Consider the following 72,089-nt stretch of genomic DNA (forward strand, 5'->3'; position numbering starts at 1 on the left):
CGTACTTGGCTCCGAAACGGTCTGCTTGTGAGGCACGATAGCAAGTATGTGTTTTTCTCCCAGTTTTACATATAGTGATTCCGCATGATTTTTGTGAATAAGTTGATGTATTTGGTTTTTTTGTTGCTGCAGAAAGAACAACGAAGACCATTACAAAAAAAATGGCAGTTTTTGACAATGGAGTCAAATTCAATTTTGGCATCACAACTGTCAATGATAAGAACTGGTTTTACCTGTTATCGATGGATGGTCAGCTTTGGAATGACGAGGTGATTTTTATCAGCAATGATATGCCTATCAACTAGTTGTTTTACAAATGCACTTTGTGTATTTGTAAAATACAGAGATGGATGTATTTCAGGACATTCGGTCTGCTGTGTTTTTGTAAAATACAGAGAGGTTCTGAAATCCACATTTTTGCTACTACAAAGTTTTTTATGTATTTGACTGTGATCTAATTTATGTATTTTTAAACAATTCCAGCACATTGACGTCATTTTCTATTACTTTCGGAAGAAAGGAAAGTACGATAAAAGGAACAATTTCAGCTTCACCATTGTTGACTGCCTATTCAAGCAGAGAATTGATGTGGTCCACCACGCATATCGCAATGTTGAAACACAGACAAATGTGGCAAATGAAGAGCAAGTATTGATTGAGTATGTTAATGTCACGACCCAACTAGGGGTCGCGACGGGTACCCGATACTTGTACCGAGCACCCCTTATCTCGCGTCATATTTTTATTACTAAGTGGGTCGTATGAACTATACCGTTATTTCTTTACTTAGTATTATCATTAATAGAACTATTGTAAACATATACTAATAAACTTTACTAATTTAATATACATCGACAGGGACAACCAAGATTATGAAACATCTGACTGTACATGTCTGTCTACGAGCCTCTAACAAAATACATATGGTAACAAAGAGGGCCGGGTACTGTCGTGCCCGAATATGTACACAAAAAAAAAAGTACCAAGAAACTGAGGCTCCGGAACAACTGGAGCGCTGCTAGTGTACCGCCGATAGGGCTCCTAGGAACCAAACCTGTCCGCCTGCTCACCTGCGTGGCATGAAACGCAGCGTCCACAAGAAGGGACGTCAGTACGAGTAATGTACCGAGTATGTAAGGCATGAATAATAACATACAGGAGATATAGAACATGGATAACTACATCAATGAAATACCGAGCATATCATGAGGTAGAAAAATAACCTGTGCATATAAGTGCCCTTGGGCGAATACCATGCATGTTTGACGCTGCGGAACGTGCAGCCCGATCCATATGTGCATATACTATAACATATTGCTGCGGAACGTGCAGCCCGGTCCATATACATATATATTACTTTACTTTCTTAGGAAGACATTTCTTTTCATATATATAGAAAATAGAACATGTCATATTGCCGAGGCGTCGGCCCCGATCCATTTAACCATATATCCCGCGTCCGGGCATCCCGCGTCCGGGACGATATCATGTACCATACTCCAACTGATCAGGTGGCTGTGCGTCTATAGCGCTTTCCCTTTTCCAATCTTCCCCATATACATATATATATACTTATAACATGTAAACAGCATGCATGAGAGCCTAAAGAAAATCGTGTCCATATCGGAGTGACATAAGGTCGGTAGCCTCCGATTATCTTATGGAATAACCATGGTCACTTTGTCTCGCCTTGGAGGAACTAGTACTATAAAGCGAGACCATAAACGTAGAGTAGTATTAAGAAAAGACATATAATAAGATCACAAACCTCATAAGGCGTCACCTTGTATTCTTGAAGTCTTTAGAAAGTAGAGTCGTGTTCAAAGAAATAAGATTGAGGATTAGGAACTAACTCTATTTTCTCATATTCATATTGAGTCCATAACTCGTGATCTTTGACCATGAAACCATATTCGTCATATTCATCATAGAAATATTCTCATTAGGATAATCACAACACCTATGAAGGTTTTAATGTAATCCGATTTCATTTGACAAGTTATAGACGTTAGATGCAACTGTCTCAACAAGTTATGGAAAGCTTAATTCAATTCTATTGAATGAAAAAAGGTTAATTTCAAACTCGGATTTCTAGGAATAAGATCGTCTCCGAGGCTCGTATTCAAACCTATTATGTCTAAGACATGCCAAAGAAGGAAGAGTGAAGCCTTACATACCTTTTCCGCTTCATACACGTCTCCAAAATCAAGTTTCAAGTTCGCCAAAATCTACAATTTGGTCACAATTACCAAATGTTAATTGTAAGGCTTTAAGATTTCAATTTTAACCAATACTTGTCTACAAAAATTTGGGCAGCATCTCCCCTATACATACAACATCCCCGAGATTTAACTCGGCTCAAATATCAACAACCATACCAACAACAATACCAATAATCATCACAAAACACAATATAGCATAACTAGTCTCCTTTCCAACATAGTGTAATAGTTTTCATTCCAGCTTCACATTTTCAAATCAATACCAACCTTCTCATATTCATTTACCAATCAAGATCATTACAATACAATTTGGAAATATTTCATATCATTTCAACGAAATATTCACAAAATATACAAAGTATACAAATTTTTCACCAAAACCATAATCCATCCAAAACTTCTAATCTTCAACATACATATTCATAACATATTTCCATCTTCCAATTTCATCAACCATAATCATGATTTACATCTTAACAACTTCATTTCCATAATGTCACAAAATCATTCTAAAGTGACATAATCTTCAACATTCCAATTCAATACCAACTTAAACCATTTAACCTTCATTTACATTATAAGGATCACCACAACACAACTAACACATTAAACAAAATTAATCCATTTCCATTCTACTTCCATACACCACATGGCTATATTCCATATTTCCAACCTCAACCAAAGTCATTCAACTTCCATTTCCAATATGAATTCCACCATAACCACAACTAGAATATAACATAAAATTCAACTCATATTATCTATACAACAATATACATGTACGGCCACTTACATATATGCACACCCACTTTGCAAACTTCCATATTTCCATAAATTCTACCCATTTCTACATACTACAACATAAACAAACCTTCATAATATGATAAAAAGGAATTAATTCTTACCTTTCTCTCCAAACTTCTTCACTTGACCAAGTTGTCAAATTGATGAAACAAGTGCCCTTTCTTCCAAAATAACTACACCAAGTTGTAGAGGACCCTTGAATTAGTAGGAATACCACAAGAAAATAATTTTTGGGAGAAGATTTCAAAGGGGCAAAAATTGGAGGGCATGGCCGAATGCCATGTTTCTTTTGCTCTTCATTTTTTTGTTTTTCTCCTCTTCTAATTTTCTTGAAACTTCTAAGTGATAAATGTTGACTAAATGGTCTTTTATACATTTATCACATGACTAGTTTAAATGGGCTTGGGTCCTTTATTAAGGACCATGGCCGGCCACCTCCTCACTTGGGCCTCATTTGTCTCTTATTTATTTTTTTGAGCCTAACCCGGTTGGCCCCGAGTTGGGCCTAGCCCACTGACCTTTCGGACTTAAAACGTTCATATCTCCTTGTACCGATATCACCTGGGAACCCACGACCTATGGTTGGAAAGCTAATTCAATTATCTACAACTTATATTTCTTAGTATGTTTCCAAATTCCAAACTTATAATACCGTTTTGGCTCCTCAAAGTCAGGTCACCCGAAAACGTTTTCTTAAAAATATTCGTTCGGAGGGCTTCCACTTTGATTTGGCTCAAGGGTCCTTCTTGAGTTGTGTTTAACTTTACATATGTGATTCATATAACTTGTCACATGCTCCAAAAAAAAATCTTGACGTGTGGGCCCCACCTCCGCTTACAAATAATCCGACATTAAAAATACAGGATATAACAGTTAAGGGCCACAGGCTTATTGCCAATGTCCTGTGGCATACCGTTGACAACGTGCTAATACCGGTGAATATACAAGAAGAAAATCATTGGTTATTGGTACTCCTTTCATTCAAGGACAGGTATTTTTAATGATGAATTAAATATTTATCATTAGCTTTTCATTCATTAATTGGCCGCTGAATTCTTCTTCTTCTTTTTTTTTAAAAAAATGTACAGGCGTCTGTATGTTTACAACTCGTATCAATCAGCCGGGCACAACGCAGCTGTTAGGAATGAAATTAAAAAGCTTGCTACACAGCTGCCACATTTCCTACATCTGGCTGGATTCTATGTAAATCAAAAAAGCATAGATTTGGTGAAAGACCCAGCATATGCGGATAAGGGACAGATCGATATCCTTGAAGTTGTCTATGTTGATAATCTTCCGCATCAAACTGCTGGTAGCACGTAAGTTGTAGACATACATTTTTAAAAATATCATCGAGTATCAAATTCATGATATATCATATCAATTTATTATTCTTCTAAAATACATGAGTTGTTTGAACTTGAGATACCTTGTTTAGAACTTGAAACATATATTTTCTAATACAAGTTCTTATTTTTTTTTTTTAGGGACTGTGGTGTTTTTGTGGCAGCGTATGCTGAGTATTTGACATCGGGTGAAAGGATTCTAGATGTCATTGATGCACACATGCAGCGTATGAGATACGGTGCACTCTTATGGGACTGCGCTGAAGGCAAGGTTGCTGACAATGCAAAGAGTGATAATGAAGTTCCACCAAGACCGATTAGGCCAGCAATCGATTACGACACTGTAGATGCAATTGATGTTTGATAAATACTATTCGTGCATTCGATGTTTTTTGACCTTTTTTTCATTACAGCAAACAATCTGATGCTTTTAGATGTATTTTGACTTATGTTGGATAATTATCATTTAACCAAAGAAATCTCAGTGGTTTTATGTTCCATCTGTTTGATGTACTTAGTTCCATATATTGTCAAATAAATCTGAAGTTTGGAAAAAATACAGTAAAATGCGACATCATGAATCCACAAATACATTTATTAACCAGGTTCACAAAATATGTATGTTTAATTCCCCAGGTTCACAAAATATGTATGTTTTAGATATATTTTAGGTTAATAAACACATCTTGCGTATTTGATATGGCCAGCACAACTATATGATTTCAATAAAAAAAAAAATTCAAATAAACCATCTTCATCAGTTTCGGAAACAATACGTACGTTTTTATACCACATATGTTGTGCTACGAGGTTGAATAGACAACACCATTTTCATACCAGAACATGGTTTGCCTTTTTTTTTGTGTTAAAAATACATGAACATTACTGTGTAATTTCAGACACCAGGATCACAAAAACCATGTACGTTCTATTACAGTTTATACAATTTTTCAGAAGGCCAATAAATACATAATTTTAAGTTGACATTACCAGCACAACTACGATCCTCCAATCCAAAAAAAAAATCGAAAATAAAAACAACTTTATCATTTTTACAGATATAATATGTATGTTATTTTACCAAGTACGCATTATTTTTTGATGTTGAAAAAAACACCATACGTATCGTGAAAAAAAATTCAATTAAGATCATTTTGAATGGGACATTCATTTCATTGCAAAAATTTCTATAATACTACAACAAGTGTCAATGGAAGTTTTTGACACAAGTGTTCAAATACTTAAATAACTAATCTATCTTCGGTAAAAAAGTTAAATGGATAGGAACACAAGAAAAATTCACTTCCTCAGAGGCTCAAAACTACATGAACGTCTGTTGTGCCTAAACTTGTCCACAAGTACTGCAAGCATGTCTGCCCTTTCCAAACAACAATTCACTTAAAGGCTTATCACGCCTCTTCTTTGGCCTACCAGGCGGTCTCTTGTATCTTGGGGGAAAAAACACATCCTCCAAGATGTGGTTGGGAATGTTCCATTCACGCTCGTCGGGTAGAGGACCCACAGGTACATCACATGTCTTCAACACGGTCGCCGATTTGAACAAATCAGAGCAATAATCCTCAGCAACCAGATTTTTCTTTTTAATGACAGCCCATGCATGCGGGCAAGGGATTTCATCTAGTTGAAACATACGACAACTGCAAGTTTTTCTATTCAAATTAAGAATGAATCGTCGTCCTCCATCATGTACTGTGTACACGAATTCTGTTGACGGTTCTACCTGAAAAAATAAATATTACATGTATTTGTTATTGAAACAATCAGAATTTTAAAATAAATGAACAAATCATTAAACAAATACATATCAATTTTCAAAGGTAGTCATATAATTTACATTAACACTAACTGTTCATGGATACCAAATACACAAATGTATAATGTGTAGAAACACTAGATTAGTACAAATACAAGTTTGTCAAATAAATTATAACACGCATTAAAATGATACATATCGTCATTCGTAGACATAGATACTCGTTGATTGATAGCATTTCCTGAAACTTTTTACCGAGTGTAGTGAACGTGTATGTTCCATTTCTCCGGTTATTGTAATTCCATCTCCCAAAGATCCTTCTAACTTCTTCGAGAAAGTCATATATAGGCAGTTCTCTAGCTGCTAGAAGATGTCGGTTAATGCACTCTGCTATGTTAGAAGTCATTGTCCACCCTCGGTTAACAGATGCATACAATCTAGCCCACTTTTCTCTACCAGCCGATTCCAAATACTCTGCCACGCGCATATCTACCTTTTGAACCTTTCCCATTAACTCATCGAAATCATCCTGCGTGTATGCCTTTGCCATGGAATAAAAAACAGGACTCAGCACATCATGGCTCTTCTTGTATTTTTTACATACATCACCCCACAAATGCCAAATACATGCATAATGTGCAACTTCTGGATAAATTCGACAAACAGCCTTGTTTATACTTTCATGCCTATCTGATACGATACACATACTCTCTCTGATTCCATATGATTCTCTGAAACGCTCAAAAAACCACGTCCATGATCTGTCATTCTCATAATCAATCACACCATATGCTAAGGGAAGTATGTTGCCTAGAGATACAGTTAAGAAGAAAAAAAAATATAATACATTTTGTATTTGTCCAAAACATATATAATATATATTGAGGTAATAAATTAATATGTATTTTTTTGACATACCTGCATCGTCTAATGTGCTTGCCGAGACAAATGTTCCATTGTATGGTGTTTTTAAGTGGCTTCCATCAACCACCACAATTGGCCGACAATAATCAAAGCCTTTGATAAATGCATATAGTGCTATAAAAACATACAGAAATTCATTTTCGCGGGTTTTACTCATTCTGATATGTGAACCCGGGTAAGTCTTATCCAAAATGTATAGATATCCAGGTAGTCTTTTAAAGAATCAGCCGGTTCACCCATTAAATCGTTCATCGCCCTTTCTTTGGCCCGCCAAGCAACCATGTACGACACATCCATTCCGAAATCATTTTTGACGTCCTCCGCAATGTCTTTAGGCGTATATTTCCTCTTATGATTTGATATATTTGGTTTGACAATCCCACTTATCAACCGACTTGTAGCTTGGCATTGGGAATAAACCTTTTCCTTCAATGGACATGTATGTTTGTCTTGAAACTCCCTAACTCTAAACATTCCTGACTTACCGACACTTGACGCCCTGAATTTCCAATCACACTCTCCTGATACGCACACAAGAGTGTAGCTACAACAAAAAAACAAGAGAAATAAATAAAATAAAAAAATCAGATTAATGTAAAATGCATCAGTAATGTATTTATTCTTGTTTTATTAATACAAAGGACAGATGAGTAACTTTACCATATGTAAATAAGTTAATCAAATGCAAACCAGACCAAATACATTATTTATGAATACAAATACATACAAATCAGTATTGATTCTACTTTATAATAAACATACACAAGCTGAGAAATACTTCCACTCGTACAAATTAACAAACATACACTGTCATGGTTCAAATACATAACAACACACAGTTGCAAATACATAAACAAATGTACATTTAGTACCTTATTGCATTGCTCTTTTCTGTCCGATAGTTGAACCTATTCGTAATTGCATAATTCACCATCACAGATTTTAATGTATCTTTATCCTTGTATACTTGATCGACGGCAACTACTTTTTGGTTCTTGTCATGAATAACCATACCCTTGTTGTTTTCGAATAACAAATCAGCCTTTCCACAACTTGATGATGCAAAATCATGGGAACCAACTGTTTGATTCGTGTATCCGATTTGCAAATAATCACCTTCAACACAACTCTCATCTGATATACATATCTCCATGCTTCTATCAGTTGTAATGATACATAATGGGTACATTGGTAATGCTTTGTTCTCTTTCTTCAGTTCCACATACACCCTAACACCCATGTCATTGTGAATTTCCATTGGAATATAATCACCTTCAACCATGTATTTTATGCTTATGTTTTTCATTTTCGTGTCCAAATTCAATTGTGTTGCAACTGTTTGTAACAATTCCTCATACGTCGAATACTCCTTGAAAGTCACAGCATCGATTTTGTAATTGACGTATTTATTCTCGTCGTTCCAAATACCAGAGTGTCTAATCAACGATGAAATATTGACCATTTTATAAAAAAAAAATCCTTGAATCACTGTGTCAACATAAAACCTGTAATATGTATGCCCCACATAAGATTCACGTTCAAATTTAAATAATTTATACAAATTAGAATTACTCACTAATAATTCTAATATAACATACACATATTGAATTACACTCCAGAATACATAGTTTAGCATAAACTGATATGAAAAATAGTTGACAATTACATAGTTTATATAGTTCAGAAATACATAATTCAGAAATACATAGTTTAGACAGTGCATAAATACATAGTTTGTATTTTATAAAAATACATAGTAAACATAGTTCAGTTCACATTGTACAGAAATACATGGTTTAGATATTGAATTACAGTTCAGAAATACATAGTTTAGATTGAGGAACAAAAAAGATATGAACTGGATCTTCGGAAAGTTATTGATGAACACTTCGAAAAGTTATTGGAACGTGTAAAAGAGAAAACATATTGGAATATAACACATATATTTTGACACTTCAGAAATACTTATTTTTAGCATAAATTGCTACTAATATGAAAATTAGTTCAGAAAACATAGTTTAGCTTCAGAAAAATAAAAGATATGAACTGGATCCTTTTTTTTGGATTCCTAACCATTCATGTACATTAACATACTTTCAACCGAAATTTTCAAAAGCATTATTCATTCATTGACACGCTTACAATGAGATTACATCATTATTTTCGAATATCAGTGATGAAGACAGAAATCAAAAAAAAAAAAATCAGAAGAATAAAACAACTCTGACATTATGATCCAAGAAAAAAATTGAAATCACATAAATACAAATTGAATAGACGAAATTTGTGAAATGAAAAAAGGTGTTTTTGCACGAATTACCTGATGATTGACGTGTTTGTGTTTGTTACTGTAATTTCAGATGTGTTGAAGATTTAATTTGAAATTTGAATTTTTACGTTTTTGACTGTTGAAGAATGAATGGAAGAAGAGTTACGTGTAAGGAAAGGGAATATTACAGCTTATTTTATGGAAAGAAGGTAAAAAATATATTGATTTCTCATTTAATATCACCACGTTTAGAGGCTAAAATAAAGGAAGTTGTTCCTTTTTTTACCGTATGCTCATGTATTTGCTGACAACAAATACATCCGAAAACATACACAAATAAGCAGATTTTTAGCTACGAATGGTAATATTAAAAAGGATAGTTACAAATGGTAGGAAGCTACAATAAGGTAGTCATTTGAGAAATTTTGCCTACAAAATACTCTTGATTAGCCACGCTTCATATTCTTCACTAATAGTCACAACTCTTAACAAAAACCTAACACCGTTAAAGAATTCTCAATCAGCCATCCTTCATATCTTAAACAATTGACATGATTGTTATTCCAACCGTGTCAAACAAGTATGTAAATTCTTCTTTATATGTGTTCTCACAAAATCTTTTTGTGATTATAGGTGTCAAGAGAGAGCCTTTTTTCGGTGAATCAATTGAATCATTGAATCTTTTTCACTTTTCGCTCGGTGAATCAATTGATTTTTTTCTCCCGCAGATTACTAATTTCAGGCAGATGATAATATTGTGGAGTGATCATAAGAATTGCAACGGACGGAGAACCAAAGGAGGTATATGTGTTCCTCTTACTCATGAAAATTCGCATTAATAATGCAATCGATGAAAATGTTGACGACCCGCCTTAAATATTTGTTATCACACTTGTCACGAAAGGCGAGTATTTTAATTTCTCTGTCCTTTTTATGTCCTTGAGAAGTTTGTATTTTCTACTATTCATATAATCTGTTCATACCCAATACGCATGAGTCATTCAGTTTTCTTTTCATTCACTAAATTTCACGACTATCGCCTGGTATATGAAGTATTGGATATAAGCAGTAGAAGCTTCAAGTTAATTAACCGCAATGTTCATTAATGTTCAAGATTTTGATTTAATTATAGATTTTTTTTTACTTAATTATGATTTGTATCTTAGTAAACATGCTTTGTGATTTCATCCACTATCGATTCGACCCAGACCGATTAAATAAAACGATATCTGTTTGAGTTTGGTTTGGTTGTAAATTTTTAAAAAATTTAAACATTTTATTTGGTTTAGTTTTATCTAAAACAAACCGGAGAAAAAATCGAACCAAACCGATAAATTCTATATACAAATTTTTATAATTGTATATATACAATATAGTAACTTTTATAAATAGTTTCAAATACTTTGTATAATTTTTCATCAAAATTTTATTTCTCTAATAGGCTAATGAACTTTACACCTTAATTAAGCTCATTTCTTAAAAAGAAAGCCATGAATCCAAACCCCTATATTCAAGGAAACAACTATAAGATTTACTTAAAATTCTTTTATATTTCTTATAAACTTTATTTACTTGATTAAAACTTATAAATATTAAGAATTTTCTCCGTAATCAAAGAAAACTATAGCCACCACAATAGAATAGCAATAGCAAATTATAAGTTGGAAACTGATAAAAAATATTCTTTCCTAATTATAGGAAAGAATCAAAGAGAAAAGTACCATTAAGTTTCTTAAAAAACCGAACCAAAGTGAACCAAATGTGGGGACCCCTGGTGGCCCATGCATGCTGACATGTCATGACTACTGGAGGTATTGTCTATGCAAGGGTCACAGACGGATTGCACCTTGATCCCTCTTCACGCTGCAGCGCTACGGGGTATCGAACCCGTGACCTCAAGCCCTTTACATTCCCCTGAGGGAATCGCCTCTTCCCCTAAAAGGCTTGAGGTCACGGGTTCGATACCCCGTAGCGCTGCAGCGTGAAGAGGGATCAAGGTGCGATCCGTCTGTGACCCTTGCATAGACAATACCTCCAGTAGTCATGACATGTCAGCATGCATGGGCCACCAGGGCCAGGGTCCCACCAGGGGTCCCCACAAAAAAGGCGCCTTGTGTTTGAGGATCCACAAGGGTGTCTAGGACCTGGCCCACTGCGGGTTACCCTCCATGCATGCATGTTACACTAAAGTATTGTGTGAAAGGGTGCTTAGCCAGTTCGCACACGCTGCAACGCTTCGAACCCGCGACCTTGTAGTCACTTTTACATTCCCCTGAGGGAATCGCCTCTTACTAATTGAGCTGCACCCTTACCAATCGCCTCTTATGTTTTATGTCACCTTTCATTCATGTTCATGTATTCAAGCCATGTCCAGCCATATCCTTAACCATGACCAATCATTCGAGGACGAATGATCCCAAGGGGGAGATATTGTAACACCCCGTACCTTTAACGAAAGTTTTGACCACGATCCTAGACTTGGAAAATCAGATAAAGAATGTGGGAATTGAAATTTTCCTGTTCAGTTGTGATATGGTGGTTTACGCCCATGAACAGTGGTCGTATTTCAATTTACGCCCATGAACAGTGATCGTAAACTAAAACCAAGAATTTCTGAACATTCTGGAATTTGACATTTTGAGGTCATATGGTTAAATACGGACCGTATTTCACTTTACGGACCGTATTTAAAAATTTATTTGTAATTTGGGAAAACTTCCTTGATGAAAGTTATAGAGCTTTGAAATACCTTTCCAACGGTATATTGTGGGGGTCAAACGGACCTCTGTACAAAGAGTTATGGCCATTTTAATGAAGAGAGGCAGTGCAGTCCATAAATCAAAATACGGACCGTAAATCAATTTACGGCCCGTAAAGTGAAATACGTCCAGCACTGTTCAGGACGTAAACTACAATTTCACAGGGCAGTATATATTCATTCATATCAGTTCAAGTCATTATTTTTCATTCCCTCAAACCCTAGAACGACCTCCTACTCTCCTCCAACATCAAGAACACCAAGGTAGGTCCATTCTAATTATTCCAACTCAGTTCTAACATATATCCTTGTAATCTAAACAAGAAATCATCATTCCTAATCTAGGGTTTTCAAGAAAACCCATCTCAAGATTCAAGAATCAAGATTTAGTAAATCATCTCTAAAATTCAAGTCTTTAATTCAAGTTTTGGAGCAATTAAGGTATGTAGAACTTCCATCCACATGTGGGAATCTCTACGTTCTTCCCCATGTTCCATTTCTTGATATCCATGAAGTTCAAATCCTAGGGCATTAAACCCAACATATTGGTAGTCCGTATTTATGTATTTATGTACATGAATTTTGTACCTATATTTGTTATTGTATTCCTAATCTTCCATTACGGTTATTAGGAACCCAAGCTTAATCCATGAATCATGAATTCTTCCTCATGTGTTCTCATTATGTTTATATCAAACTTTATGATTTTATCTAGCAAGTTACAAGCATGTTTTCAAGTCAATTATATATTTATGATTACGAACTATTGTTATTACTCATGAATCAAGAACATGTTTTGCAAGACTATGACAAGTTATCTTATGAAACTATATTTACAAGTTATATGATTTATGAAAACTATGTACAAGCAAGTTATGATTCATGATATACCATGGGCAGCAAGTGCCACTATTTTACGTGTTCATGTTTTTGGGAGTTGCATTAATTACCGAGGAGGGCTTCAGATAGCCTGAAACTACGCAGCCACCGTAGGATGAGGATCGCTCCACCCATGATCCGGATGATCTCTCATAATGACTGGATCCCATCATTTTTATTAAATCTCATGTTCCCTGGCAAGGACTGAGTGTTCTGCTGGCGGGACACAAGCACCAGACCATGGATCGGTTATAAGTTATTGTTCTCCCTACTTATGATATTTTTACCATGTTTTATATATATATGTATTCATGCTCATGCTCAGGTTCATGTCCAGGTTTTCAGTTTCAGTTCTTATCATGTTATTTCATGTTCCATGTTATTTCTTTCAGTTGCTTTACATACCAGTACATTCAATGTGCTGACGTCCCCTTTTTATTGCCCGGGGGCCTGCATTTCACGATGCAGGTACGGATTTACAGGACGACGCTTCTGCTCATTAGGATTTGCACGTACCAGCTTATTGGTGAGTCCCATCTCATTCGGGGTTTAGACATTGTCTTTCTTTATTTAGTTTTGCATCTAAAGGTATGTTGGGGGTCTTGTCCCAGTAAGTATGGTTTCTAGTCAGACTCATGATAGAGGTTTCATAGACTAGACAAGTCAGTTATGTCAGGTCAGACATTCGGAGTCGTATAGCCATTTTGGCTCATTCATGTTATATTCCGCACTCATGTTTAAACAAGTATTTTTATTAAGTATTATGACTTACTACGTTTTATAAAGGCTCATCATGCATTCACGTTATATTCCGCTTATGTTAGGTATCATGATGATTCAGCAAGCCATGTGGTTCGCTCGGTCACATGCAGTCAGGCACCGAGTGTCGTGTTACGTCCAGGCCATGGTTCGGGGTGTGACACCAAACCGATGGTTGTGTATTATATTTGGTTTGGTTTTAATAATTTATGAACTCACTAAATTGGTTTGACTTTGGTTTTAACAAATAACCGATCCATCAAAATCGAAAGAAGTCGTGCTAAATTATATCCACACCAATTTTACTTCAAGTGACATAGTATAATTTCCTAGATATCAAAAAGCTAATGAAACAGTGTTTAAATGATGAAATCTGGAGAATGAATTGATACTATTAGCGTAAATTAAAAAAAAAAAAAAAAAAGTTCCTAACAATTTTTTCTCAACTCATATTAATTAGCAAGAGTGTACACTTCAAAGTTGATAAATTTTAATTTTGTGCAAAATGAGTCAATAATCTATCTCTAATAAATCAGAAGTACCAAGTAGCGTCACACATATACGATGATATTCATAGTGATCATCCACATAAACTTATAATTTATTCATCCATATGTATAGTTATTTATTCAAAGCTTTTATTTGCAATATATTGGTATTATTTTTCAAAATATGTACTGCATCATTCGGAACACACGTGCAACGCACGTGCAGAAAAACTAGTTTGGGCTAAAAGTTCAAACTAATAGAACTTTTTTGACAGCAAATCATATATTTTCTCAAACATCAGGGAAAGGTTTAAATTTAGGAAAAGAACCTACAGTTTGTATTAATACAAGAGAAGATATCCTACTTAATTACAACTCTTTGCAGAAAATATAGGCTTTAAGTTTAGGAAAAGAACCTGCATTTTGTGTTAATACAAGAGAAGATGTCCTACTTAATTACACCTCTTTGCAGAAAAAAACAAAAATATATATATATATATATATATATATATATATATATATATATATATATATAGCAAAGCTTTCATGATTTTTATGAAGTATTGCTTATAAGTTTACCTTAATTTATTGACTTATGTACCAACATGCTTTTAGAATAATAAGTGCTATCTGTCATAAAAAAAAAAAAACTTCTTGGATGGCAAATAATTGTGAAGATTTATAGTATGGTGTCTTTTGATCCATTTCATCATCAAAAAGTAAGATTTTCTATCTATCAAGAGCATCAACGCTTTATTCTGTCATCCCCGCTTTCTCTTAAAAATCCATATAGTTCATGATTTCTTTAAATATCAAGTTTGTGTAATTTAGTCTTTGTTTCTTTTAAATATTGTAGGTGGAATTAATTTGATGACAATTTGGAGGTGATTTGAAGAGGTAGCGACTATGGTTCATTAGAATTTATTACATCACTATTTGGTATGATCTGTTATGCATGATTGAATGAATACGAAATCAGAGTGATGATTCCTATTTGCCGCTTTCTATCTTTTGTAATATCCATGTCCATTTTCCTTCATCTGGATGTTGCTTTAATTGAACTCTTGCACTATATGTTATTCAGTAAAAAATGGTGCTCGTATGCTTGGCGGAACTTGTATGTAAAGCATATTTGAATATCACATTTTTGTGGATTCTCCTTTTTCTTTCAAAAGATACAGCTTATAGCTCTCATTTTCTAATATTGATTTTGTGTAAACTATATCAATTTGAATGATTGGTGCCACATAAAACATTTTTCAAAGTCGAATAATGGCTATTAATAATTTTTTTCATGGCCCTTCTATTCTTTCAGTTGCCTGGCCGCTCGAACAATGAGATAAAGAACTACTGGAAAACCAAACTAAAGAGACAACGGCATGCAAGCTTGTCCATGTACCCTCCAGAAGTTTTTTCCGAGCGTTTAATGCGTACAAAAAAAATAAGGAACTCGACACATTCTCTTCCGCAAATGTACATCCTGATCTCTTGCCTATCAACACTTTTCATATTCCATCTGTGGAATTCAAAAAAAAAAAATTGAACCTAGTCAGCAGTAGTATCAATGTGATAACTTTACGGCAGTTTTCCAAATTTGGAATCCAACTCCAAGTTGGATTTGTAAATTTTATAGACTTTTACACTGATTTTGAAATAAAGTGAACAATTATTCCGGAAATAAGTGAATAATTCTCATGGCCAAACGGCTCCTAAGTGTTAAAAAAATTTTGACATGTGTATGACAACTGAATGTGTTGACAGGATGACTTCAAATGTTTTCGTAGATTCACCATCTGTTGAAGAAGCTAGTGGTGGAGTAAATGGTGAACTGAAAAAAGGTCCTTGGAGTAAACCAGAAGATGCTATTTTAGTGGATTACGTCGCAAAACATGGGGAGGGGAATTGGAGTGCAGTCCAGGAGCAACCAGGACTTGCTCGCAGTGGGAAAAGTTGCCGTTTGCGGTGGGCAAATCAGCTAAGACCAGATTTAAAGAAATGTGCTTCCATCCAGAGGAAGAGCATCGAATAATTGAACTACAGGAAACAAATGGTCACGAATGGCACACATATTTTGGAGGTGCCACGTCAGTGCCACATCCGTGCCATGTCAGTGCCACGTCAGTACCACGTCTGTGCCACGTTAGTATCACGTCAACATTTATGTTTACGTGTTCAACTTTATATAAGTTAAGGTGCCTACTTGTGCAAAAGGGTCTTTTTATTTATTATGCCTTTTTCTTACCTACTGAACATGGAAAACATTTTTGAAGAAAACAAATTTCCTTCACACCGAACACCCCTCACTCTCTACTCATTTATCCATTTGTCTTCTTGTTTTACAAAGTTCCTTTAAAACTCAGCTGACACATAGTATAGCACTCTCAAACAATTGTGCTTAAATTTCTCTTCTTTCTCTTTTACTCAGATTTGTTCTTTAGGTTAAGACCATTCTTGATTTCACATTCTAGCCTTAGTGTTTCACTTTTTTTTTTTCCTGGTTCTTGAAAATTTTGATCATATTTGTATCATTTTATCTTGTTTGTTAAGGGGGTCTATTTTCCCTTTGTGAATCTAAGGTTTAAGCCATTTTTCTTGGTTCATTTGATTAAATTCTTGTTTTTTCCACCATTTTAGATTGGGTGTTTGTTTTTTTCTTATTTTTGTTTAAGGAAGTGATCGTAAGAGGTTAGCTTCAAGACTTTGTCAGCAGATTCTTGAACTCATGTTGTCATTCAGGTAAAAAAAAAAACTAAAATGCTTTAATTTGGTTACGATTAATTGTTTTATGGAAACTAAATAAGGAACTCGACACATTCTCTTCTGAAAATGCACATCCTGATCTCTTGCCTATCAACACTATTGAGATTCCATTTGTGGAATTAAAAAAAAATGAACCTAGTCAGCAGTTGTATCCTTCATGGCCAGGGCCGTCTCAACAAGATTGGGAGCCTAAGGCTAAACTTCATAGAGAGACCCTAATTTAAAAAAAAACAAATTGTGATATATATGTTTATTTAAAGTCTACTTTTTTAGTTTTTTTTTAGATGTGAAGTCATTAATTAGTGTTTATAATCGTCAAGAACAATGTAAAGTTGTTAACAATTTTTCAAATCAATTTATTGTAAAAAAAAAAAAAAAAAAAAATCAACTGACAATATAGCTAATCAATCACGTGACCAAAAAAATTCTTCTCTTTTTTTTTAATAAAAATTGTATACTCCCTCTATCTCAAGTTATGTGACACAATTTGGATTTCGAGAGTCAAATTTCGTTATTTCTATCGTGGATTCGAACATACAATCTTTAAGTTTTTTGAAATACAATTTACATATTTAGAAACTACATAAAAAATACTATAAGTCCCAATAATGTTTTAAACAAATTAGCAATTAAACTTAATTAAAAATAAGGCCCCAAAAATTTGGGGGCCCAAGGCCATTGCCTTAGTGGCCTTGGCCTTGAGCCGGCCCTGTCCGGGGCTTCTTAATATTGCTCCTAGTAGCTTTCATAATATTCCTGCAATTAGCATGCCGGCTCAGGATCTTAATTCTTCCTGCAATACTCGTTCTATCCACTCAACAGTTCATTCGTCCCAGTGTATATGAGGATCAGGCTTTGTTCTAAATGTTAATATTGCTGCTAGTAGCTGTCTTGATATTCCTGCAACTAGCATGCTGGATCAGGGTCTTAATTCTTGCAGGAATACTCATTCGGTGATCTCGACAATTTATCTGTCCAAGCGTATGCGAGGTTCAGACTCTGTTCTAAATGTAAATATTGTTGCTAGTAGCTGTCTTGACATTCTTGCAACTAGCATGCTGGATCAGGATCTTAATTCTTCAAGGAATACTCATTCTGTCCTCTTGACAATTCATCCGTCCAAGCGTATACGAGGTTCAGACTTTGTTCTAAATGTTAATATTGTAGCTAGTAGCTGTCTTGATATTCCTGCAACTAGTATGCTGGATCAGGGTCTTAATTCTTCCAGGAATACTTGTTCGGTCCTCTCAACAATTCATCCGTCCAAGCGTATACGAGGATCAGAATCTTGTTTCTCTGGTCTAAATGTTGATCTTTTTCAAGCTTGCCATCAAAATCAAATTGATGGTTCTTTGCTTTCTCAATCCTCGGGGTTCTCTTGGTCATATCACCCATCATTCTGTCGGGCTAAAACGGTCCAATATTGTCCTCTTTGAGCCAAGCCCGCACGGTTTTCCCCAAAAGTCCTCACTTCATTAAGAGTATCCAACACCTTATAATTAATTCCTTTTTCTTTTCAGCTATCAATGTGGTCCAAAGATACTCTTAATATGATGTGATATTGTTCGCTTTGGGCCAAGCCCGCACGGTTTTCTCCAAAAGGCCTCACTTCATTAAGAGTACCCAACACCTTATAAGTAACTCCTTTTTCTTTTCAGCTATCAATGTGGTACTTTGTTCGCACACCCAACACATTCTCGGGTGAAATTCCTGCCATCCATGCCTTTTTAAATGGCAACTCCTCTTCTTCAGAGCCCAAATGGGCTTCTAAGAAGCTGGAGCTCCCTTCAGTCCGAACTCAAATGGCAAGTTGGGCACCATTTCCTTCGGTCGAGTCCTTCGATACATTAATTTAGTCTCCTCCAAATGAGCATACTGATTCAGGCAGCCTGTCACCTCGAAACAGGGGTCTATTGAATGCCATACTTTATGGATACAAACATCCAAAGCTTCAAAGAATAATTCACAATAGGAGACTTATTTTGTCTCAATCTCTCCTTTAGGTCATTCTTTAAGGTCGGTGTTTAGTGAATACACCCTATTAATGAAGGCTCATTGGATGAGCACTAGTCAATAGCGACAGTTGTTGGTGAGAATGGTTACTAGATTGATTTATTCCAAGTTTCTGCACAGTTGGAAGTGTACAAATATTTATGTCATTTGATTTTTAAAACGGAATATTTACCACGCTAAGCGTTGATGTCACACCCCGAACCATGGCCTGGACGTAACACGGCACTCGATGCCTGACTGTATATGACCGAGCGAACCACATGGCTTGCTGAATCATCATAATACATAACATAAGCGGAATATAACATGAATGCATAATGAGCCTTTATAAAAACATGGTAAGTCATAATACTTAATAAAATACTTGTTTAAACATGAGTGAGCCAAAATGGCTATACGACTCCAAATGTCTGACATGACATAACTGACTCGTCTAGTCTATGAAACCTCTATCATGAGTCTGATTGGAATACATACTTACTGGGACAAGGCCCCCAGCATACCTCAGATGCATAACTAATCATAAACAACAATTAAGTAAACCCCAAATGAGATGGGGCTCACCAATAAGCTGGTACGTGCAGATCCTAATGAGCAGAGGCGTCGTCCTGTAAGTTTGTACCTGCATCGTGAAATGCAGGCCCCCGGGCAATAAAAGGGGACATCAGCACATTGAATGTACTGGTATGTAAAGCAACCGAAATAAATAACATGGGACAGGGAATAACATGATAAGAACTGAAACTGAAAACCTGGACATGAACATGAGCATGAGTACATATGTATATATATAACATTAGTAAAACATGATAAGTAGGGAGAGCAATAACTTATAACCGATCCATGGTCTGGTGCTTGCGTCCCGCCAGCAGAACACTCAGTCCTTGCCAGGGAACATGAGATTTGATAAAATATGAAAGGATCCAGTCATTATGAGAGATCGTCGGGACATGGGTGGAGCGATCCTCATCCTACAGTGGCTACGTAGTTTCAGGCTATCTGAAGCCCTCCTCGGTAATTAATGCAACTCCCAAAACATGAACATGTAAAATAGTGGCACTTGCTGCCCATGGTATATCATGAATCATAACTTGCTTGTACATAGTGTTCATGAATCATAACTTGCTTGTACATGGTTTTCATGAATCTTAACTTGCTTGTATAGTTTCATAAGATAACTTGTCATAGTCTTACAAAACATATTTTTGGTTCATGAGCAAATAACAATAATTCGAAATCATAAATATATACTTGTCTTGAAAACATACTTGTAACATGCCGGATGAAATCATAAAGTTTCATATAAACATAATGAGAACGCATGAGGAAGAATTCATGATTCATGGATTTAGCTAGGATTCCTAATAACCATAATGGAAGATTAGGAATACAATAACGAATATAGATACAAAATTCATGTACATAAATACATAATTACGGGCTACCAATATGTTGGGTTTAATGCCCTAGGATTTGAACTTTATGGATTTTACGAAACGGATCATGGGGAAGAACGTAGAGATTCCCACATGTGGATGGAAGTTCTACATACCTTAACTTTCCGCTTTTGAGCTTATCACAATGTTCTTCAACCCCCTTCAACTTCAATCTATAGCAATACAAGTCATAGGGATTCTATATTAGCAACAATATCCATGTTTTGTTCATCTAAGCATTTTATCAAACACTTAGTGGGCATAAAGCTCTATAACCCTCATTAATGGTGTTTTCTTCACCAAATCCCCATTCTTTTACTTCTAGTCATTTCTACAATCCCAATTAGATGCAATTAACATCATTCTTCATCACCCATATGAATACAACAATCCCAAGTCAACAATCCAACAATTCTAGCATAGTTCATATAATCCTCTTCAACAAACCCAATTATTATTCTCCCAAGAATTCATCAATTCACAATTATAAGTGATTAGGGAGTAGAAATATTACCTTTTGGGTAGTCACCACGAAATCAACACCCCCAAGTCCGATCTTTAGCTTAAAATGACGACAACAACTTGTACTACACTTTATCCTTCATGAGCTTCGGGATTCGAGGCCTTAAACTTGGTTGATTCTCTACTTTCTCTCTCTATCTCTCCTCTCTCTCACTTTATCTCTCTAAAAAACTGAAATTTGTGAATATGGTGGCTGCTAGGGTTTTTATTTTCTTTATATACCAATGGGAAAATGGGTTGACCCAACTTGAAAACGGGTTGGGACCTTTCTGTCTTAAAACGTCCATATCTCCCTATCCCGATGTCTCCTGTGAACCCACGACCTATAGTTAGAAAGGTATTTCACTTATCTACAACTTTCGTTATTTGAGTTTTCCCAAATTCCCAAGTTATGATAGGGTTATGGCCTCCCGAAGTCAGGTGACCCGAAACGTATATACGGACCAAGATACGGTCACTGTTACGGTCCCGTAACACAAGGGACGGACCGTAACTTGGTACCGTAACTTGGTGAAAATTTCCAGTGAGGTTCTGGAAATTTTCGATGCGTTACGGTCCACTGTTACAGCCCGTAACACGAAGTACGGCCCGTAACGTCACCGTTACGCTGGCAAAATTTTCCAGCGAGTAGGCTTCAGTAAAATGGGCATAACTCTTTGCACAGATGTCCGTTTGACCCCCGTAAGATACCGTTGGAATTATATTTCAAAGGGCTACAACTTTCATCAAGGAAGTTTTCTCAAATTTCCAACATATTTTCACGAAATTCGACTGGAAGGCAGATGTATCGAAAACTTAGCCGATTCTATAGGATTTCAAGTGCCTTACTATTAGGCATATTGAAACGATCATATCTCCTTGCTCCGATCTCTGATTGGCTTGGTCCTTATATCGGTAGAAAGGTATTTCTACATACTATAACTTCATTGATAGTACCTTCCCAAATTCCAAACCGATCAAGGAGTTATCGCTGCCCGAAATAGGCCTATCAACCATTTTTGCAAAACGTTCAAACCTTCAATGTTTCCACTAGAACTCTAATGATATGAGCTTTGACTCAGTTTCAAGATGCGGGGTGTTACAGTTGATGTGGAAAGGAGAGTGTATTTCACTTTCTTTGAGAGAGTGAGAAGCATATTTTGGAGTTGCCACGTCCATGCTGCGTCAGTGCCACGTCTGTGCAACGTCCGTGCCATGTCAGTATCACGTCAACATTTATATTTATATGTGCAACATTATACAAGTTAAGGTGTCTACTTGTGCAAAAGGGTCTTTTTATGTATTATGCCTTTTTCTTACCTACTGAACATGGAAAACATTTTTGAAGAAAACAAATTACCTTCACACCGAACACCCCTCGCTCTCTACTCATTTTCCCATTTGCCTTCGGGTTTTACAAATTTCCTTTAAAACTCAGTTGACACATAGCATACCACTCTCAAACAATTGTACTTAAATTTCTCTTCTTTCTCTTTTACTCACATTTGTTCTCTAAGTTAAGACCATTCTTGATTTCACATTCTAGCCTTAGTGTTTCACTTTTATTTTTCCTGGTTCTTGAAAATTTTGATCACATTTGTATGATTTTATCTTGTGTGTGTTAAGGGGGTCTTTTTTCCCTTTGTGAATTTAAGGTTTAAAATTTTTTCTTGGTTCATTTTGATTGAATTCTTGTTTTTCTCACTATTTTAGTTTGTGGGTGTTTGCTTTTTTCTTGTTTTTGTTTAAGGAAGTGATCATAAGTCGTTTGCTTCAAGACTTTGTCGACGAGTTCTTGAACTGTTGTCATTCAGGAAAAAGGGAAAAAAAACTAAAATGCATTAATTTGGTTACGATTAATTGTTTTATGGAAACTTAGTATAAGCAGGTCAAACCAGCTTATAAGTACTTTTTGACTTATCTACGCGTTTGGTAAAAATAAACGTGTTTATAAATCAAGTTCTTATAAGCTAAAAATATTTCAGAAATGCAAGCATCGAAAATTCAGAAAATCAAGAAAGAAGGAGAGAGTGAAAGTACAGAGTGCTATCTTAATCTGCTAGTGGTGATTCCTATTTGTCGTTTTCTATCTATTGTAATATCCGTGTCCATTTTACTTCATCTGGATGTTGCTTTTAATTGAACTCTTGCACTATGTGTTATTCAGTAAAAAATGGTGCTCGTATGCTTGGCGAAACTTGTATGTAAAGCATATTTGAATATCACTTTTTGGTGGCCTCTCCTCTTTCTCTCAAAAGACACAGTTTTATAGCTTTCATTTTCTAGTACTGATTTTGTGTGAACTTTATCAATTTGAGTGATTGGCGGCATCCAACACATTCTTCAAAGTCGAATAATGGCTATAAATTAATTTTTTTTCATGGCCCTTCTATTCTTTCAGTTGCCTGGCGCTCAGACAATGAGATAAAGAACTACTGGAACACCAAACTAAAGAGACAACGGCGTGCAGGCTTTTCCATGTACCCTCCAAAAGTTTTTTTTCGGGCATCGAGTGAGAACAAACAAAATAAGAAACTCGACACATTCTCTTCTGAAAATGCACATCCTGATCTCTTGCCTATCAACACTTTTGAGATTCCATCTGTGGAATTAAAAAAATTTAAACCTAGCCAGCCGTTGCATCCTCCGGGGCTTCTTAATATTGCTCCTAGTAGCTTTCATAATATTCCTGCAACTAGCATGCCGGCTCAGGATCTTAATTCTTCCTGCAATACTCGTTCTGTCCACTCAACAGTTCATCCGTCCAAGCGTATACGGGGATCAGGCTCTGTTCTAAATGTTAATCTTGCTGCTAGTAGCTGTCTTGATATTCCTGCAACTAGCATGCTGGATCAGGGTCTTAATTCTTCCAGGTCCTCTCGACAATTCATCCATCCAAACATATACGAGGATCAGAATCTTGTTTCTCTGGTCTAAATGTTGATCTTTTTCAAGCTTTTCATCAAATCAAAATGACCGCTCTTTGGTTGCTTAGTCCTCGGGGTTCTCTTCGTCATATAACCCATCATTCTCGGGTGAAATTCCTGGCGGCCATGCCTTTTTAAATGTCAACTCCACTTCTTTAGAGCCCAAATGGGCTTCTAAGAAGCTGGAGCTCCCTTCACTCCAAACTCCGATGGCAAGTTGGCCACCACTTCCTCCGGTCGAGTCCTTCGATACATCGGTTCAGTCTCCTCCAAATGAGCATACTGATTCAGGCAGTCTGTCACCTCGAAACAGTGGTCTATTGGACACCATACTTTATGGATCACGAACATCCAAAGCTTCAAAGAATATTTCACATCAGGAGACATATTGTGACTCAATCTCCCCTTTAGGTCATTCTTCAGGATCGGTGTTTAGTGAATACACCCCTACCAATGGAAGTTCATTGGATGAGCACCAGTCAATAGTGACAGTAGTTGGTGAGAATGGTTGCTAAATTGATTTATTCTAATTATCTGCACGGTTGAAACTGTTCAAAAGTTTATGTAATTTTTTATTTTTATTAGGATTTTGAAGGATGCGAGATTAAGCAAGCGAAGGTTGACTTCGCCTCCACTGGTCGGAAAGCTGATACATCAAGCCACCATTTTTTTTCTGGGACTGATTGGTACTTTGCTGTAGTGTTTGTTTAAATTATATAATTATACACAGGGCCGGAGTCACATAGGGCCAAGGGGATCCGAACCCCCTTCGGCGGAATATTACACTGTTTATACATGGTTAAAATCACTTTTTATGTATATAGTTGATTTTGAAGCACTTAAGCTTCTTCGTGTGTTTACTTCTATATATTTGGAACCCCTAGCGAAAATCCTAAGTCCACCACTGATTATACGTACATATATTTTAGAATAATATTTTTTCTTAGGCATACTACATAAACAGACCCTCAAATTTGGCCTCAACTGGCAAGTATACCCTCCAACTTTGGGTATGCACAAGTAGGCACCTCAACTTGTGTAAAGTTGAACACATAAACACAAATGCTGACTTGACACTGACGTGGCACATAAATTTTGGAGGTCCCACGTCCGTGCAATATCAATGCCACGTCCGTGCAACATCCGTGCCACGTCAGTATCACGTCAACATTTAAGTTTACGTGTTCAACATTATACAAGTTAAGGTGTCTACTTGTGCACAAGGGTCTTTTATGTATTATGCATTTTTTACCTACTGAACATGGAAAACATTTTTGAAGAAAACAAATTTCCTTCACACCGAACACCCCTCACTCTCTACTCATTTTCCCATTTGTCTTCTTGTTTTACAAAGTTCCTTTAAAACTCAACTGACACATAGAATAGCACTCTCAAACAATTGTACTTAAATTTCTCTTCTTTCTGTTTTACTCACATTTGTTCTTTAAGTTAAGACCATTCTTGATTTCACATTTCTAGCCTTAGTGTCTCACTTTTTTCCGGGTGAAAATTTTGATCATATTTGTATGACTTTATCTTGTGTGTGTTAAGGGGGTCTTTTTTCCCTTTGTGAATCTAAGGTTTAAGCCATTTTTCGTGGTTCATTTTGATTGAATTCTTGTTTTTTTCTCTATTGGGTGTTTGCTTTTTTCTTGTTTTTGTTTAAGGAAGTGATCATAAGCGGTTAGCTTCAAGACTTTGTCGGCAAGTTCTTGAACTGTTGTCATTCAGGTTAAAAAAGAATGCTTTACTTTGGTTATGATTAATTGTTTTATAGAAACTTAACTTGTTATTTTTAGCTTGAGCTTATTGTGTTTTAGCATTTTTGTTATAAGATTTATGTTTGCTCTTGTTGGTATAGCCTGAAGTTTCCATCTTGAGCTTTGAATTAATTAAGCTGAGCCATTATATCTTGTAAGTGTTAGATTTGATATTAAACCATTTTGAGGCTGAGGTTTGAGGTTTTGTTTTGTAAACTAAACAAATACTGCATTTTCTTGGGGTTAAGGGTCAAAAACACACCTCAACTATAACATTTGTTTGAGTTTCCTAGCTAAACTATCAGGTGTGAGATTTTCCTACCTAAATTATCACCAACTAGTTTGAAAAACACAACTATGAGTTTTCTTTTCCTACCTAAACTATCACCAACTAGTTCGCAAAATATACCTCATTAAAACTGAATAACTGATAGTTGAGCTATGTTATGCAAACTATTGGTGATAGTTTAGGTAGAAAAAGTGAACAACTGATAGTTGTGTTGGTTTTGCAAACTAATTGGTGATAGTTTAAGTAGGTGTTAGTGCGGAAACGATAAAAACACAATAATTAACGTAGTTCGGGTCGATGTGATCCTAGTCCACAGAGAACGGCCGGCTTTTTTATTAATATCAAGGGAGAAAGTAAGTTACAAGATTGAATACTCTTAGGTTCTATGTTCTGTCCTACTTAATAAATCCTAGCTAGCATGTATTTATACTACTAGGTCTAATCCTTTCCTTGAAAGGATCTAAATCCCAATAACACTCGAAAACCAACAAAGAAAAAAGTTTCCTTTTATTTCTTTCCGCTTTTGAGTAGGAATTAGCTTGAATATCTTCTCAACTTCACAGTAGGAAACTCATCCTAGATAGTTCAGGTAGAAACTCAAACAACTGTTATAGTTGAGGTGCATTTTTTATCATTATCTCTTCTTCTTCTTCTTTTTTAGCATGTCTTAGTGTTTGTTGGTAAAGAAATTTGACAGAACTAACAATTGCTTAGTGATGTAAATACGGAATTCCCTATTAAATTGCTTTCCTTACAAGAAAAATCACATGAGTTCTTCAGATGTTGATTTTGAGGTTAAACAACAACAACATACCCGGTGTAATCCCACAAGTGGGGTTGGGGTGATTTTTGAGGTTAATATGATTAGTTAAAAGTCAAAAACACACCTGAGCTATCACTTTTTTTGCGAGTTTCACACCTCAATTATCAACTGTTCCCCTTTCCTACCTGAACTATCACCATCTATGTATAAAAACACACCTTGACTATCAGTTATTCCCTTTTCCTACCTAAATTATCACCATGTATGTATTAAAACACACTCCAACTATTAGTTGTTTCCTTTTCCTACCTAGTAGGTTTAGGGTTTTCCCTTGAAAAAAGGGAACAACGGATAGTTGGGATGTGAAACTAGTGAACAAGCGATAATTCAGGTGCGTTTTTTACCATTATCTCTAAAATGATTGGTCAAATACTATTTGCATTTCTTGTTCAACTGCTATGAGGTTTAAACATATGTTTACGTGTTTTATGGTAGATATCATTTCCCTTGTTGTATTCATGGATCTCGACTCTCGACCAATGAGGTTTTCCTTGCAAATTTGAGATAATAATTTTCGACATGTTTGCTTGTTTTATCCCCAAAGCTGGTTATCACCCTACGTCGTAGTTAGATAGATAAGGAGATCTTATAGGTTTTCAAAAGTTTGGTTTATCCGTGTTTGCTAAATTCAGAATAAGTTATCGGAGAACGACAAAAAGGAAAAAATAAATAACGACAAAAATGGATAACTTTAAGGCACTTTTCCAAATTTGAAATCCAATTCCAAGTTGGATTTGGATATTTTATAACCAAATACTGATTTTGAAATAAAGTGAAAAATTATTCAGGAAATAAGTGAATAATCTCCTAATTGTTCAACAATTTTAGACATGTGTACGACAACTGAATTTGTTGACAGGATGACTTCAAAAGTTTTCGTAGATTCGCCATCTGTTGAAGAAGCTAGTGGTGGAGGAAATGTTGAACTGAAAAAAGGTCCTTGGAGTAAAGCAGAAGATGCTATTTTTATGGATTACGTCCCAAAACATGGGGAGGGGAATTGGAGTGCAGTCCAGAAGCAATCAGGACTTGCTCGCAGTGGGAAAAGTTGCCGTTTGCGGTGGGCAAATCATCTAAGACCGGATTTAAAGAAATGTGCTTTCACTCCAGAGGAAGAGCGTCGAATAATTGAACTACGGGAAACAAATGGTCACGAATGGCTGCTGAGATTTGCATCATGTCTCATTCTTTTTTCTTTTCTGGGAAGGTAATAACTATGTCTCATCCTTTTTCAGCAGCTACCTTATAGTTGCCGACAAAACTATGTGAACTGATTAAAAGCCAAAACTGCTATCTGATATAAATCTTAACCATTCACGAGGGTATTTGTTACTGGTCAATACATAGTTTTGGTAAACAAAAGTGTGTCCTGTGTTCTTATTACCATTTAATTCTTGATCTACTCCCTCCGTCCCATATTACTTCGTCACTTTCCTTTTTGCACGCCTCTTAAGAAATCATAAATAAAAGATATATTTTACTATCTTACCCCTATCTCTCTCCAATAAATATATTCTAATCAAAATTGACAATGTTCAAGAACTTTTAATGCTAAGGGTAAGATGGGAAAGATTTAATTAATTTTATCTTGATTTTATAAATAAATAAGTAATTTGGGACATATATTTTTAATAATATGGCCAAGTAATATGGGATGGAGGGAGAAACTCCCCACTTAGTTACTTTATGTGGATTCGTGTACATAGACTATGATGTCATTTTTTTGGTCAAACTTACGGATGTTCATTGGTCGGTTCGGTACAGCTTTGAACAATTTTTGATTTGGTATTTTCGATATTCGGTTTCTTAAAATAACCTATACCCAAAAAGAAACCTAATTAACTTGGCACTGTTTGTTTTTCTCTTTTTGGTTTTGAGTTGTTTGGTTCGGATCAGTTTGAGTTTACACCACAACAGAAAGGGTCAGAAAAGACGGTGTTGTGTGTGTATTATGTAAATGTATATATTTATCTGAACTCCTTTTTTATTAAGTAAATAAATTTCATTAATTGCTTTGGCCAAAACACGCCATAAACAAGAAGTATACTAAAAAGTAGAAAACACGGTTTTCTGCAACGGACACCCAATCTTCTACTATATAACAAGGAACTTCATGGGTGCACCAAAAGAAAATAAAGGATCGGAGGCTACTCCACAACTTGATAAAATTCAACTCGATTCCTTCAAAGGCTCTTTCTCTCTCTGTTTCCTTCTCTCCAAATTTTCCACATAAGTGATAGTGGAGACATGTCCCATGCCCTTCTTCTATCGCTTTATTGTGAAAGACCGCATTGGCTCGTTCGCCATAAGTACCTCCATATTCCGCTGAGTTAGATTCGATAATGGGTTTGAATCGGTGATTGTAAACTTCCTTTTGTCGATCTTGATTTGTGTATATATTCCGAAAAAATGGACCTGGCTTTTGGGAAGAAATGATTAGTGTTGCTTCCTTGTGTTCATCTAATTATAAGTTTCTGCCTATCTCCAAGGTTTCACCTTTATATGCCCAAACCTTGAATATTGCATGCTTTTTGGATTAGATACTATTTCCTTTTCTGGGTACTCCCGGTTGTGACTATGTGAAGTAAAGCAGTTTAGAGAAGAAAGATGAACTCCAAATCTGTGTGAGGAAGAACGAAATCTAATAGAGAAGAAGAGAAATGAATGTATATCATCGGTTAGTTATAAAATGAGGGTGATATACCCTTATATACACATGAGTAAGAGGAGAGATGATATCCTAACTAATTAACAAACTTTGTGAAGCTAATAACTACTTACATGACTCATTAACTAACTTGTACAATGACTAATCTACCCTCTATACATACTTAAGTGACACCTTCTTTATTGTTCTCAATATTCCCCCTCAAGCTAGGAACTAAAAAAATGTACTTAATTCCTAGCTTGGAACATAGGTAGTGATGTTGTACTTGACTAAGACCCTTCGTCAACAAATCAGATGGCTGATCTTGAGTTGGAATATACTTGGTACTCACCAAGCCTTGAGTAATTTTCTCTCTTATAAAGTAGCAGTCGATTTCAATATGCTTGGTCCTTTCATGGTATACAGGATTTGCTGCAATTTGTATTGTAGACTTACTATCAGTGAATATGTTGATTGGTAGTTTAACTTCAATTCCCAACTCCTTCACAAGTCCTATCAACCAACTGATCTCAGTAACAGTTGTTGCTCCACTTCTATATTCAGACTCACCTGAGCTTCTGGATATAGTTGGTTGCTTTTTTGATTTCCATGACACCAATGAATCTCTTAATTTTACTAAATAACCAGACACAGATTTCCTTGAGTGAGGGCATGATGCCCAATCAGCATCACAGTATGCAGATATAACTGTGTTTGGATTGCTTGACAACAGTATGCCTTGCCAGGCTGGTTTTTGATGTACTTTACTATTCTTAGAGCAGCCTCCATATGAGACGCTTTTGGTTGTTGTAGAAAGTGGCTGAGAGTTTGAACTACAAATGTTATATCTAGTCTTGTCATTGTGAGATAGAGTAACTTACCAATTAACCTCTGATAAGCACCTTGATCAGTTAAGGGATCATCGATCTTTTCAGTCTCAGTAGCATTAATATGATCATCATATTGCTTTGTAGTTAACTTGTTGTTGGTGTCTATTGGAGTAACTGATGGTTTTGCACCACTTAGTCCAGCTTAAGAGATTAGTTCCAAGGTATACTTCCTTTGATGCATCAATATTCCTTGTTTTGACTTTGCAAACTCAATTCCTAGGAAGTACTTAAGCTCTCCTAGGTCTTTCATTTTGAATGGTTGTTGTAAGTTCCTTTTGGTTTCTTCAATAAATTTCAGAGAATCCCCAGTAATGAGCATGTCATCCATATAGATTAGCACAACCACCATACCATCTGTTGTCTTCTTGATAAATAAAGAATGATCCAGTTCACTTTGATAAAATTGTAACTTTATCAATGCTTCACATAATTTTGCATTTCACTGCCTTGTGGCTTGTTTAAGCCCATATAAAAGATTTAATGAGCTTGCATACATGATTCCCCCCCCCCCCCTGGCTCTTAAATCCCAGTGGAATCTCCATATAACTCTCATCATGAAGATCTCCTTGGAGAAAAGCATTATACACATCCATTTAGAATATATGCCACTGTTTTTCAGCAGCTAAGGCAAGAACACTTCTCATAGTTTCATTTTGACAACTAGTAAGAATGTTTCTTGGTAATCAATCCCTTCTTGTTGGATATACCCCTTAGCAACCAGTCTTGCTTTGAGTCTCTCAATTTCCCCTGTAGATTTGTACTTAATCTTGTATATACACTTGGTTGACATATTTTCTAAGTAGGCTTGATACTTAGGAATCAACTTCTCATAGGATAGATTGTTTGACATAGCATATAGAATCTCCTTTATGTTTAAAGAGACAAAGTTCTTCATCCAAATAGGTGGCTTTCTTTCTCTGCCTGTTCTTCTGTGATCAACCTCATTATGTTAAGCTGGTTGATCTATGTGATTGTTTGTAGCAGGCTGAGGCATGACTTCTTGTATGATTAGATCAATATGTGGATCTGCAGCTATTTGATCATTGTTATTTGCTGGTGCTGCTTGGATATCTTGAATCATTTCATGAAATTCTTGTAGTTCTGGTTCAATAACTTGTTCTTCTACCTCAGTAGCTGAATTTTCCAACCTTCTTGGTTGAGTAAACTTGATGTTCTCATAGTTGAGTCTGAACTGTAAATTTGTTGTATTTGTGAATCAGCATTGTCCAGTTGTAGTTTTGTGACAGGAAAGATAGGTGAATTATTTTGCTTCGGCATTTTGAATGGAAATACATCATCTTTGAACACTACATCTCTAGTCACAAAAAAACACATGATTAGTAAGATCATACAAAAGATACCCTTTTGAGTTTCAGCATATCCCATGAGGACAGCAGATTTGGACCCTAGCTTTAGCTTATCCTATTCTTGCTCAACATTTGCAAAGAATAGGCACTGTATGACTCTTAAGTGAGTTGAGGAGGGTGGTCTAGTATATAGTTTTTCATAAGGTGTTTTGTCACTGAGTATAGTGCTTGGCAATTTGTTAATTATGTATACAGCAACTTGTACACAAACACCCCAGAACTTTATTGGAATATTAGCCTGAAATCTAATTGCTCTTGTAACCTCAAGGATATGTCTGCGCTTCCTCTCAGCTACACCATTTTGCTGAGGGAATAAGCACATGACCTTTGGTGAATAATCCCTAGTGACTTGAACAAATTGCTGCAAACTGAGTTTACAAACTAAACTCAGTGCCATTGTCAGACCTGACTATTCTTACTATTTTGTCAAACCATGTTTTCACATATGTTAAGTACTGCTGAATGACAATGCATGTGTCTGATTTTAACTTAAGCATAAATATCCAGGTCATTCTTGAGTAATCATCTACTACAGTTAAAAAATAGTTATGACCATCATATGTAGGCACTTTGTAAGGCCCCCAAAGATTCATATGTACTAAGTCAAATATAGAGGAACTATTTGTATTGCTAATAGGAAAAGTCAGTCTTATTTGTTTTGCATAAGGACAAATGGTACATTTGTTCAACTATCATTTATAGCATCATCGCTAACTTGCAGTATTTTCTTTAGTACAACAAAGGACACATGTCCATATCTTTTATGCCAAAGATCTATATCAGACTTATGACTAAAAACAGATGCATAATTAAAAGTTTTTGCTATCAAGGAACAATCAATACTATCTTGATGACTTGGTAGTATGTATAAGCCTGCTTCTTGTCTTCCAATCCCCTTCACCTTCCCAGTGAAGAGATCCTAAAAAACAAAGAAGTCGGGAAAGAAGGAAGCTGAGCAATTCAACTCCTTTGTTAGTTTTGCTATGGACAGCAAATTGAACTTGAATTGAGGTAAGTAAAAAATATTAGTGATAGTACTAGAATCATTTAGCTTGCTAGAACCTATATGTGTAACTAATGCCACATCACCATTTGATAAGAAGACTCTTTCTGGCAATTCTAATTTGTTTATTGAAGTTTTATCTAACAGATTTATGTCAGATACCATATGGTTAGTGGCACTAATGTCCACTATCCATTCTTTATTAGATCCAGTTGCTATTAGAGCAATACAATCTATGCTAGTCTCACCAACTCCTGAACTATTATAGATACCTGCAGTGTTGGCCAAATGTGCAGATTTTGTACTCTTGTTCAGCAATTATAGTGTTACAGCTCGAAATTTTCACGTCGTTTGCATCGTAAGTAAACTAACTAAGCTCAGAAAGGTCATGGAACCCTTATAAGGTTAAGGAATACTTTTAACAAGTGATAAGCAAGTGTATAAAGGTTTAGGGATCAAGCGAATCGAAGAAATTAAGTTTGTCGAAATTTTGGAAAACTTGGCAGTATTTTGGACAGGAAATTCTAGTCCAACTTGAGGAAGGTGTATCTCCTAGAATATGAGGAGTTCTAGAATGCATAACCTATGTAAATTGAATTTCATTGAGTCTAGTTTCAATGCAACAAACCGTCCGTCGATACGACATCATAGTAGAAAGTTATGGGCGTTTAAAGTTGGGCTGCCAAAGGCTTCTCCGTCCAAATAGTGAGTTGTTGGAAAACTGACTTTCCACCATATAAATACCCTTTCTCTCCACTTTTATCATAATTTGTTCTTATTTTAAGCTCTAGAATCCTCCATACATCTCTCCTAACACCTCTAACTCCTTAGATCAAGAATCCAACAACAATTACATACTAACTAGCTTGGGAGGTTCGTTATAACACCGTAATTCTCGTGATTGTACGCGGGACGAGTCGAGGAAGGTGGGATTTCGAATCCAACCTTGCGAGAGTCAACTAAGTCTATTAAGGTAAGGATCTTGCTCCATATTGCTATAATTACGTTTAATTAGAGTCGCGGTCACGAGTTAAGCACCGTATTAGGCTAAATTGAGATGAGGGCATTATATGTTTGTATGAAATGTAATTGAAGAGGTGATATTGATGTTGAATTGACTGATGTGTTGTAGATATTCATTGGGATGTTGTTGTGATCTTGGAAACGTAGTAAAAACAGGGGAAATGCTGCCCGAATTCTTAGAACCCCGAATTGTCCTTCCATATACAACCTATATATGTGGTATACGAACATGTTGGGAGCTAACTAAGGGCATATACTTCAATATAGGTGCGTGGGAAGGACAAGTTTCGGAATAGGGAATTTCTTTAAGTAACGGCTTGATAAGTAAGGTATGTGAGGTTTTGCTATCTTCATTTCCTTTTGAACGAATCCTAGAAGTCTACTAGCGTGCATAGAATAATAACTCCACTCTATTCTTGTTACAATGTCTATATAAACATTCCTTGTTGAGATGTTGATTGATTCCTAAGTACTTGGATATGCTTCGTAAAAGATTCTCCTAATGTGACACCCTAGCATAGGAGGAAAGTCCCACATCGACAAAACATAAGAGAGTTGTTGGGTATATAAGTAAGCATTCCTTACCTCCTAGTGACGCATTTTAAAGTTGTGCGGGCCTAAGCCCAAAGCAGACAATATCACTAGCGGGCTGGGCTGTTACAGATGGTATTAGAGCCACTCTTGTGTCAGCCTTGTCGATGATGGGTCACAGTTCAACTGAGTTTAGGCAAATTACGGGAAAGCGGGGCAAACCTCAGTGCTGAGTCTAGGCAAACCTTAGCGAGGACGTTGAGTCCATAAGAGCGGGTGTATGTGACACCCCAGCTTAGGAGGAAAGTCCCGGCAAAACACAAAAGAGATGCTGGGTATATAAGTAAGCATGCCTTACCTCCTAGTGACGCGTTTTAAAGCCGTGCGGGCCTAGGCCCAAAGTGGACAATATCACTAGCGGGATGGGCTGTTACACCTAATAACATTATGGTTACTCTTATTGAGTTATTTCTTGGCTTTGATATGAGTTCCATAATATATTCAGAGGTTACCGACCTTACGTCACGCCGAAAGGCCCGATGTTATATATATATATATATATATATATGCATTATTTTACTACACCGAGCCGCACTATAGTCGGCCGGTACGGCACCTATTATGCAACCACTGCTCAGTTGGGTATTTCACACTGAGTCCCGAAAGGGCCGGATACATTAAACACCTCCTCCCGAAAGAGCCGAGTACATTTCACACCGAGTCTTGTAAGGGCAGGGTACGGTACACACCAAGTCCTGAAAAGGTTGGGTACGTTATATATATTCACACTTGCATATGATTTTTAAATTCATGCATTACATATTGTACGTTCTCAGATGGCTCAAGTTACTTCTATCCTCTTTATATTTCGATCTTATTTATGTTATTGATTTCTGTCTTACATACTCAGTACTTTTATCCGTACTGACGTCCTATTGCACGGGACGCTGCATTTCCTGCTGCAGGTCCTGACAGGCGTAGCGAAGGACCTCCACCATAGTAGGACTTCCAGGTTCAGCGGTGTCAGCAAGTGCCACTACTCCGAACTTGCTACTTTTTGGGTACATTTATGTTAGCGTAATGTATATATTCATATGTACACTCTTAGAGGCTCATAGACACAGTGGGGTATATGTAGATGTTATGTACGGTCTTGTCGGCCTTGCTTTAGTTTTGATATTCTCCTGATAGCCTCGCCGACTTTATGACACTCATGATGTTGTAGTGGCCTTATCGGCTCGCTTATATATGTATATATATGTGTGTATGTATATGTGTGTGTGTGTGTGTGTGTGTATTGGATCATTGCATATTTTCGTATTTAAGCCTTTTCTGCGTGCAGGTGTCCGTCGAGTCATATTATATGATAATCATGGTAACTATTACGCCAGGTGGTATCCGGCCTATGGGTCAGTGCCCATCATGCTCCTCGTCGGGGTGTGACAAACTTGGTATTAGAGTAGGTCAGTCCTAGGGATGTCTATGAACCGTGTCTAGTAGAGTCCTAGTTATCGGTATGTCGTGCACCATATCTATAGCCAGGAGGCTACAGGGCATTTAGGAAGACACTTTTCTTCGTGATCTAGACCGTGCGATAGAGCCAAGTTAAGAATGCAATTATCTAATCTTTCCCTGTTTAATTTTCAGTGATGCCTCCGAGAAAGAAGAAATTCAGCAAAATACTGGGCACTGCTGAGGAAGGCCCGAGCTGAGTACCCCCGGCTGAGTCAGTACATAGAGAGGCTGAGAGCACCACTCCCTCACATGCTACCTCTATTCCTCCAGTTGTAGAAGAGCATGGTAGGGCTCCAGTCCCTCTGGCTCCTCAGCCTCCAGCTCCTCCCTCTGATGTTTCAGATTAGAACTTGCGAGATGCAGTCCAGTTATTGACCAGATTGGTAGCTGCTCAGACTCAGCGGCAGGCTGGCCTTTCAGACAGGGCTGTCAGTTCCCGCGTTCGTGATTTTCTTGATCTGGATCCCTCGATCTTCACAGGGTCAAACCCGAAGGACGGTCCCCAGGACTTTGTAGATCGAATGGGGCGCGCTTTGAGGGTAATACATGTCTCTGATACAGAATCAGTAGAGTTAGCTTCTTATAGATAGTAGGATGTGACAGCAGTATGGTATGAATGTTGGAGACAGTCGAGAGGGCAGAATGCACCTCCAGCAGTATGGTCCGAGTTCACCAGAGCCTTTTTAGCTCATTATTTTCCTGTCGAGATCCGTAGGGCCAGGGTTGATGAGTTTCTATCGCTTCGCCAGAATAATATGAGTGTTCAGGAATATAGTTTGAAGTTTAACTCTTTGTCCAGATATGCTCCGGCAATTGTGGCTAAAATAAAAGATAGAGTACATTGTTTCGTGACTGGGCTTGGGCCCCACCTGATTAAGGATTGTATGGCGGCCTCACTTCAGGACGGCATGGATATTTCTCGTATTCGGGAATATGCTCAGAATCTGGAGAATCTTGAACGTCAATAGCGGGCCGAGGAAGACCCAGATAGGGGTCGTCATGAGCGAGCAAGGTTCGCAGGTTATTCAGGTGATTATCAGGGAGGTTATAAGCTTCATTCTTCCAGACAATTAGCCCCTTCAGTAGATAGTGCACCTTCTCGGTTTCAGGGGCAGTGTTATGACCGACCCACTTATTCTGGACCAGGTCAAAGTTCGAGGGCGCCAACTCCTTCTTATGGAAAAGAATCTATTGAGGCAAGGCCTCCATTGCCCCATTGTGACCGGTGCGGTAAGGGCCACTTTGGCCAGTGCCGCTAGGGTATGGGGGTGTGCTATACTTGTGGGCAGCCTGGTCATGTTATGCGGGATGTTCGTCTCGTGGTAGAGGTGGTCCGGCTCAGCCGACAGGTTCAGTCGCAGGCTCTTCATCTTCTGTTCGCCTTCCTGGGCAAGGTCCTTCTTTAGCCCCAGCAGGTAGAGGTAGGGGCAAAGGTCAGACATCTGATTCAGGCAGTAGTCAGAACCATATTTATGCACTCACAGGGCGGCAGGATCTTGAGTCGTCCCAGATGTTGTGATAGGTATCTTATCCATCTATTCTTATGATGTTTATGCATTGATTGATCCAGGCTTCACTCTATCTTATATCACTCCATATGTTGCTAATAAGTTTTTTATTAAGCCAGAATCTTTACCCAAGCCTTTCTCAGTTTCTACCCCAGTCGGGGAGCGTATTATTGCAAGACGAATTTATCGTGAGTGTGTGATTACTATATGTGGCCGTGAAACTCTTACTGATTTAGTAGAATCAGAAATGGTGGACTTCGATGCCATTATGGGTCGGTGCCTGTCATGCTCCTCGTCGGGGTGTGACATGTAGCATATGTTGATATTGATCATTTATAAGTGTGTTGCAAGCATCCAACTGAGCCTTTTGATTATGACTAAGTTGATTCAAGCTTGGCCCTGCTCCTTGTCCTAAACCTTATGCATATGCATGATTATCCAGACCTTGAATTTGACCATATTGTTGGTTACTTCCATGAGTAGAGTTCTCAGACCAAACATTGTAAGCAGCAATGTTATGATTTCCATCGTATCGAGGGTTGTTTCCCCCATTACTTCCATTGTAGCTATTGTTTTGCCTTATTTTCTATTTGAACTTAAAGTCTGAAGGGTATCCTACAAGCTTGTAACAGGTTTCCTTAGTGTGACCTTTCAATTTGCAGAACTCACACTGCAAGTTGTAGTTCTTCTTAGACTTTGGATTACCCCCATTTCTTGAATACAAAGCAATGTCTACTGATCCTTGAACCCCAGTTCTTGTGTTCATAGCACTTTCATAAGCATTTTGTCTAATAGCTGGATTAGCACCTAAAATACCTGGAGTAGGAACCACTGACTTTTGACTCTCATCACTCACAATCATGGAATATGCTTGATTAATGGAGGGTAAAGGACTCAATAACAGAATTTGACTCCTGGCTTGCATGTGGGACTCATTCAACCCCATTACAAATTGAAACGGTTTCAGTTTTTGTAAATGCAGTACATAATCTTTGGACTTGAGACAATCACAAGTAGGGGCGGGTATAATGGCTTCAAACTCTTCCTACATAGTTTTCATTTTTGAAAAATAGGTAGACACAGAAGCATTCCCTTGACTACATGTTGCAATTTCTTTGTGCAGATTATATGACCTAGAACCATCTACCTTTGTAAATCTTTCATAAAGTACATTCCATACTTCTTATGCACAAGTTGTATAACATAATACCACCAAGAATACTACTCAACACAGCATTCATAATCCATGACAACACAATTGCATTTACCCTCTCCCATTTATCCCCTAAAGCAGCAAGAAACTTATCTTTTGCCTAGAACCATCTATAATTCCCAATTTGTTACGACCTAGTAATGCAATTTTCATAGAATTATACCATATTGCATAGTTTTCAATACCTAATAGTTGGAAAGAGATGATCTAACATCAACAGGAGAGGAACAACATATAATTGTAAGCAATCTCTATTGTTGTAGAACCAGAAGCATTTTCTGCATTTTCTTGATTCTTAGTATTGGCATTTAGCCCATTGTTCAAATTTCCCGTCATTTCGCATGTAAGAATGTACAAAAAAATTCAAGAATGTACACAATCAAATCAACGAACTCGAAATTCTCTCAAGAAACTCAGAATTTTCTCAAGAACAGTATGAACCGATGGTTACTCAATCAAGAACTGTAGCGGAAGACTTATAGAATCGATTTGACTAGGCTTACTAGATCAAATGCTCTGATACATTGAAGTAAAGCAGTTTAGAGAAGAAAGATGAACTCCATATCTGTGTGAGGAAGAATGAAATGTAATAGAGAAGAAGAAAAATGAATGTATATCATCGGTTAGTTACAAAATGAAGGTGATATACCCGTATATACACATGAGTAAGAGGAGAGATGATATCCTAACTAATTAACTAACTTTGTGAAGCTAATAACTACTTACATGACTCATTAACTAACTTGTACAATGACTAATCTGCCCTCTATGCATACTTAAGTGACACCTTCTTTATTGTTCTCAACACTATACTATCTGAACTTCTATCTTTTGTTTTCCGTCTGTTGTTAGTTATTGGTGTGCCTCTATTGTTAATAATAAGGAAATCTTTTTACCAAAAAAAAAAATGATAATTGGTGATCCTCATTGATATTTGTATGTCTGCATGCAGTCTGGTAAAACAATTTAAGCCTTCTTAACAATCAATTTTTCTTTTTCAAGTCTTCTCTACGAGGAGGGAGACAGCAAACCAGTCTGGATGGATAGTCCACTGCGTTGGTTTGAGAATATTAAGTCTGGTTGGCAGGTTCATACAACTTTATCAAATAATGGTCTAGTTATTGTTACACTTGCATTAGGTTCGGGTAGGAGTAACTATGAGATTTAAAGAACTATACTAGCTTTAGTTTACTCTTAATTTGCCTTAATAGACAATTTTCTTACCATTATTGGAATGAGATGGGTCCGAATCGACCAAAATATGGAAGTACTGTTCTACAAGTAGTTTGGATTGAGACCTGAACATGTTTTGATTCAAATGAATGGGGCAGATAGCCAGTATCTTTTCTAGGCAAATAGGAGAGAATGAAATTACATAGTGCTATCTTAATCTACTAGTGATGATTCCTATTTGTCTTTTTCTATCTTTTGTAATATCCATGTCCATTTTCCTTCATCTGGATGTTGCTTTTAATTGAACTCTTGCACTATGTGTTATTCAGTAAAAAATGGTGCTCGTATGCTTGGCGGAACTTTCATGTAAAGCTTATTTGAATATCACTTTTTTGTGGACTCTCCTCTTTCTATCAAAAGACAGTTTTATAGCTTTCATTTTCTAGTACTGATTTTGTGTGAACTTTATCAATTTGAGTGATTGGCGGCATCCAACACATTCTTCAAAGTCGAATAATGGCTATAAATTAATTTTTTTTCATGGCCCTTCTATTCTTTCAGTTGCCTGGCGCTCAGACAATGAGATAAAGAACTACTGGAACACCAAACTAAAGAGACAACGGCGTGCAGGCTTGTCCATGTACCCTCCAAAAGTTTTTTTTCGGGCATCGAGTGAGAACAAACAAAATAAGAAACTCGACACATTCTCTTCTGAAAATGCACATCCTGATCTCTTGCCTATCAACACTTTTGAGATTCCATCTGTGGAATTAAAAAAATTTGAACCTAGCCAGCCGTTGCATCCTCCGGGGCTTCTTAATATTGCTCCTAGTAGCTTTCATAATATTCCTGCAACTAGCATGCCGGCTCAGGATCTTAATTCTTCCTGCAATACTCGTTCTGTCCACTCAACAGTTCATCCGTCCAAGCGTATACGGGGATCAGGCTCTGTTCTAAATGTTAATCTTGCTGCTAGTAGCTGTCTTGATATTCCTGCAACTAGCATGCTGGATCAGGGTCTTAATTCTTCCAGGTCCTCTCGACAATTCATCCATCCAAACATATACGAGGATCAGAATCTTGTTTCTCTGGTCTAAATGTTGATCTTTTTCAAGCTTGTCATCAAAATCAAAATGACCTTTCTTTGGTTGCTTAGTCCTCTGGGTTCTCTTCGTCATATCACCCATCATTCTCGGGTGAAATTCCTGGCAGCCATGCCTTTTCAAATGGCAACTCCTCTTCTTCAGAGCCCAAATGGGCTTCTAAGAAGCTGGAGCTCCCTTCAATCCAAACTCCGATGGCAAGTTGGCCACCACTTCCTCCGGTCGAGTCCTTCGATACATCGGTTCAGTCTCCTCCAAATGAGCATACTGATTCAGGCAGTCTGTCACCTCGAAACAGTGGTCTATTGGACACCATACTTTATGGATCACGAACATTCGAAGCTTCAAAGAATATTTCACATCAGGAGACATATTGTGACTCAATCTCCCCTTTAGGTCATTCTTCAGGATCGGTGTTTAGTGAATACCGAGCACCAGTCAATAGCGACAGTTGTTGGTGAGAATGGTTACTAAGTTGATTTATTCTAAGTTTCTGCACAGTTGGAAGTGTTCAAATATTTATGTCATTTGATTTTTCTATGATTTTGAAGGATGGGAGGTTAATAAGCAAGAGAAGGTTGGCTTCGCTCCCACTGATCGGAAAGATGATATATCAAGCCACCATTTGTGTTCCGGGACTGATTGATACTTTCCTCCAGCTGTTTGGTCCCACAACAGAATGGTGTAAGAAACATAAGGAATTCAAATATGCATCCGGGGCTGTTCTTTTTTGATGATATTTCCTAACACAATTTTGAAAAAAATGTAATTTCTTCAGCTTGAACAGCAATACAAGACAACGTAATATTTTCGTCCTCTGTAACCTCTTCTGTTGTTAGCTACTACTGAGTATTACTTAAACAGTACCTGTTACCGGCTACTTCACCTGGTTATACCACTGTAAACAGGTCTTCACCGCTACTGTTGCCGCAAAAACAGCCTGGTTCGATAGGCAGCAAAGTTCTGATCCGTTGATCTTGGAAAGCCAGCTTGAGTTTTGACACTCAGTTGTATTCCCAGCTGTCTCCCTCCCTTTTTCTACAGCATTTTTACATGTTATATCTTACTATTTACGTGAACTCGGTTATTGATGCATGTCTTGTAGAAATGTGAAAAGTATTTGGTACGACTATATGTAGTTTTTGCTATTTTTGGTGAATTTTGAGAAGTATGTATGAAAGGACCACATAAATTTTTCAGGGAATGATGGTTGAAATTATTTTTGAGATAAATCAGGCGTAGGTTCAATTTCTGCCTAGTTGCGGACCAATTAACCTGAGGATGTGACCAATTCAGTCTTAGATGATTAAATCACTTTTAACATTCACAGATTTAGAAATTACTACATGAGAAGCACTTGCAAACACATTAACCTTTTTTACTTATAAATAAATGCACAAACACATTAAATTCAAAAGATGACCAGCAAAAATAACAAATTGAATATGTAAGTCTCTAACTACCAAGTAGTGGCGGGATGGGTAGGATCCTTTCACTCTTAACGAACTCTGAGAATGAAAAAATTAACTAGAAATCTCGAATTCAAACTCTGAGAATGAAAAAATTCTTGATAGGGAGTGTTTCCCCTTTAGTGGGCTTTAAGCGGCGCAAATCAGATTGATCAGGGCCTCAAACCAGGCACCAAACAAAATGTGGGAAATCGAGAAGAGAGGATATGTTGGTCTCTCCAGATAGTATACTAAAGTCATTTTCAAGAACTGGAAGTGTTGGCTAAGTATAGGAGTAGTAAATATCTAAGGAGCCAGTTTACTTTTTCTGCCTAAGAATAATTAAGATTCAACTTTCTTCTTATCTTTAATGAACATCGCCCCTCCCATCCTGGACAGCTACAAAAGAATAATTGAAGGAATTTAAGCTTAATCAGAAAAACAATAAAAACCACATTGTCAGAACACTCTTCTCAACAAGATTATATCTTCCAGCAACACAATTAGAAACTCAGAATAATAGACCCTGATAATTGCACTAAGCGATAACAATTACTCCCTCCGTTTTAATTTGTTTGTCTAATTTTGACTTTCACAGAGTTTAAGAAAGTAAATAAGACCTTTGAATCTTGTGGTCTTAAATTAACGATATGTTGAATGTACCAAATGTCCTTTAATCTTGGGGTCTTAAACATGTCACGTGGAAAATTGGAATTAAAGAGTTGCCTAAAAAGAAAGAGGCGTTCTTTTTTAAACGGACTAAAAAAGAACGTAAGACAAACAAATTAAACAGAGTAACAAATTCTGCAATTCACAGCTAGTGCTGAGACAACATACTTTTACTATACAACAGCATGCTTGAAATACAAACACCACTATCCCCTTCAATGAGGAAGTTACAGGTTCACAGAGGCAACAGCAAAGAGGTAATGCTGTTTCATTATCAAGTTAGCCAACGGAACCTGGTATCATCACGAAGGTACAAATTGGTGTATTTAGCAGCTTCCAGGTTACCAATATCACACACGACCCGTTCATGAAAGATGTTACAGAGAACTAATAAACATTTACCTTTCTATTAGAGCTATATTTGTAGCGACATTTCCAGCATATCCTCCCCCAATATACATCCATCCAATACAACAAATTTAACAATTTCCTATATCTAAAATCAGGTCCGTTGCCTGACCCTCCTTCCGTTGGTATCAGCACCGTCTGAAAGCTGTGCCCAAACACTTCTAGACTTTCCACCTCCACTGCTACAATCATCCTCGCAACCAGCCACAGTTTTAAGAAGCTCTGACTGAAGAGAGGGGCAATTTTCTTTAAGGTATTCAAAGCCATCTGATTGCATGACAGCTGCCAAAAATACAAGAAACAGATGAATGGAAATCTGTAGTCCGAGAAAATTAAAGAACGCAACAGATAACAGCAACAATAACTACGCCTAAGTCCATACAAGTTGGATCAGCTATATGAATCCCCACTTTTTCATTTAAGCTCATTTCATATCATAATCATCAGAACACAACAGATGCAAATCCAAATATGTTACTATTGGATGTAGTAAAAGTCTTCCAAAATCCAACCAAACTCTGACAGTAGTCAAAGCCTAGCAACTTAATGACAGTGATCCAGCCATCAGCATAAGCAAGGTAATGTGTCACATCACATAACAACATTCAGATTAATAACAATCTGTTATGGACTATCATGGCTTACTCACAAGAGTTTAGGGGACTCAAAAATAATTTTCCCACTTCTGTCGAACTTCTGATTCTCTTATCAGTTTCAATTGTTTATTAGAAAACTTGTCTGAGAACAAAGTCAAAATCTACTTCCAAAGAAAGCAGCCTTCATAGTTCCCACAAAGAGCACTAAAAACAGCACATGTGGATCTATATAGTGCACCCAACTACACAGGCTATCATGGAAAAGAATCAAGCCCGTGCATGAAGGGACGTGTTAAGAACATAATTAAGTAGATAAAAGTGTACTCTCTCTAACAACTTAAGCAGTTAGATGAGATGGTCACACAGTTCAACAACAGAAAAGTGTCTAGTTTCCTCGCGATATTACATTGTATGGATAGCTTATTTGATTTCAGAAGTAGGAAAATTTTATAGAAATTTTATAAAATTTCCTCATTTCTTTTTACATTTATTCTGCAAAAAACTCATTTGGTCTGATCTTACATTGCAGTCGCTAATAAGATCTAATTCATGTAGAGAGTCAATAACAGTAGTTTTACAATTACAACGCGCTCAAGCTAATAGCACTGCATTACTATGTACCCACCAATTCTGTCTCGTGAGAGTATTATGGTTTGGCGATGAAGGAAATTTCTTCTTTGACATAAAGTTAACAGTTCCCTCATTGTATTACATACATTCTGCAGATAACTTTATTCGATTTAAGAAGTTGGTTTCTAATCTCAAAATAGGTGGACCCCACATCTACCCATTAGCAACAGTAAAAATAGACATGCACAAGAGTGAATTGACCAGAAACCAGAAAACAAATGCAGAAAAAGTTATAAGTTTGATAGCCGAATAAGCCAACTTCCTTTGGTGCTTTTTGGCAGGTGGGATTGACACATGCAATGTAAGTTCAAACGTTCAATTAGTTGAGTTATACATTTGGTGCTGGGTCAGTAGATTCAGTTGGGGTTCACCCTTAAACAAGGAAAAACAGAACTAATCTAAAAGGAAGCTTGCTTTTCCGCTAGTTGAGTGTTGATTTCACCATTGTTGCAGGTACAATCTGAGGGGATGTAGCGATTGGTAAAGAGCCCACTTGACATATAACCTCATAAACTCATCTTCAACTGAATTGAAGTTTGCATCAGTAAGTTTAATAACAACAGGGAAACCCCAGGGATTTAGTTTAGCTGTAACAACGCGTGAAGTGTGAGTTAGGCGCCCATCACGGGTTCGAATCCGCCGCAGATAAAAACCTGGTATTTAAGTGAAGGGTAGATGAGTCCATCATCCACCAAGTTTCGAACCGTGTTTCACTGAACCTCGGGGATTTCTCGGGTTACCCAAATAAAGAGTGCAATGACAAGAGGGGACATGCCAAAGTTCAATAGCATGAGTTTATTCCTATCGCTCTACCTCTGCCAGATCAAGTAGTGATCCACTTCATTCGCTTCATTATCCTGACAAGTAGCTTCCTTTTCCTGATACATCACTTCATTCGCTTCATTGTTGTTGTTGTTGTTGCTCTACCTCTGCCAGATCAAGTAGTGATCCACTTCATTCGCTTCATTATCCTGACAAGTAGCTTCCTTTTCCTGATACATCACTTCATTTGCTTCATTGCTGATTTTTTTCTCTTTCTCCTTCTGGATGCTCTGCAACTACCAAAGTGACAAAAAAGGGATCGGCTGGAGACAAGAAGGAAGGGGAAGAAACAAGTCATTTCATCTTTTTTGATTTTTTTTTTTTTAAAAGGGCAGTCCGGTGCACTAAGCTCCGGCTATGCGCGGGGCCCGGAGAAGGGCCGGACCACAAGGAAAATTATTTTATTAATAATTGGGGGAAACACTCTATACAAGCCGTATACCGAAAAAAGAGAACCTACATAGGAATATGGTTCTCCCAACTAAAGAAACCCAATCTTCTATACAAATAGGGATCTCATGGGTACACCAAAAGGAAACTAGAGCAAACTACTTTGCAATTTTACAATATGTTGTTCAAACACTTCAAACACTCTTATTTTTCTCCTTCCAAATAACCCCACATAATTGCTAAAGGTACAATATTCCATGCCCTCAGACTTCTCTTTCACCTAAGTTTTCACTGCTTGAAGAATTCACAAACAGCTTCAATTTGGAAGAGTTCTCTTATGTGACCTCAAGTGATGCGACTTTTACTTGACCTCAGGGGATGCACTTTCAGTTTTCTCAGCGTACTCCCCATCAATGAACACAGACTAAGTTTTCCAACAGTAGTTTGCCCTTTCTCCACAATACTAATGCAGCATTTTCTTTTCAGCTTGACTGCTATCTCAAGACTCTAAATGAATAGCTCTGGAGAAGAAACACAAACTTTAACTTGCATGGATTTCAAACTAAACATGCTATATTAATCTCAATCTAGGTTCGCTATTAATCTCCACATGGTAATCTCAACATAGATATATTATTAAGGATAAAGATAAATAACATTAAAAATCAAAATGGTGATAAAGATAAATATATAAAAGTGAAGTTAGTGAAATAATATCTTTATGATCCAATCAGTCTCTATTAGTCACCATGCCACATATTGGTAGGAATACTTCAGTAAAATGACTCTACACCAGCAATCGTTCCAAACCTTACTCTCAGTACATCAAATTGTCTTCCCATTCATAGTTCCCTTCCACAAGCTAACACCACAAGTATTTGTAACTCCCCGGAGAATCTATTCTCTGCAAACCTGCATTCAACTGTACTACCCTGGAAATCTCCAGAGTCACTTACCAATGATGCCACACTGAATGTTGATGACCTCCGCAACCCTAGACCCCTTCACTAACTTGGACCGTTATTTTTCACCAATCTACCAAGTACAACTCTTTTTCCCCTCCTTTCCTTCCCTTAAGAAGTCCATATCAATTATCTCAATCTACTAGAAGCCATAAAAAACAAATCCATCGTTTCAGTAGTACAAGAAACTCCTATTTATATTATCCTGCTTTTTGAACATCCAACTTACATGGAAGCCCATTTATTCCACTTCATATTTTATTTATTTTTTTAATGAAGAGAGAAAATTTTATTCCACTTCTTAATCTCAACTCTACCAACTCATTTGATGCAAATAATGCATCCAGAAATTTACTTCCTCTCACAATGACATTTTGCAAAACAGATATAGTTTCATTACAAATTCAATAGTAGTGTTAGTATAAACACTTTCCCCCAGTATGATTCAACAAAATTTCCTTATATTTTTAGCACCAGCTTTCTTCTGAATGGAAAAAAAAAAAAAGGTCGAACGGCTCTTCTCAGAGACTTTGTCCGGTAAAAGTTGTTAAGACACTCCACCACGCCAATCCCCCATACATCCCAGAATTAATGTAAAAGAGATAATATAAATCAAACAATCCTGGTGTGTTGTATCTTTCATAGTTTTTAACCATTTCTTCCACCTATTCCGTTTGGAAAGAAATCTTCGCAATAAGTCTTTCTTGGAGGATGATGGAGTAACACCTACTTCCGACCTCCATCCCTATGATTAGAGCACTTGCTAATTCTCTTTCTTTCCTTTTGAGGCATGAGGTGCTTCGACAGAACATGGCGCAGTTCCAGCTTACCGAGGACATGACCTTAGATAGGAGGCTATGGAGGACTCAGATTAGGGCAGAAGGCTAATAGGTAGTCCCACGTATCCCTTCGTACTATTAGTCACAGTTTTGATCTTCATTTTATTGTCCTTTGATTCTTGCAACTATATGTTGTTTCTTGTACCTCCAATATCGTATTTATATATGGTAGCTACTAAATTCTTTTTTTTCTCAGACTGCTTTATCAGGGATTTTTCGCATATGGTAGCTACTAAATTCTTTTTTTTCTCAGACTGCTTTATCAGGGATTCTTTTGTCAACAGCTCTTTCTCTCTCCTCTGCACTTTCTCTCTCCTCTGCTCTCTCCCAGATCTGCCCACCCACCACTCCGTCCGGCGACCATACGTCACCACTGTTCAGGTGACGCCGGCGACCAGGTAACGCCGGCGACCAGGTAACGCCGGCCACTTTTCCGGCTAGATTTACTTTTCTTCTCTCTTTCCTTTTCTTCTTCTTCTCTTCTCCTTTTTTTTTTTTTTTCCTTTTTTAATCTGCTCCTGGCGCTGCCAGTACGCCGCTGCGCCATCGCCGGCGAGTTTTTCCGGCGAGTTTTTCCGGCCAGCCCCCTCTTTCTCTCTCCTTTTCCCTTTTTCTTTTATTTTTCTTTTCTTCTTTTTCCCTCCTATTCTCTTCTCCCTTTCAGGTATTTGTGAACATTTTTCCGGCAGTGAACAGTACTCGACCGTGAACAGTGTTTTCCGGCGACAACCAGGTTTAGTTCAACTGGAGTTGGTACCTCCGGTTGCCATATTCACTATTTGTCTATACACTTGTAGTTATATTTTGCTGACTTTAGACCTTTGAATAATTTATTAGTTCATACTTATTTTCGTGGCTTTGGTTAGTGATGGTAGACTAGGGTCATGTTCTCGTTCGGGGACGGGGGCGAGGGTTAGGAGGGGTAAGTGGGTTAAAGGAGCCTCTAGGTTGAGAGTAGGGTCTTGGAACATTGGGACGTTAACGGGAAAGTCCATAGAGCTAGTTAAGATTCTTAAGAAGAGGAAGATTAATATAGCTTGTGTCCAAGAGACTAAATGGGTAGGTCCTAAAGCTAAAGAGGTAGACGGGTATAAGTTGTGGTTCTCTGGTAGGTCGAAGTATAGAAATGGGGTGGGCATTTTAGTAGATAGTGATTTAAGAGACCAGGTGGTAGAGGTTAGGAGAGCCACTGATAGGATGATGTCGATTAAAGTGGTCGTTGAAGGACTCACTTTGAACATTATTAGTGCTTATGCGCCGCAAGCGGGCTTAGGCGAGGAGGAGAAGAGGCGCTTTTGGGAGGATTTGGACGAATTAGTGGGAGGCATACCGCCTACTGAGAAGTTATTCGTGGGAGGTGATTTCAATGGGCACATCGGGCCTATTTCGGGAGGTTATGATGATGTGCATGGAGGCTTTGGCTTCGGGGACAGGAATGGAGGAGGAGTCTCACTTTTGGATTTTGCAAGAGCTTTCGGGTTGGTGATAGCCAATTCGAGTTTCCCAAAGAAGGAGGAGCACTTGGTAACCTTCCGTAGTTCAGTGGCTAAGACCCAAATTGACTTTTTACTCCTTAGGAAGGACGATAAAGGTCTGTGCAAAGACTGTAAGGTCATTCCGAGCGACTATCTTACAACCCGACATAAGCTCTTGGTGATGGATCTAGGGATCAAGATGCCGAGGAAGAAGAGGGTCGTGGATGACCGACCTAGGATCAGATGGGGGAGTTTGACCACGACTAGTGCCGTGGAGATGGGGGAGAAATTGAAGGTTATGGGCGCCTGGGATAGCAGTGGGGATGCGACAAGTATGTGGGATAGGACGGCTAGTTGCATTAGGGCGGTAGCAAGGGAAGTGTTGGGGGTCTCGACAGGTAGTCGTGGCCAGCATCGAGGGGACTGGTGGTGGAATGGAGAAGTTCAAGGGAAGGTGGAAGCAAAGAAGGTGGCGTATGCGAAGTTGATAGAAAGCAAGGATGAGGTGGAGCAGTGGACGAATAGGGAACTTTATAAGATGGCGAGGAAGGAGGCGAAGTTGGCGGTTTCGACGGCAAAAACGGCAGCTTTTGAACGCCTTTATGCTGAACTAGAAGAGAAAGGAGGGGATCAAAAATTGTTCAAGCTAGCCAAGGCGAGGGAGAGAAAGGCACGTGATGTGGTTCAAGTGAAGTGCATCAAGGACGAGCATGGCAAAGTATTGGTAGAGGAGACTCTCATTAGACGGAGATGGCAGTCATACTTCTCCAAACTCTTAAATGAAGAAGGGGACAGAGACATTGTGTTGGGAGATCTAGAACATACTGGAAGGCGTCAAGATTTTGGGTATTGCAGGAGTATTAAGGTTGAGGAGGTTAAGGGTGCTGTTCGTAGGATGCGCAGGGGAAGAGCGACCGGACCTGACGAGATTCCTGGGGAATTTTGGAAGAGTGCGGGCCCGACAGGTTTGGAGTGGCTGACTAGGTTGTTTAATGTCATCTTTAAGACGGCAATGATGCCTGAAGAATGGAGGTCGAGTGTAATGGTCCCTCTATACAAGAACAAGGGAGATATCCAGAGTTGCAACAACTATAGAGGTATCAAGCTACTAAGCCATACTATGAAAGTGTGGGAAAGGGTGGTGGAGATGAGGGTGAGGAAAGGCGTGTCTATTTCAGAGAATCAGTTCGGATTCATGCCGGGACGCTCAACTACAGAAGCCATCCATCTTGTGAGGAGACTGGTGGAGCAGTATAGGGAGAGGAAAAGGGACTTACACATGGTATTCATTGACCTAGAAAAGGCTTACGACAAAGTCCCAAGAGAAATCCTATGGAGATGCTTGGAGGCTAAAGGTGTACCTGTGGCGTACATTAGGGTGATCAAGGACATGTATGAGGGAGCCAAAACCAGGGTAAGGACAGTAGGAGGAGACTCAGAGCACTTTCCAGTTGTGATGGGGTTGCATCAAGGATCAGCTCTTAGTCCGTTCTTATTTGCCTTGGTGATGGATGGATTGACGCGGCAAATTCAAGGTGAGGTGCCATGGTGTATGCTTTTCGCGGATGACATAGTCCTGATCGATAAGACTCGTAGCGGAGTTAACGCTAAGCTGGAGGATTGAAGACAAACTCTGGAGTCTAAAGGGTTTAAGCTGAGTAGGACCAAGACAGAGTACTTAGAGTGTAAGTTTAGTGAAGCACCTCAGGAGGCCGGCTTGGAAGTGAGGCTTGGTACCCAAGTCATCCAGAAGAAAAGTAGTTTCAAGTATCTTGGGTCTATTATGCAAGGCAGCGGGGAGATTGACGATGATGTCACACATCGTATTGGGGCAGGGTGGATGAAATGGAGGCTTGCTTCCGGAGTGCTATGTGACAAGAAGGTGCCACCACAACTTAAGGGAAAGTTCTACAAAGCGGTGGTTAGACCGACTATGTTGTATGGGGCGGAGTGTTGGCCAGTTAAGGTTTCTCACGTTCAAAAGATGAAAGTTGCTGAGATGAGAATGTTGAGATGGATGTGTGGCCACACCAGGAGTGACAGGATTAGGAATGAGGATATTCGGGACAAGGTGGGAGTGGCCTCGGTGGAAGACAAGATGCGAGAAGCGAGATTGAGATGGTTTGGGCATGTGAAGAGGAGAGACACGGATGCCCCAGTGCGGAGGTGTGAGAGGTTGGCCATGGATGGTTTCAGACGAGGTAGGGGTAGGCCAAAGAAGTATTGGGGAGAGGTAATTAGACACGACATGGCGCAGTTACAGCTTACCGAGGACATGACCTTAGATAGGAGGGTTTGGAGGACCCATATTAGGGTAGAAGGCTAGTAGATAGTCTCATTACCCTGCCTTATTAATAGTCGCATTATCGTAGTATAATTTCTTGTGCTCTAATTTATGCTATTATGCTATTATCTGTTATTTCCTGTGCTTTGATTATTCTATGTTATCTGTGTCGCTTGCGTTACTTCATTTCCATATCGCTTTGAATCTCTTAGCCGTATCTGACCTCTTTTTATGTTTTTATTGAGTCGAGGGTCTCTCGGAAACAGCCATCCTACCTTGGTAGGAGTAAGGTCTGCGTACACTCTACCCTCCCCAGACCCCACGTTGTGGGATTTCACTGGGTTGTTGTTGTTGTTGTTGTTGTTGTATTAGTTTCATTTTCATATTGCTTTGAACTATTTGTGCTTATCTGACCTTTTCTCGTCGTGTTTTATCTTGAGCCGAGGGTCTTTCGGAAACAGCCTGTCTATCTTCCGAGATGGGGGTAAGGTCTGTGTCACTTTACCCTCCTCAGACCCCATATTGTGGGATTTCACTGGGTATGTTGTTGTTGTCGTTGTCGCCGTCGTCGTCCTTTTGACGCATGAAAGGAAAAACATGCTGAGAATATGTAAACAATACTGGTGATGATTTGATACTCATTATCATAGTTTTGGATCCTTTTCTTCATGAGTTAGAAAGGATCCTCACATAAGGGTGAACTTCAACAATGTTAAACATAGTCGCTTAAGGATATGGACCTAAAATGTTGATCTACTGTGTGGAAACTATAGTGCCCAAGTTTGAACAAGAGAGACAAAACAAAACAACAAATAATAACATTGAAACTGTATCCAGGCCACTACAGGTAAACTACAATATAAAGATAAAGAAAAGAGGTAGGCAGGTGGTGGCAATGACATCTGAGCAGGATTGTTGACTGAAGTAGTGGTGCAACAAATGACAAACACGGTAAGACTAGGTGCAACAAATGACAAACATGATAAGACTATGTAACGAGAAGATGAGGAGTTTTGTTTACGGTCAATGCCTCACAGCATAGATATGACAGAACACAATATTTAAGTTTGCTCCAATCCAATATGTCATTATCAAAAAATATAAATCTAAAAGCATGAGATCTTCGCAAAGAAGGGAACACGATGTAAATACAAATCTCTCGTACCAGCAAGATTTTCAGCAGCAAAACTTAGGCAAACTGATTTGAGCTCTGCGGCATGGTAACAGTCTGCTAAAGCAAGAATATGTGCAACAGAGTTGATAGAGATATCTTTGCAAAGATGAGACTCACACAACCTCCTGAGTCGTGTTAAATCATACCGATCAGCTGCTGATAGCAATTTTGCTGTCACAGTGTCAGATATACAGGGGGTAGAAGAAGAGGTACTAGTTGCTTCTAGCTCTTCTTCTACAAGAGCATCTCTGTATATGAAGTGCAGCATAGCCTTGTACAAGAAAATTCCAAAGAACAGTGAGTTAAAATTCCACTTCTAGTTTGAAAGAGCTCTAATTTATTTTGCCAAAAGCAACTATGAAGAAGCAATTACAGCCAAACGGATGGAGAAATATAATAATGATATTAAAAACAGATATCCATCGAGAAAACAAGAAGAAATGACCATGATAAGATAAAAGGAGATGCTCACTTTGAAGACCTCAGGTTCCATATCATTAACCACAATTTCCTGCTCATCGCCATCCCGTTTACACAAAAATTCAGTGCGGAATACAGGAGAACGAGCAGCCAATACCAACTTATGGGCATGAAATTTTTCACCAGCCACATTGAAAATAATATCCGAGGCTTCTATATTTTCCAAAAGCATGCCAAAATGTGCTCCAATGTCCGGATCTGGGACCTGAATTGTATGCAAGCTCGAACAGTCTATCGTAGAGCGCACTACTCCAACAGTGCAATTAATCTTCAAGCAGTCATCCTTCAAATAATCTGAAGTCTCGAGCAATGCTCGTCTAAAAAACCGTTTGTATCCCCTATATAGCACACAGATAAACTACTTCAGGAAAAGTCTTGAGTTGCAGTATAAAAGATTACAGCAAAAATAAGAGAAAAGTTTGCTCAAGCAGCTATTCAGAGCAATAAACAAGATTCTTCTTTGTTTTTTTCATTTTATCAAGTTCCTCCCAAAATGGAAGAGATTTTTTTTTTTCCGAAAGACTACAAGTACGAAAGCTTCTCTATTTAGCCATAAGGGAAATCACCAAAGTCTAGTATTTTCTTTATGCTATTCAAAATTTTGTTTTTACAGCCCAAATACAAAAAGCATAGGCAATTGAACTTAAGCTGAGATACAACCAAGGTAAGTTATTATTGGTATTTTGGGTTGATTATAGTCCCACTAGTGCTAGTACTAACATAAAAATCATTGATTTTGTCTAGATTTCAAATCTACCAATAATCTCCCAAAGGTGAAAATTGTGTTTGACTACAATGAGGTACTCTACTGTTTGAGCTTCATATATAAAATATATTTGAGTATGTATAAGTAATTTATGAAGTTTATCTGGGATCATTATGGAAGTTTGGGATGCCCCAAGATTATGGTTTGAAAAATGGTGGTAGATTGGTGGCTGGAAAAGATGATGTATAGTACCCACTAATTATCCTTACCCCAGTATTCAACTTCCTAGCCAGAGTAAAAAAGCTCCTTACAAACATCAGAGATAGTTTACGTTACCAATAACAATTAAGCCTTTAATACAAATTATCTTGCTTGTGTGGATCCTTTGCTACCATAAGGTATGCTCTTAGTAAGTCTGCATTGGTTCCAACAAATTATAGGTTTTCTTAGACAACATTCTCTAGTATTTCAGATCTATTCCATCCTCTTTTAACACCTTCAATCAACATAATACCACACGTATAAACCGGTCCATTTTTTCAATTCAATCCATCATAATATCAAAAATATGGACCGCACCATTTAAGAATTCACGTAGGAGTGAGGACATGGCCAAATTATATCAGACGACCTAATCTTATTCTATCCATTTTATATGCTACTTGTGCCCAACTGTTCGCCGTGAACATTTCTAATTTAGTCCAATATTGTACGACGGTGGAATCCATCTTCTGAAGGAGGAGAAGGATTATGATGAGCTGGTGTTATTTGGGCAAAGAATGGGGCCAAAGACAGTGATCACATTTTGCTATAGTGCAAATAATATAACAAATATGGCATCGTCCACTCTATTCCTTCAAGTTACAAGGTCACGTCAAGGAAGGTAAATGAGACAATCACTACTTAGGAGTAAGAGGAACAGAAAGCAGAATAAGGCAATTTGGAGGATTGTTGTTATTACATATTTTTATGATCTGGATTTGTGAAACTACTCTGATTCTGACCATTGAGAAAAGCAACAATAACTGGCGTGACAAACATATGATTTTTATGTGGGGTTTATCTCTACTAACTCAATAACTAGCTTTCGGACTGTTATTAAAGTTTAGCAAATTCTGATGACTTGATTTAGTTATCAGAACAAACAAAGCAATACTCGTGTAATTGATTATATTATGCATATGCAAACCAATGACTTGATTTAGTTATCAGAACAAAAAAAAGCAATACTCGTGTAATTGATTATATTATGCATATGCAAACCAAACCGAATGTACTTCCCGGAAATGGAACAACTGCATTATGCTAGACATCTTGATTATCAACTTCAACTAGATTAAACTGTTCTTATCCGTGCGAGTATCGAATTGACATTCAAATGTTCGAATTGACATTCAAATGTATCTTGCATATTTAACCTGTATTTAGTTTAAATCCTCATTTGCCATATCATTGAAAGTAACTTTGATAAGCAAACACTATGTTCAAGCAATAAACTAAATTTGTTTTGAACTGAAAAACTGAACTTCCATAATATGATTAATGTTATAAAAAGGAAATAACACTGTTATTTAAATTTTCTAGTATCGCCTTGTTAAATTTATCATTATGTAACGACAAAAAGTCTCATTTTTTGTAACGACAATACAATACAACATTATACAATACGATACATTACAAAACAATACGTAACAACCATCCACACAGAGTGTTAAATTACAGAAAAGCAACACACTACCACATGCTGCCACGATACATCAAGGTGTATGGCCACTCTCAAGCGACCAATCGAAGTGGCTATGCTTAATCTTTTTTCTCTTTTTGTCTTTACTTACTACTACCTCTGTCCCAATTTATGTGATACAATTTCCTTTTTAATCTATCCCAAAAAGAATAATACATTTCCTTATTTAGTAACAATTTAACTTTAAACTTTACCTTTCACGTTTAACGAGATGATCTATAACCACACATATATCTTTGGCTTATTTTAGACCATAAGATTCAAAAGTCCTCCTTTATTTCTTAAACTTCGTGCCCAGTCAAACTATATCACATAAATTGGGATGGAGGGAGTATCTAATAATCCTAATTTATCACAACAATACAGTACGATACAACACAACACAATACAACAACAACAACAACAACATATCCAGTGTAATCCCACAAGTGGGGTCTCACAACACAACACAACACAACACAATACAATACAATACAATACATCAATATACAATAAATAAGATAAGCAACAACTTACTACCACATGCTACCGCGATATTTCAAGGTATACGGCCCACTCTCGAGCTACCGATCAAAATGACTATGCACTTTATCTTTCCCTTTATCACTCTGATCAACAAGAGTCACTTGCTATATATTTACCAACAGTAAAAGTATCGCTTGCTATATATTTACCAACACCCATACCTTTAGCTAATGACTAACCTTGGATCACAAATCGGTGCAACCCCTTAACCATATCGGTAATAATCCTATTTTATCCTTTACCCCATCTTATTATAGTAGCTCTACCCCCATACCCCATTATGTAACGACAGGAAACAATACAGTCTATCCAAACATTGTATTTATCACAACAATACAGTACGATACAATACAATACAATACAATACAATACAACACATAACGAAACAATATGCCATAAATAAAGATAAGCAACAACTTATTACCACATGCTACCGCGATACTTCAATGTATACGGCCCACTCTCGAGCGACCGATCAAAATGACTATGAACCTTATCTTTCCCTTTACCACTCTGATCAACAAGAGTCAATTCAAACAAAGCCCTAACATCCGTTCCTTCACTAGCCAACGCAATAAAAACCGACACGTACGTCGAATTATCCTCGGGGTTTTTACCATCAGGGTAAAAGTAAATAGCCCATTGATGACCACCAACAGTAAAAGTGTCACTAGCAATATGTTTACCAACACCCATACCTTTAGCTAATGAATAACCTTGGATTACAAAACGGTGTGACCCGTTAATTGTATCGGTAATTGATTTTGACGTTGTTTGTGGTAATAATTCACTGATTGTGAGGTTGTTGGAAACGTGAGTGATTGTTGGTGGATCTGACATTGTGAATTAACATGGGAAAATTGGAAATATAAAGGGGGAATTGGAGAAGAATTGAATTTTGTTAGGGTTATTTTGAGATTAAACACAGAATTGGGGATGAAAAGACAATTGATCGTAAATTTGATTCGAATTTGATCTTTTTGGGGGAAGAAATGGAGCAGTAATTTAGAAATGAATTGAGGGACTTACAAGAAATGACTTATAAATGACAAAAATGGTCTCTTAAGTTTTAGAGTACATTCAAAGTAGTCCCTTACACTCTGTTTGGATGGTGTTACCCATAGTTTCGTATTGTATAGTATCGTATTTTACTGTATCATATATTGTATAATAATATGTAAGTTTACTCTAGTTTATATGTGTTAATAAAACTAAGTTAAAGGATAAAAGAGAAACTTTAAAAAATAAGTAGGTTGTGGTAGGGGTGGGTAGTGGGGCCACAGGGGTGGGTGGGGGTTTGGGTGTGATGGAGGTGGGTGGGTGGGGTGAGGGTACAACGCAGAAGTGAAATACGTAACTACGTAAAAATCACTAAATCTGTGGTTATAAAAATTGGGCTTTTCATGGTTATTTAACTATGAAATTAGAACGGGTTTACAACATCATACAACATAATTTTAAAAAGAGAAAAGACATCATTTGACCCTTGAACTTGGCACGAAAACTCAGTTTGACAACTAAACTTAACTTGTATTTATTTACCCTGCTTAACAACTTTCATCTTAATTAAATACAACTCCAAATGCTAACGTGACAAAAAAAAATTTAAAAAAAAATTAAGAGAGTGAAAAATATAAAAAGGTTGGCCCGCTGATATATATATATATATATATATATATATATATATATATATATATATATTATAATTAAAAAATAAAATAAAAATAATATATAATTAAAAAATAAAATCCCCCACCACCATCTTCTTCTTCCCAACCCCACCACCTTCCTCCTCCTTCTTCTTCTTCACCCCACCGCCCCGCCCCCACGACCTTCTTCTTCTTCACAGCCCCCCACCCCACGCCACAGCCCCTCCCCTACCACCTTCGTCTTCTTCACAAACCCCACGCCATGCCACAGCCCCGCCCCCACCACCTTCCTCCTCCTTCTTCTTCTTCACAAATTCCTCTTTCTCTCTATATTCTCATCATTTTTTTCTTACCATTTTCAACATTTTTTGGTTTCTTTATTTTAATTTTTGTTTTCTTTCAAAAATGGTGTTGCTAATAATAATAATAATAATAGCCAATAATAACAATCAAAATAACCAATTTGGACGAATTTGAGAAGGAATGGGATGAAATTTGGTGGGGTGATGATGGTGATGGTGGTGGTGGTGGTGGTGGGTTAAAGATGTGGGTGTTGTTCTTATGGGTGGTTATGGTAGGATGAGGAGAAAGAAGAAGAAAGAGAAAAATAAAAAATGAAGGGTTGGTAATTTTTGACATGGCAATGACGTGGTGAGGATGACGCGTCGGCGGCGGCGCGGCGGCAGCGGCAGCGGAGAAAGAGATATTTGGCAATTATTTACATAGAAGTGTAATTTTGTACTATGAACCTTCCGGTGTGAGGGAAGAGGACCATTTTTGTTATTATTGTATTTGCGCGTATGTTTTTGTTGTCACAATTGTAGAAGAATTAACCTATTTGTAAACTGGTACGATTTGTGTTAAAATGATGAAGTTGAATTTACAGATCTCCGACCTAAGAAAGCGACACAGAAATGATATTTTCTTTTGATCAATTTTTTTTGTGTATATGTTAAATCCAATTGATGATTATGATATTACTTCATGGAAATGGAGGTCATATTTGCTAAGATCTTTCTGAATAACATTCCCTGCAACTGCAAGTGTGTTGACAAAGAAGAACAGAACATTTGAACTTGGAGCACACGTATAAATGGTGACATTGACAATTTAGATAATAAATGCATAAATGGAGAAAGAAGAAGAAAGAGAAAAAATAATAAAAGAAAAACAAAAAATGAAGGGTTAGTAATTTTTGACATGGCAATGACGTGGCAACGACGTGGCAACGATGTGGCAATGACGTGGCGCGAGTGTAATACACCTCTCATTGTGAGAGTAGTATTATTTTTTCAGGGTGGTAAATAATTGAAATGAAAGTTGTTAAAGGGGGATAAATAAATACAAGTTAAGTTTAGTTGTCAAACTGAGTTTTCGTGTCAAGTTCAAGAGTCAAATGATGTCTTTTCTCTTTTAAAAACAATAAATACAAGCATGGTTTCATAGCAAACAATACATTAATGAACCACAAGAAACAACCATCCAAACTGGGGGGTTAAGTATGCAATTAATAGTTTTGAAGACAAGAAGACACCCGAACGTATAAAAGGAACTTCGAATTGTAATCTTTTTGGGGAGAATTTAGAGTTTTAAGAGTATTTTTAGTTAAGAGAGCTTAAATTCTGCTAATTGAGAATTGAATCGCACTTAAGAAAATGACTTGTAAATTGAAATGGAAGGCAAAACATGGTCTCTTAAGTTTGAGAGTACATTCAAGTCCCTTAAGCATGCAAGTAAAAGTTTTGGTACTTTAAGTTTGCCAAAAGTTGACATTTTTAGTCTCGGACTCTCGGTCATATATTTACCGAACTTTGTTGGTTATTTGATAGGAACTATGGGGACAAAATGGGAGCTCACGTTTGGAGGTACAAATTTTATATTTTCCGTTATTTTAAATTTATTTCTCAAGAGTGGTGTAGTTTTTTAAGGTTAATTTATGCTATTTCTTATATCTTTTTAGTATCTAGTGTAGTTTTTTGTATTGCATTTTAGAATTTGAGGGACTTTCTTGATGTTTATAGTTATATTTTTCTCACTATTTTCGTCAAATCTAACAGACAGAATTGGGTAAATATTTTATGGAGACTAATGTGTGTTGACACCCAATTTTGTCCCTCCTTTATTTCAATTTATTTACTCGGGCTTCTAAATTCATTAACGAGCTAAACACTTTAGTTTCACTATTTATTTTACTGCTACTACTATTAATATCATTACTTTCATTTTCACTACTTTACTATCAATATTACTAGTATTACTTTATCACAAATTTTAAATGGTTCGTCATCGTTTCATTTTCGGGTGGACTCGTTAAATTAATTACAAGACAACCCTTTGTTAAATCCTTATTTTTTTTTGGTACATATTAATTATTAATTATCTTCACATAGTATATATTGTACTAGTTATTAAATTAGAAGCCCAAGAATGATTAAATAGAGGATCAACATTTTCAGCTAAATTATTAGCCCATATTCTAATTAATTCGACAAGTCCATTATCCACAATACCAGCCCAAATAATCAGCCCACATTATTCCCTACCCAAAATAATTCAGCCCATTACCCATACTCATCAGTCCAGCCCACACCACAATACCCGGTCCAGCCCACTTTTTTACCCGACCCGCTCCACTTCCTCTCATTTTCATCTTCCTACCCTAATCCCTATCCCTCTCTTTTCTCACCCTCGCTGTCCCTCACCTATCTCTCTCTACCCTACCCTCCATTCCTCTCTGTCCCCTACTCCTCTTTCTCCCCCGCTCCTCTCTCTCCTCACTCTATAAAGGGAGAGGAATTACTCGACATTAAGGGAGATCATTCAGTTTTTTGAGGGACACGGATAATCTCAAAAACTTGATTTCTCCTTTCCGGTGAACTTTAGCCAGGAATTACTCAACATTTTCAAAGATCCAACTATATTCCAAGCTTGATTTTTCCCTTTTCCGGTGAACTTTAGCCGCGACCAAGGTATTCGACTAACCCAACTCTAGTTTCAAAGTCGCTCATACGAGAGAGTAGATCTGAGACCCCGACGCCTCAGTTCACTGTACCACAAAAGGTAATTTCTTCCTCGTCTCAACTTTATTTTTTTTCTAAAAAAAAAGTTCTGTGTGTTTTCAATGGTATGGTAGATTAGATTTTATTTTCGAAATCCTGTTAGAACCAGATAAATAAATTTCCTTCATTTTAGTTTTGTTATAATTAATTTAGTCGATAGTCTGTTTCTGGTTCGGTTTCCTGTTTAATGTAGCTAAATACGGCTTAAAATTAGTCTTTACTCTATGAATAGGTTGATTCTCCCCTTTTGCATTCTGAGTTGTTTGAAATAATATCAATATTAGCATATGGTAATCTGTCTCTTTTTGTATTTTATAGTTTTTGTTTCACATTGCGGGCTTCCTTATTATTTGTTATGTTTTTTTTTTTTTTTTACTATTGTTTCTTGTTTAGTTAGTTGTATCCTGTCAGTTATAGTGCTTAAATTCTTGTTTCATGTTTAAGTTAGTATTGTGTTCAGCATTAGTGTTTGATTTCCTTTTCTTGTTTGGTTAGTCATACCCTGTTGGCTGTGGCATTTGATGTTTGTTTAGTTTAGTGTCGTTATGTTGGTTATGGTATTTAAGTTCTTGTTCTTGTCTAAACTTAGCCACCATTATGTTTTGTTTCCCTTTTCCTGGTTTAGTTCAGTTCTGTTTTATTTTCGAATTCTGTAGATTAACTATGTTAGTTTAGTTTCTGCTTTAGTAAGTAATCCTTAGTTTCTTTCATTTAATTTCTGTCTTCATCCATGTTTTAGTTTAGTAGGTGTATGATTAGCATATTCAGTTCTTATTTACTATTTTTTGCATTAGTTTGGTATAGCCATTAAGTGTGATTTAGCTCTAGGTTTCTGGTAAGGTTTTGGATAATGCTGATGTGAAGACTGAGTACGTGAATCAGTTGTTCAAACTTTTTTCTGTGTTTGCTCTTGTATGTTCAGTATATAATCTAATTTGCTTAAGTAGCGTTGATCCTACTTGTCTATTCTGCTCAGTTTTAACTGGACCATTTGCATTCATATTTGCCTGGTTTTGCTATGACCATTATATCTAAATGTTTTCCTCTGCCTTTTGTTTTGAATGCTTACTTTCACTTAGTTTGCCTTTGTGCCTTGTATGATCAATTGGTCCAGTGTCCCGATTCTTGGATTACTTATCTTGGAACTTTGGGACTTTATACTCATGCTGTCAAGGCCCTGCACCATGTGTTCCAAACTGCTTTCCTGTTTTTCTCTGTTTATTTGTTCTTCTTGTGCACATGTATATCCATTTCCCCATTTCCCTTCTTTGCAAATCAGTCTTACATGCAAATCTGCCCAGCGACTTTAGGCACTGGTTAATGATGTTAGAATTAACTCACCTTGTGACTTATGTGCCTTAGATGGCTAATGTGGTTTGATCTTTTCAAAGTTCTTGCTTACTACCTGCACTTTGGCCACTATTTTTAGCTAGTTGTCGTTGCCACTTTTGGGCTGCTGCTATACTACAAACAGCTACTATGTTGGTGTGGTAATCCAATGCCTATGTTGAGAAAAAATGTGGTTATACTTGGCTGCTATGCAGATGTGACACTCGATAAAATAGTTGATGATTTGATGCTACTTGTAGCTGTGCTAATTGCTACATTTGGAATTACACTAGTGGTGGTTGTCTACTGCCCCTTTTATTTTTTTTATTTTTACTTGTCATCAGTTCAGTTGGCCTCTGTTTTGGACTGTATGTACATGTTTTTACGCCTTAACGTTTGTTTGTCATCACGAATTATTTCTTAAGTAATGTTTCAAATTGATCATCCTTGTGTTAAGCTCTCTTCTTGATTTAATTTGTTAAGCATGGATACCATCTAACCGTTATTTTCCCTTTCTTTTACATGTACACTTTGGAGCAAAATGGAGTCTTCATAAAGACTCCCACCGCCCGAGCAGTCTCGTTTGGAAACTATGCCGCCGCTAAAATCGATAGCATCTCCTTCTCATTTCCCTCGCATACTCCTCTCGGATTACAGCTAAACAGAATTCAAATGAGAGGGATGAAGCAAAGCAGTGGATGTCCCGATTATAGTTTTCAATTTTCTTACTCGTATAACCAAGATGTGTTAATCATATTATTAGTTGTAATTGAGCAAATACTTTAGTAGAAATGGCTTTTATTTCAAGAAAGTTTCAGCTTTAAAAAAAAATCAGCTAAGTAATCGGGAGTTTCATGAGTTAAAACCCATTTTAAGTCAGTTGAACTTTGAGAAGAAGTAATTTCTGAAAAGCTTAACATTCGGACTTATTAAAGTCCAAAAATTGTTGAAAGCTAGTAAAATATCACCAAACTTTCTTAAGTCTCCAAACCAAAGTCTTTTTTTTTTTAATTATGTCGGTCTTTTTGTTAAAATATCATGTTAACCAATTCATACATTATACTATACTTATAAATAGATTTTCAACATACTTTCTTTCATAAAATGTTCACCTCTTACATTTAGCCTAATTAAATTTGAGTCTGGTCTGTTAATCATTGTTAATGGGTCTTAAAGGGTGCCTAATATCTTCCCTTTAGACTAATTGAACCCTTACCTAGAATCATTTGGTTTCGTAGACTTTAAAATCAACTTTAGATAAATAATAAACTTTAGGTGTCCTAATTTACCATAAATAATTAGGTGGCGACTCCCGTACTTTAATTAACCCTGGAATTACCGGAATGTTATAAACTATTTTGACTTAGGTTAAAATGGGGTATGACAATGTGTTAACTTTATGCAAACTTAAAGGACCAAAACTATTAATTTCATACTTAAGGGGCTATTTGAATGTAATCTCAAACTTAAGGGACCATTTTTGTCATTCCATTTCAACTTACAAGTCATTTCTTAAGTGTGATTCTTAATTCGTTGGTTGTGAGCTTATTGCACACGTGAGTGATTGTTGGTGGCTCCGTCATTGCAAATTACATGGAAATTGGGGAAGAATTGAATTTTGTTAGGGTTTTTCTGAGCTTATTCCCAGAATTGAGGACGAAGAGATAATTAATGGATCATAAATTTGATTTTTTTGGGTTAAAAAATGGAGTACTAAGAATTTATTTTTAGTTCTAAGAGCTTATTTTTATTTTTAGAGCTTAAATCTCATTTGAGAACCGCGATTTACAACTTGTTTGAATGATTGTTACTGTATTGTATGGTCACATTTTTATTTTTACTCTAAGTGTCCACATAAGTATTGAATGATTTTCTAAAAACCCTAAACCTAAACCTGCACGCTCTCTCCTCTCCCAAGGAGATTTGAGGGCGGCAGCTCTCTAATGGCTGCTCTAGCCGTGCCCCAACATCCTGCTGGGGACAAAACATCACAACAACAACACTACCGATTCAACATATAAACCTATATATGTCGCACAACTGCAAACAAATTCATCTACCAAGCCTATATCAAAAACTTATTTGAAACCAATTAAATTCATTCAGGGCGAGCCAACCATCGAATTCACCATGGAGGAACTTAACGAATTCACCAAAGAGGAAGGACTACACCAAGCTGTTATTCTCAAGTTTTCTTATGGAAAACCAAATTTACAGGAGCTACGCAAGGTTATTCCGAAACAACTCGATATTAAAGGTCATTGTAACATTGGACAGCTTGAGTTTCATCATCTCTTGATCAGGTTTGATTTATATGAAGACTTTGTTCAAGTTTTATCTGGAACTTCTGGTTATATCAAAGTCAATGGTGAAGAGTATTTGTTCAGAACTTTTCTGAGGACTATATGGTTTAATCCTAAGGAAGAAACATCAAAAGCGGTGGCATGGATATCTTTTCCAAATCTCCCGCCAAATCTTTTTGCCAAAAAATTAGTTTTATCAATTGCTTCAGCTGCTGGAAAGCCATTCAAGATCGGACCAGGCCAAGTACGTCTAGAGTAAAGGAATTCTAGACTTGGTGGATAAGCACCCAAAACGAATAAAATTATTCTTTGTGGACAAAAATTCAAGTAAAGTTATTGAACATTATCAAGAATTTGTTTATGATAATCTCCCGAAGTACTGTACTCATTGTAAACGTCAAGAGCATGATGAAAATAGTTGTCATTTGATATTCGACAAGACTGGTGATAAAGTCCAGAATGAGGCGGTAAATAAAAGTATAGATGTGAAGCAATATCACGGTGATGCAAGGGAGATTATAAATGCTAAATTGCAGAACAAAAATGATAATTTAGCTACTGATGTAGCTGAAAAATCTGCAACATTGATCGATGCATCACAAGAGGATTCTGGGCAATAACTAATGGTTGGAAACAATGGTGCTAGAGCTGGTTCGATTGGGACGAATAAGCAACGTGAGAAATACTCGGTTGTAGCTCCCCCTACTACTGATGCTCTTGTTTCTACTTATGATACACAAAAGAATGTAGGCATGAGTGAAAAAATGTCAACTATTGCTGGCTAAAACACGACGGATGGATAGGTGCAAACTCCAGTTTCGAATGAAACTGTTGAGACTTCAGGGGGGACTAGAAATACCCAAATTGCCGGAAAAAATAACCAGCAAGTTGACAATGGTTAGGCTGCAGTTACACATTGAAAATCACCTGGAATTAGGATTAATGAGCATACAGCTTCTCAACAAATTTTGTCACATAATCCCTTTCAACTATTGCTCAAACTGATAATTTGGTACGAGCTGGGATTTTAGCTACTACAGATGGGGTGCAAGAAGGAGAATCGGGGCAGAAATTAATGCTCAACACAATTGATAATGCAGGGGTAACATCAAGAGTTAAAGTCAATGAATTGCAAGTTGATTCGGGGCAGAAAATAAATGCTACATGTGAGATTCAGGCTGCTGATTCTGGGTAGCGTGTTTTTTGAAACGAGAACGCTACTGGTGAGACTAATGCAACTGTTTTTTACGATGCATGGGGTCTTGACTACGAGGCGTCGAATATGGGAAATAAGCAACACAAAGATAATTCAACTTTGACGGAGATAAGCAAGGAGCAACCTGGACAATTAAATAATGATTTAGTTCAGGTAATTGACGAGGTTTCGTCCAAGTCTAAGACATAGGCAGAACAGGTTGAAGATGAAGAATATCAAATTTGTGGTAGTGAAAGAGAAAGCTTACAGAAGAATAGCTCACCAATTTCGGGCAGTAATCTCAACCATAATGCACCAATTCTTGTGCCTAAGAGCAGTAGAAAAATTGCAACTCAGGTCACTACTCCAACTGGTAGCAATCAGCAACATAAAGGGTATGGTGTTACACCTCTAGCTAAGCAAATTTGCACAACCAGTACCACATCTCATGGGCACATGGGGCAGCAAGCAACATCACCTATAGCTTATGATATTGACTTGAGCGATGACGATGACATGTCCGATGGGGATGATGAGGATGCTATGTTAGACATATGCTTTGATAAGGTGGCCAAGGGTGAAGATCTCTCACCTAGCCAACAAAGAAGTGGAAGCAACAAAAGCAAAAAGAAGACACATAGAAGGCAACAAAGTTGGGATGGTAAGGTGACTGAGGAATTTATTCCAAGGCACCTACCGATGCGACTGGCAAAGCAGAATCATCTGACAGTGTCAACAACTTTAAAAAGATCCAATAAATCCAAGAAGTGATGAACTATCAAGAATTGTTGGACAAATTTGAAGAAGAAGACAAGAGGAGAATACTTCAGATTGACAGGTAAGCTATTTTTTTTAGTTCATACATATATAACATGAAGTTTGAGGTTGACAACTCAACTTTATTCATGACTTTTATATTTTTACATTACTTAAGCATCCTCATTTGTAATATCATCATAGAGTGTATTATAAACTTTCTGATGATCATAGCATACCTAGTTTTCTCTAGCTCTTATTTTTCTTCATGCTTGTTAATTAGTTGAGGTTCATTACTTAATTATCTCATTAGGATTAGTAAGGTAAGACCTAGCCCCCCTTGCATGTACTCTTCTCTTTCAGGTTCACTTTTATTTATTAAAAAAAAAAACTTGCTAAAAAAAAAGGTCCACATAATTTTTAGGACACCCCTTAAAAAGTATTATTTCCTCCGGTTCATACTAACTGTCCATCTGGATTTTTTATTTTGGTTCAAAATAAGTGTGCACTTAAATAATTAAGAAGGAATTAATTCTATTTTTCTACTTTGCTCTTATTAAGTGCTAAATTACCATAAATAAGGGTATACAAGGATAGAATAGTCAAAAAAAATTATTAAACTAAAAGTGCTTATAAGCTAAAAATTCTAAGGAGCCGTTTGGACATGGTTTGAAACCATGTTTGGACATGTAATTTTGATATCTTAAGTTGCATTTTCTCTCATAGAAATAAAAAACTCACAAGTTGTGAAAACTATCAAAGCATTCCCAATTTTTATACAATCTTACCGAATGAGCAAGTCATAGTTCATAACAAAATTAATACGCTATTAGAAGGCCTTTCTAAAAAATGCAACATCAATTGATCAAACTTTAGTTCAATAGAAACAAAAATTTAACATTAATAGTAATGTAACTACTCTTTAATATAATCCTCCCCACATGGTAGACATAAATAAAGGTTAGTGGAAGTTAATGAAGTTGATAAATGCTTAGTGGGAGTAATTGTTAAAAATATTTACCAACTTATGGGTCTTTTCTTATAAAATATAAACTTATGAGTCAAGTTTTATATTTAAAATTTTTGAAATCATGGTTTGAAACTAGGGCTGGGCATAAATACCGAAAATCGAAAAACCGAACCGAAACTTCAACAAACCGAACCGAACCGAACCGAACTAGTTTGGTTCGGTGTTTGGTGTCCACCTTCAAAAAACCGAAACCGAAATAGCCGAACCGAAGTTTGATAAAACCGAACCGAAAAACCGAGCACACACCGAAATTTAATACATTACCCAAAAAAAATTAAAATAGTCTAGGCTCATTAAGTTTAAAGCCAAAAAAACTCAATTGTAACAAGCCCTCTTTTGCATTTGTATCCCTAATTTTCTACTTCAGTTGAGAAAATCAAATATGTTAAGGAAGGCAACTAGGATGTGTCTTTAGGGTTAATGTATGTCCTTTATGTGTTTTCTTAATTATTCTTACGATATGTATATAACACCTAGTAATCCTATATCATGGCTATAGTTTTCTATTCTTGTATATCATGTTTGTTTGATTTGGATTTCAATTTATCAGTTTTATGTTTTATTGCTTTTGATAATATGAATTAGTGTCAAGGGAATCGCTTCTAATATCATATCAAAAAAATCGAATTGAAAAAACCGAACCGAACTTTAAAAAACCGAAACCGAATAACCGAACCGAACTAGTTTGGTTCGGTGTTCGGTGTCCACCTTCAAAAAACCGAACCCGAAATAGCCAAACCGAAGTTTGATAAAACCGAACCGAAAAACCGAACGCCCACCCCTATTTGAAACCCCAAATCATGCCTTTTTGGATGATTTGGGTTTTCAAACCATGAGATGAAATGCATGTCCAAACGTTGGTTTCATCTCATGGTTTCAAACCGCATGTCCAAACGCCTACTAAGTTGGGGATGACCAACTTATAGTGCGTTCGGCTTATAAGCATTTTGGATACTTATCAAACTCGATTTTATTTTATTAAATCTATATTTTTTTCTAATAATTAAGTACTTTCTTATTTGAATTATATATTTATTATGTTTACAAATAAATAAATTATGTACATTCAAATGTTGAAAAACAAACCCCCTTGATATTCGTGTTCAGATCTAGAGATAACATCTTAATCATTTAGACATGCATTCATATTCATACGTCTTAATAAAACAAATAAGGCCTCAATCACTAACTAGAAGTTTTAAATTTGAGATGAATTTTTCTTTGGTCCCAAAGTAGGGAACGAATATAATGTGAGGGAGAACCAGTGGCGGAGCCACATAGAGTCGAGGGTGTTCATCCGAACCCCCTTGGCCGAAAAAAATACTATTTTTACAAGGTTAAAATTATTTTTTATGTCTATATAGTAGATGTTAAACCTCCTTAGGCTTCTTCGTATGTTTACTTTTTTATATTTTGAACCCCCTCGACGGAAATTCTGGCTCTGCCACTGGGGAGAACGCCAACTTAAATGACATTGTAACCACCAAAGATCGTGGTGGATTATAAGTAACTCCATCATCAACCCGAGGTTCCGGGTTTGGAATGGATTCTATCTTCGGTCCCAAAGCCGGTATCAGATACAGAATGAGAAAAAATGCCAACATAAATGACACTATCACCACCAATGATCGTGATGGGTAGTTAGTACTTCCATCATCAATAAGAGGTCTCGAGTTTAGAATGGATTCGCCTTTGCTCACAAAATGGTATTGGATATAGGTTGAGGAAAAACCCCTACTTAAATGACACTATCACTATCAAATATCGTGGTGGACTGTAAGTACCTCCATCAACTAGAGATCTCAGGTTTAAAATGGATTCGCCTTTGGCCCAAAGCCAGCCTACTTAAATGTCACCGTCACTATCAAAGATTGTGGTGGACAATAAGTACCCCATCATCAACTAGAGATCTCGGTTTTGAAAAGGATTCGCCTTCAGCTCCAGAGCCGGCCTACTTAAATGACACTATCACTATCAAATATCGTGGTGGAGAGTAAGTACATCATCAGCTAGAGGTTTTGGGTTTGAAATGGATTTGCCTTCGTCCCCAAAGCGAGTACTCGAGTTTGAAATGGATTCGCCTTCGGCCCCAAAGCAAGTACCGGAAACAAAATGAAGATACTCAAACTAGATAGCTATTTTCTCACTTTCAGGCTCAATTCAATCTCCTCCTCAACCTTTTGCAATCAGCATATCACATTGATTTTTTCCTTCAAAAAAAAAATGTCAATTGCAGAATTTCCAAAATCTTCAGATCTCATTGATTTTCTAGTAAACAAAGGAAATGGTGTAAAGGGTCTTTCCCAAATTGGCCTAAAAATTGTTCCTCAAAAATTCATTCAACCCCACCACGAAAGACTAGATATTTCCCAAATAGTGTCCTCAGAATCCATACCCATTATTGATTTCTCAAATTTCAATGACCCAAAAGTTGCAAAATCAATTTGTGATGCAGCTGAGAAATGGGGTTTTTTTCAAATTGTTAATCATGGAATCCCAGTTGAAGTTCTTGAAAATGTAATTGAAGCTGGGCATAAGTTCTTTGAGTTGCCTGTTGAAGAAAGAAGGACGTACTTAAAAGAGAATTCACCAACTCATACTGTGCAACTGAAGACCAGTTTTAGTCCTTTTGCTGAGAAGGTTTTGGAGTGGAAAGATTACCTTTTTCATATGTATGATTCTGATGATGAGAGCAGTGAGTTTTGGCCTGCTGTTTCCAAGTAAGATAATAGCTCGTTTGGCACGAGGGATAAAGGATAATTAATATTAAAGTTGAGATGAGTTTATCCCACATTTGGTTGGATTGTGGGATGACAATCCCGAGATAATTAATTCTGGGATAACTTGTCCCCGAACCAAACGACCCCTTAATGTTAAATATATCAAGTGCTGGCTTTGTTTGTTTATATTTCTGGTTTTCTTTATTTGGAATAAGCTTGTTGATCTGAACTTTGTTAACTGATGTTTCGTTAGAGTCTCACATTGGAGCTGTGGTAATATAATCCTCACCTCACGAGCTAGCTTTTGGGGTTGATTAGTACTATAACACAACCTTTAGTCGTTGTTTGAAGACAAAAGAACGTCTAACACAATGCACTTATTCCTTCACTAGATAAACTTATCTTTGTGTGTTTGTGTCAGGGGTAGTAAGCTATTAGATCCCAGCAAAGATCTCTAGTATATCCACAACTGCTGCAATATTCCAAATGGAATGGCAAAATGATAGGAAGAGGAGCTGCGTGGTAGAGTCGTGGAAACGTTTGTTTCTTCCATATTTTGGATCTTAGTGAAAGAATATGTTTTTGTTGAAACACATAAGAACTAAAATCTTAGAGAGCAGAGCACTATGTATGGATGGTATGAACTGGCTAACTATGATCCTTTAAATAGACCGATTTTATATCACCTTTAATTCGAATTAGCAAAAGCAATGTCTCCTTGCATAATATGGATTCCAAACATTTATGATCTGGATGTGAATGAGTCGAATGATGTATCCCTTGGTCCATTAGTGAATCATCTTTCCAGGTATTGTGAAAGATGTTCTACTAGAAATATTCTTGTTAATGCTTCGAGGTCATAGTGTAGCTTAACCTTCAGAAATTCTTATCCGAATTCATGTAAGAAGTATTTGTCTGCTTAGAATGTTGAGAGGACTATTATCTCATTTAGAGAGAAAGAAGTATAAACAAAACAACAAATGAATTTAAATAGCTTGGCCATTCTATCAGTATCGATCTAGACTATTTTGGACTAATTTCATTTTTACTTCTACAGAGATCAGGTTTTGGAGTACATGAAGTGGGCTAAACCTGTTATAGTAAAGCTTCTTGAGGTGCTACTCCGGAGACTAAACGTGAATCGTCTTGATGAACCGACGAAGTCTGTTGTAATGGGCACGCTGATCGTTAACCTCATTCACTACCCGGTCTGCCCGAGTCCTGAGCTCACTGCTGGTGCTGGCCGTCATGCTGATGTTTCTTCAATCACTATGCTCCTACAGGATGATGTTGGTGGCCTTTACGTGCGAGAACCTAAAGGTGATGGCTGGATTCACGTGCCACCAGTCAAAGGGGCTCTGGTGATCAATATCGGAGATGTCCTTCAGATCATGAGCAACGATAGGTACAAGAGCGTTGAGCATCGGGTGATTGTGAATGACAGTAGAAACAGAGTGTCAGTGCCAATATTTGTGAATCCAGCACCTGATGCAGTTTTTGGTCCTTTGACACAAGTACTAGAAGATGGAGAGAAGACATTGTATAAGCAAGTTATTTATTCAGATTATTTCAATTATTTCTTCAGTAAAGGACACGAGGGCAAGCAAGCAATTGAATTTGCAAAGCTATGAAAAATCTGCTGATTCTACACTCTTTTCATCTACGTATATGGGAAGTGGAGTCAATCTACATAGTAGATGGCTTCGTTTCCTTCGTTGCCCTGGTTGTACACTATTTAAACTATTCTATGGCTTAGTTTACTTGTTACCCTGGTTGTACACTATTTAAAACTGTTATTTTTTTGTTTGGTTTCCCATATTCATTTTGGGCTCCGACTAATTCGGATTTGTTCTTCATCAAAGGGGTAAGCGCTCCGTATAAGAATTATTTTCATTTCTAGAGCTCGAACCCCAGACCTCTGAGAATTCTATCTATTTCACCACAATCCTTAGCGGTTATTCAACCTATTATGACAGAAAAGAATATAGGTAGACTCTTTACACTGTTGATATTGTTGTTGATGCTCGCCTTGTAAACAATTTCTCCATAAAGTGGGGCGAAACGAATATTTTTCAAAAATTTGCGAAAGCAATATCTTGATAATCATTGAAGCCTCTGAAGAAATAAACAGTAGTCACTTTTTTCATATCAAATGGAGTATGTCGAGTTTTGATTATCAAATACGTAATTC

The 72,089-nt window shown here is 37.1% G+C and overlaps 4 protein-coding genes and 2 pseudogenes across 6 annotated transcripts in view; 4 read left to right on the plus strand and 2 right to left on the minus strand.

Annotated features, from left to right (window-relative positions):
- The window catches only part of LOC132643785 (uncharacterized), a 12,328-nt gene extending 7,592 nt beyond the window's left edge, over positions 1 to 4,736 (plus strand). The window contains exons 12-17 of the mRNA XM_060360318.1: positions 1 to 19; positions 133 to 269; positions 484 to 648; positions 3,890 to 4,017; positions 4,115 to 4,345; positions 4,514 to 4,736. The exon at positions 1 to 19 is cut by the window's left edge and continues 104 nt beyond it. Of these exons, the coding sequence (XP_060216301.1) occupies positions 1 to 19; positions 133 to 269; positions 484 to 648; positions 3,890 to 4,017; positions 4,115 to 4,345; positions 4,514 to 4,736 (903 nt within the window). The remainder of the gene's footprint in view (positions 20 to 132; positions 270 to 483; positions 649 to 3,889; positions 4,018 to 4,114; positions 4,346 to 4,513) is intronic.
- Positions 4,737 to 15,955: 11,219 nt separating this feature from the next.
- Positions 15,956 to 24,571, plus strand: LOC132643787 (transcription factor GAMYB-like; annotated as a pseudogene).
- Positions 24,572 to 27,562: 2,991 nt separating this feature from the next.
- Positions 27,563 to 41,706, plus strand: LOC132643788 (transcription factor GAMYB-like; annotated as a pseudogene).
- A 1,249-nt stretch (positions 41,707 to 42,955) lies between these two features.
- LOC132600749 (BTB/POZ and MATH domain-containing protein 4-like) lies at positions 42,956 to 56,887 on the minus strand. Of its 3 annotated transcripts, XR_009567306.1 has the most exons (5): positions 56,282 to 56,887; positions 52,875 to 53,220; positions 52,394 to 52,673; positions 45,270 to 46,189; positions 43,374 to 43,512 (listed from the first exon to the last, which is right to left on the minus strand). XR_009567306.1 is itself a non-coding variant. In XM_060314109.1 (4 exons), exons 1-4 carry the CDS (start codon positions 56,695 to 56,697, stop codon positions 43,325 to 43,327), a joined length of 1,230 nt encoding a protein of 409 aa, XP_060170092.1. In that variant the 5' UTR covers positions 56,698 to 56,885; the 3' UTR covers positions 42,956 to 43,324. The 3 variants fall into 3 exon arrangements, 2 of the variants coding, with proteins under 2 accessions (XP_060170092.1, XP_060170094.1); XM_060314109.1 differs by lacking the exon at positions 45,270 to 46,189 and having other exon boundaries at positions 42,956 to 43,512; positions 56,282 to 56,885; XM_060314111.1 differs by lacking the exons at positions 45,270 to 46,189; positions 52,394 to 52,673 and having other exon boundaries at positions 42,956 to 43,512.
- Positions 56,888 to 68,971: 12,084 nt separating this feature from the next.
- On the plus strand, positions 68,972 to 71,714 carry LOC132600751 (bi-functional coumaroyl CoA and feruloyl CoA ortho-hydroxylase F6H2-2-1-like). The gene is made up of 2 exons (XM_060314114.1): positions 68,972 to 69,898; positions 70,956 to 71,714. Exons 1-2 carry the CDS (start codon positions 69,291 to 69,293, stop codon positions 71,527 to 71,529), a joined length of 1,182 nt encoding a protein of 393 aa, XP_060170097.1. The 5' UTR covers positions 68,972 to 69,290; the 3' UTR covers positions 71,530 to 71,714.
- Positions 71,715 to 72,018: 304 nt separating this feature from the next.
- Positions 72,019 to 72,089, minus strand: part of LOC132600750 (uncharacterized) — a 6,514-nt gene continuing 6,443 nt past the window's right edge. The window contains exon 13 of the mRNA XM_060314112.1: positions 72,019 to 72,089. This exon is cut by the window's right edge and continues 283 nt beyond it. The gene's annotated coding sequence lies outside the window, so the exon portion shown is untranslated.

Source organism: Lycium barbarum, chromosome 6 (genome assembly GCF_019175385.1).
Source record: "Lycium barbarum isolate Lr01 chromosome 6, ASM1917538v2, whole genome shotgun sequence".
NCBI lineage: Eukaryota > Viridiplantae > Streptophyta > Magnoliopsida > Solanales > Solanaceae > Lycium > Lycium barbarum.

What these genes read in the sequence shown, in the direction of transcription:
- LOC132600749 (XM_060314109.1), bottom strand. Translation starts at nt 56,697, where the DNA reads ATGTCAGATCCACCAACAATCACTCACGTTTCCAACAACCTCACAATC. An exon ending in TGGAACCTGAGGTCTTCAAA is followed by an intron (nt 52,674 to 52,874) that starts GTGAGCATCTCC and finishes TTCTTGTACAAG; the next exon opens with GCTATGCTGCACTTCATATA. An exon ending in TGCTGCTGAAAATCTTGCTG is followed by an intron (nt 43,513 to 52,393) that starts GTACGAGAGATT and finishes TATTTTTGGCAG; the next exon opens with CTGTCATGCAATCAGATGGC.
- LOC132600751 (XM_060314114.1), top strand. Translation starts at nt 69,291, where the DNA reads ATGAAGATACTCAAACTAGATAGCTATTTTCTCACTTTCAGGCTCAAT. An exon ending in TTTTGGCCTGCTGTTTCCAA is followed by an intron (nt 69,899 to 70,955) that starts GTAAGATAATAG and finishes TTACTTCTACAG; the next exon opens with AGATCAGGTTTTGGAGTACA.